Genomic DNA, 72,089 nt, shown 5'->3' with positions numbered 1-72,089 from the left:
TAAGGACGTCACAAAGACGGTTGAGTTACAGATTTGCACTGGGATGAAACTCACGTGAAATGTCGATTTGGAGTAGTTGTTTTCATAGTTTTCGTCCAGTAGACAACGTTTGTAGTTTTCGGCGCATTCAAATCGTTGCACACAAGAACTTGCATAATTAAGTACTTCTCATTTGTCACTGAATGCATTTCCACCACATTTCTATCGTTGTACAAGTAAATTGTACCACTGAGCACTTCAGCCTAGTCATAGAAGAGACTTGTAACATGCACCTCATGTTTTGATAGATACTTAGTGTTTACAAACATATGAGTGTCAAAGATGCTATGATATATCGTTATATTACAAAGATGCTACATGTTTGGAAAAAGATCATATACTCAATAATGCGACTGAAACGCCTTTTACACCAGTACAGAGGGATACTGATTTTGAGAATATTCGCTGTAATTGGTAAATCGCCTTTTATAGACAAATAGAATATAATTCTGGTGTCAGTCAAGTAATATATTTTGGGGAAAAGGTTTTCGTTTTTGTTACCTTTACTTACACATGAATATAGATGTGCAGTGGTAGGAGTTAATGCGGTTTCCTCCAGTGTTTGACGAAACTGCCAAATTTTAAGCACAGCCATACCTTATTGTTGTAGTTACATCGTAGTTTCTTGCCTATGCCTCGCTCTCGCTCCGCGCTAGTCCAATTGTCAAGTGATTGTTCGAACTAGCTCGTAACAGTATCATCGCTGCTGCTTATGCGGAAATCTCGATGCTGTTCGAACGCGAGTATCGTTTGCACAGACTTACTATGAGCACTGTATGAAACATCCTACATTCTAATCATTCAGAATTACTCTAGCTCAAAACTTGCTTCATGCTGATCAGCCAGTAAGACAAATGCATGCTCTAGAATATCATGCTCGCGTGGAAGTGGGCAATGAATGTCTGTGGAACATTCTTTCATGAGATGCTACTAGTTTCCAACTCCAAGGTCTTGTCAATATACAGAACTGCAAAATCCCCTAGCACACCAAACGATAACGTTTCATTTTGTAAAAGTGTGTGGTGCGGGTTGATGTCATCGATTGTTTTAGAGCAATGTTTTTTCAATGGCCCCGTGGGGCTTGTTACCTGTACCGTCACTGGAAATCTCTATGAGATTCTTTTGCGGACTAACGTCATTCCATCCATTCAACAGCTTGGATACTTGGGTAGAATCACTTTTATGCAAGATGGCGCGCCTCTGCACATTGCACAGGCGCTGAAGCGGAAGTGCTAGAGTTAGCAGCAGTCATTTCCCTACAGCCTGTCAGTCCACACCACCTCAGCTTGATGTGTGTGACTTCTGACGTGAAATTATCTTAAAGAATCTGTGTTCAGTGCTCCGACTGAAGATGTATGTGAACTGAAGGCGCGTATTGAGGTACGCACTTTGAACGTGATCCCTGACGCACTCTAATGTGTTGTGAAACATGCTGTTCTCCATTTCAACTTATGGTAGAAAACGACTGACAGCAAATCGAAGATGTGCTGCCCCAGCCACATGACAAAAAGCAGTTCCATTGTCGCTTTTTATGCGGTTTTGGGCCTCAGTAAAATTAAAATTAGATTTTTCCCATCCGATGCTGTACGACCTTACCACGGTGGGCGGATGTTCCTAACCAACAGTTCCAATAACTATTGAATGCCATACTGGTGCTATCGTGCATATCGCATAATGCAGTTCTGTTAATGTACAACTCACACCATAGCGCCATACTGAGATTCATTTGTCGTTTGTAACCCACCCCATTTACGTTATTGCTCTTAAGCGCTGTCTAGTGGGGAAATATTCGTAATTTATTTACTTTTTTTCTTTTCTTCCATAACATTTCGTCCTTCTTTCATAATATTCCATTTAAATCTGACCTCAGTCTGAGTAGCGGTTCTTCTTTTACAGAGTTTTGAAACTGGAAATTGTAATCACCCTGTATACTAACTGCCTGAAATTCCCTCCTGGTGAATCTCAATAATAATAATAACAATAATAATAATAACAGGTTCTTAAAGCTACTTATAATAAAAGAGACAATAATGAAACGCTCTGTGATCAAGAGGGCACTTTAAATGGCTGTAGCTTAGAGTCAGGCAAACTTTTGGTCAACTACAGTGAAGCGCCGAAAAAACTGGTTTATAGGCATGTATATTCAGAGATATGTAAACAGACAGAATACGGCGCTACGCTCGCCAACTCATATATAGGACAAAACGTGTCGAGCACAGTTATTAGATCGGTTACTGCTGTTACAATGGCCGGTTATCAAGATTTAAGTGAGTCTGAATGTGGAGTTATAGTCGGCGCATCTCCAAGGTAGCGATGAAGAGGAGATTTTCCCGTAGGACCTTTCCACTAGTGTACCGTGAATATCAGGAATCCGTAAAATATCAAATCTCAGACGTCGCTGGGGCCGGAAAAATGTCCTACAAGAACGAGACCAACGACGACTGAAGAGAACCGTTCAATGTTACAGAAGTGCAACGCTTCCCCTAATTGCTTCAGATTTCTGCGCCGGACCATCAATAAGCGGCAGCGTGGGAATCATTCAACGAAACATGATCTATATGGGCTTTGGGAGCCGAAGGCCCACTCGTGTACCCTTGATGACTGCACGACGCAAAGCTTTACGCCTTACCTGGGACCGTCAACACCGATATTGGACTGTTGATTAATGGAAATATATTGCCTGGTTGGACGAGTCTCTTTTCAAATTGTATCGAGCGGATGGGCGTGTACTGGTATGGACACAACCTCATGAATCCATGGACTCTATATGTCAGCAGGATACTGCTCAAGTTGCTGGAGGCTCTGTAATGGTGTGAAGCGTGTGCAGTTCGAGTGATATAGGACCCCTGATACGTCTACATACGGCTCTGACATGTTCAAAATGGTTCAAATGGCTCTGAGCACTATGCAACTTAACGTCTGTGGTCATCAGTCCCCTAGAACTAAACGTAAACCTAACTAACCAAGGACATCACACATCCATGCCCGAGGCAGGATTCGAACCTGCGATCGTAGCGGTCGCTCGGTTCCAGACTGTAGCGTCTAGAACTGCTCGGCCACCCCAGCTGCCCTCTGACAGGTGACACGTACGTAAGCATCCTGTATGATCTCCGGCATCCATTCATATCCATTGTGCCTTCCGACCAGTAGGACAATGCGACACCCCACAAGTCCAAAATTGCTACAGAGTGGCTCCAGGACCACTTTTCTGAGTTTAAATACTTTCGCTGGCCTGCAAACTCCCGTAGACATGAACATGATTCCTCATATCTGAGACGCCTCGCACCGTACTGTTCAGAAGAGATCTCCAGTGCCTCGTACTCTTGCGAATTTATGGACAGCCCTGCAGGATTCATGGTGTCAATACCACCATCACTACTTCAGAGGTTAGTCGAGTCCATGCCACGTCGTGTTGCGGCACTTCTGCGTCCTCACGGGGGACCTACATGATATTAGGCAGATGCACCAGTTTCTTTGGGTCTTCAGTGTAAAGTTACAGACTTAAATGTCGCCACAACGATTGGCTCTTAACATTCAAGCTTCTTACCAGCCCTGGTCAGTATCTGTCGGACTCAGCGTCCCTTTGGTGGCTGTGAGGTGCGCCCTCGTCTTACGTCATACCAGCAATAGGAGCCGGCACCTGCGCCTAGGCGGCAGTCGCCGGTTCACGGCGGTAGGCTTGCAAAGTAGTCTCTTCCTCAGCCCACGCCGCCACAACGAGCGGCAATGAGCACCGGCTCCATGTCGCCAGACCCACGCGCGGCTTCTTGTGGGAAACGTGGCGCGATAAGTGCCGTGTGTGCGCGCACGCGCGCGCGCTTGTGTGTGTGTGTGTGTGTGTGTGTGTGTGTGTGTGTATGTGTATGCGTGTGTGTGTGGTCTGCGCGCTCCGACCTGCTTCTGGCGCGATCCCAGGCTGCCCACACAGTGACAAGCAGCCAGTGAACCGTGCAACGTGGCGCAACGCCGCTCACCTCGTGCCCGTAAACATTTTAACACAAGACACATCACGAAGGCATTATCAAAACGGGACTGAATCAACAAGAGCGAATTACATGTAAAGGCATACAAATGATCAAAATTTTAGAATAACTAGGCAATTTATTCAAGAGAAAGAGAACAGACCTAAAAAAAATTGCGCAGACATAACATGTCGATCCATCTCTGGCCCTTATGCAAGTAGTTATTCAACTTGACATTGATTCGTAAGCTTGTTGGGGATACCGTGCCAAATTCTGTCGAATTAGCACGTTAGGTCGTCGAAATCCCAATACGGTTGCAGGGCTCTGACCATAATGCTCCAAACATTTTCAATAGGAGAAAGAGTCGGGAACATTAGTGGCGCAGGTAGATTTGGCAAACAGAAGACAAGCAGTATAAACTCTCGCCATGTGCGGGCGGGTATTGTCTTGCTTCTGACCGAGCGAGGTGGCGCAGTGATTAGCACACTGGACTCGCATTCGGGAGGACAACGGTTCAATCCCGTCTCCGGCCATCCTGATTTAGGTTTTCCGTGATTTCCCTAAATCGCTTCAGGCAAATGCCGGGATGGTTCCTTTGAAAGGGCACGGCCGATTTCATTCCCCATCCTTCCCTCACCCGAGCTTTTGCTCCGTCTCTAATGACCTTGTTGTCGACGGGACGTTAAACACTAAGATCCTCCTCCTCTTGCTTCTGTCAAGTCCACTATGGCTTGCCAAGAAGGGCGACAATACAGGGCGTGGAGTACCGTCGACATTCCGTTGTGCTATAAGGAGTGCGGCGGTTGACAACCAGAGGGCTCCTTCTATGTGATGAAATGGCACCCCAGATCATCCTTCCTAGCCGTTGGACCACATGGCAGGCGTCAGTCAGGTTCGTATCCCACCGCTGACCGGGGCGTGTCCTGACGCGTCTTCCGCCTGGAATCTCATTTACTGCACGAGAATTGTGTTCAGTCCTGCTTCGAACTGAGCCCCAGTGACCAGAGAATATGCGTCTGGAGATTCCCTGGACAAGAGTAAGTTACCAATCCGATCATGAGGCGCGACAACAAGGAGTGATGATCTGGGATGCCATTTCATTTCATAGAAGGTCCCCTTTGGTTGTCATCGTCTTCGTACTTGCCAAAGCCTACCTTCACCACCAAGGTTTCCGAAGCTCTCCCCAACTGAGATCGTTTCAAGCATCATGTACAGGACCCCGCTACCATGTCGGGATTTTGACGATCTAACGTGCCGACTGGACAGAATTTGGCACTTCATCCCTCAGCAACACATCCAAACATTCTTTCCATCAAATGTCGACCTGATTAACTGCTTGCATAAGAGCCAAAGGTGGATTAACGCGCTACTGACTTGCTCGATTTGTGAAACTCCCTCTCTCTGTTGAACAAATCATCCAAAGTTTCTGAAACTGTAATCATTTGTTTGTCTATACGTATATATCACATTTACCGGTTTTCATTCGGATTATCCCTTCGTGGTGTTTTGCTATATTTGTCTTAGAGTGTATATTTCATCTGCATCATTTTCTACACGCACGTACAGCGAATGTCACCGTACACGATCTGGAAGGCTACATCGCATCAATATTATCGATTTTGTTTGCTATAATATTCGCATATTCAGCTAGGGAAAATGGCTGTTTATATGGCTCTGTACACTCCCAAATCTCTCTCATCTTATTCTCACGATACCTACGCAAGGTATACAGTAGTGGCAGCGTAATGCTCGCACAATCTCCTTATAATACAGGTGTTCTAATCTACCGAACAGGATTCCTGAGTAGTACGCAGTCAGGCTTCCAAGGGTTCCCATATAAGCTGTTGAACATTTCTGTTACGAATTATATGGGTTATGACGACCTGTTAAGATCCCAGCACCGCGTCTCTGTAATCGTTCGATGCCCATTTATAAGAACCCCAGGCACTGGAACAACACTCTAGAACTGTTCGCACAAGCCTCTTCTGTGTGACTGCCTTTACAGATACTTCGTATTTTTGCAGAATCTTCAAAATAAATAAGTCTTCCATTCTTCTTCCCTAATAATGACATCTTGTAATCGTCCCCTTTCGTATGGCTTCTTACCGTTACAGCTAAACAGTTATAAATATGATGTGCTAAGGATTTTCACCTTCAGTCTGTTAATCTAAAACTATCATGTTCATTATCTTTATTAAATGTAGTATCTTACATTTGAAGAGTGGAAATTGAATACATTGTAAATGTTAAATTTCATATTTCTATGGAGGATGAAAACTCAATTTTTTTACGGTTTACCCGTAATTATTTGTACTCAAAAACTTGAGAAGGTGGTACCATAGAATTACTTTGCTGAACGCATCACGCCAAAAACTAATGAGACGAAACTGAAGAAAAAGACTATACTAATAACGTTCTGAGTGCCTGTAAGAGAGTTTTCACAAGTTTATTGCTGCAGCGGAGAAATCAGCAACCAACCACTGTTAACAACGATATTTATTTATACAAATTGCGCTTTATCGGTTTCGAACTGACAGGTTCACCCTCAGAAGGCTGTTCGCGTTTATATTACATTTCGTGTTGTTGACATTAGTGCGAAAAGTGACATCTGATCAATAAAAAATGTGATACGTTTTCTGCCCAAGCAGAAAGAAAATATTAAATTTGGGTTAAGCGATGGATAACTGAACGACTATACATTCATTTAAGTACCTAGGTTTACAGCTATAAACAACATCAATCGCAACCATCACATAAAGTTTTGGGGAAGGCGAATCAATTTACTACTGCGTACACTACGCTTATCCGCCCTCTGCTAGGGCATTGCTATGTCGTGTGGGATCCTACCCAGACAGGATTGACGGAGGACATAGAAGTCGTTCAAAGAAGAACAGTTCGTTTTGTATTATCGCGAAGTAGGGAAGAAAGTGTCACGGATAATAAAATAAGCCAGTTTTGTGGCAATAATTAAAACAAAGACATTATTCGTTGAGGTGAAATGTTTTCAAGAAATTTCAGTCACAAACTTTCTCTGTTGAACATCAAAACATTTTTTTATTCCCAGTACAAAAAGGGAGAAATGAGCATAGTAAAGAAATAAGAGAAATCAGAGGCCACAAAGAAAGATTTAGGTGTTCATTTGCCTCTCGTTCTGTTCGAGAGCGGAACGGTCAACAAATAGTTTGCAATTGATTCTATGAAAACTCTTCCGAACAATTTCGTGTGGACTGTAGCGTAAATATACATATGTAGAGTTAACGGCTATTTTAATTAATATATCTCTACTCCATTACAATAATGTTCTGAAAACAAGCTTCTTATCCTCCAGTGACAATTACCTCAACTGTCTCTCTTCCTTCTATCACATTTTATCCTTCCTACACACGTTATTCAGTTTCATGTATATTACCTGTACTGATGTATCTTCATGTGTGTATTCGTTATAGTTTGTGTGAGAGAGAGAGAGAGAGAGGCAAAGAGAGGGCTTGGTTGTGCGGGGGATGGGGTTGGGGGGGGGAGGGATAGAGGGGGAGGGAGGGGCAGAGCAGTCGTGGTCGTGCGCGTTCTCTCGCTACCTCCGGATGTTTCAGGCGTCACTTCAAATCCGATAAAAGTTCCTGATCTCCTGAGAGCCTCTGCGGCCTGGCTTGGCTTGGGTTGGCAAATACTGAGAAAAAGACTTCCAGCGGCCTCGAGACCAACTCCAGAAGAGGCGTCAGGGTCTATGTTCAAATGGTTCAAATGGCTCTGAGCACTATGGAACTCAACTGCTGTGGTCATTAGTCCCCTAGAACTTAGAACTACTTAAACCTAACTAACCTAAGGACATCACACACATCCATGCCCGAGGCAGGATTCGAACCTGCGACCGTAGCGGTCTATGTTCTCCACGAGGCAACGCAAATAGCTCGAAAAAGACTGCAGAATCGCAAACCTCTCTGCTGCGAATGACTTTACAGTATTTCTGAAATTTTCACTCTTTGAACGTTCGTCACTGCAAGTACTAATTCGAGTACTGTATCAACTCCCTTCTACCCCAAAGATATATGAAGTAGTTCACTCGGCTATTACTGCACTATAATTTGCCTGGTAGCAAATAAACTTGTATTTTGGTGTTTCTAAAATATGATTCGTCTCAGGATGTACATCATTTCAGTTTTCTTATCTACTTATAGTTATCGCAGTTCTGCTATTAAGAAACCTGTGCAAGCATTGTTACAGGTAAGCCGACTGCTGCGAAGGCAGTTACGCACAATTAAACTTATGTGTCTATCACAATCTTGTAAGAATCCTGTTCAATGCTGACATAATTAGTCTAACATTTCTGCCAGTCTCTGTTGAGGGTCATTGAACTTCTGTCATTTACGAAATGATTAAGAGTGTATTGTTGCAGCTATTCCACGCCATAATTTTCAAAATAGCCACAAACTTTTGCTTGCCCCATGAACCATGGACCTTGCTGTTGGTGGGGAGGCTTGCGTGCCTCAGCGATACAGATAGCCGTACCGTAGGTAGGGGTATCTGTTGAGAGGCCAGACAAACGTGTGGTTCCTGAAGAGGGGCAGCAGCCATTTGAGTAGTTGCAGGAGCAACAGTCTGGATGATTGACTGATCTGGCCTTCTAACAATAACCAAAACGGCCTTGCCGTGCTGGTACTGCGAACGGCTGAAAGCAAGGGGAAACTACGGCCGTAATTTTTCCCGAGGACATGCAGCTTTACTGTATGATTAAATGATGATGGCGTCCTCTTGGGTAAAATATTCCAGGGGTAAAATAGTCCCCCATTCGGATCTCCGGGCGGGGACTACTCAAGACGATGTCGTTATCAGGAGAAAGAAAACTGGCGTTCTACGGATCGCAGCGTGGAATGTCAGATCCCTTAATCGGGCAGGTAGGTTAGAAAATTTAAAAAGGGAAATGGATAGGTTAAAGTTAGATATAGTGAGAATTAGTGAAGTTCCGTGGCAGGAGGAACAAGACTTTTGGTCAGGTGAATACAGGGTTATAAATACAAAATCAAATAGGGGTAATGCACGAGTTGGTTTAATAATGAATAGGAAAATAGGAATGCGGGTAAGCTACTTCAAACAGCATAGTGAACGCATTATTGTGGCCAAGATAGATACGAAGCCCACACCTACTACAGTAGTACAAGTTTATATGCCAACTAGCTCTGCAGATGACGAAGAAATTGAAGAAATGTATGATCAAATAAAAGAAATTATTCAGATAGTGAAGGGAGATGAAAATGTAATAGTCATGGGTACTGGAATTCGGTAGTAGGAAAATGGAAAGAAGGAAACATAGTAAGTGAACATAGACTGGGGCAAAGAAATGAAAGAGGAAGCCGCCTGGTAGAATTTTGCACAGAACACAACTTAATCATAGATAACAATTGGTTCAAGAATCATGAAAGAAGACTGTATACATGGAAGAAGCCTCGAGATAATGACAGGTTTCAGATAAATTATATAATGGTAAGACAGAGATTTAGGAACCAGGTTTTAAATTGTAAGACATTTCCAGGGGCAGATGTGGACTCTGACCACAATCTATTGGTTATGACCTGTAGATTAAAACTGAAGAAACTGCAAAAAGGTGGGAATCTAAGGAGATGGGACATGGATAAACTAAAAGAACCTCAGGTTGTACAGAGTTTCAGGGAGAGCATAAGGGAGCAATTGACAGGAATGGGGGGAAGAAATACAGTAGAAGAAGAATGGGTAGCTTTGAGCGATGAAGTAGTGAAGGCAGCAGAGGATCAAGTAGGTAAAAAGACGAGGGCTAGTAGAAATTCTTGGGTAACAGAAGAAATATTGAATTTAATTGATGAAAGGAGAAAATATAAAAATGCAGTAAATGAAGCAGGCAAAAAGGAATACAGACGTCTCAAAAATGAGATCCACAGGAAGTGCAAAATGGCTAAGCAGGGATGGCTAGAGGACAAATGTAAGGATGTAGAGGCTTATCTCACTAGGGGTAAGATAGATATTGCCTACAGGAAAATTAAAGAGACCTTTGGAGATAAGAGAACCACTTGCATGAACATCAAGAGCTCAGATGGAAACCCAGTTCTAAGCGAAGAAGGGAAAGCAGAAAGGTGGAAGGAGTATATAGAGGGTCTATACAAGGAGGATCTACTTGAGGACACTATTATGGAAATGGAAGAGGATGTAGATGACGATGAAATGGGAGATACGATACTGAGTGAAGAGTTTGACAGAGCACTGAAAGACCTGAGTCGAAACAAGGCCCCGGGAGTAGACAACATTCCATTGGAACTACTGACGGCCTTGGGAGAGCCAGTCCTGACAAAACTCTACCACCTGGTGAGCAAGATGTATGAGACAGGCGAAATACCCTCAGACTTCAAGAAGAATATAATAATTCCAATCCCAAAGAAAGCAGGTGTTGACAGATGTGTAAATTACCGAACTATCACTTTAATGAGTCACAGCTTCAAAATACTAACGCGAATTCTTTACAGAAGAATGTAATAACTGCTAGAAGCCGACCTCGGGGAAGATCAGTTTGGATTCCGTAGAAATGCTGGAACACGTGAGGCAATACTGACCCTACGACTTATCTTAGAAGCTAGATTAAGGAAGGGCAAACCTACATTTCTAGCATTTGTAGACTTAGAGAAAGCTTTTGACAATGTTGACTGGAATACTCTCTTTCAAATTCTGAAGGTGGTAGCGAAAGGCTATATACAATTTGTACAGAAACCAGGTGGCAGTTATAAGAGTCGAGGGGTACGAAAGGGAAGCAGCAGTTGGGAAGGGAGTGAGACAGGGTTGTAGCCCGTCCCCGATGTTATTCAATCTGTATATTGAGCAAGCAATAAAGCAAACAAAAGAAAAGTTCGGAGTAGATATTAAAATCCATTGAGATGAAATAAAACTTTGAGGTTCGCCGATGACATCGTAATTCTGTCAGAGACAGCAAAGGACTTGGATGAGCAGTTGAACGGAATGGATAGTGTCTTGAAAGGAGGATATAAGATGAACATCAACAAAAGCAAAACGAGGATAATGGAATGTAGTCGAATTACGTCGGGTGATGCTGAGGGAATTAGATTAGGAAATGAGACACTTAAAGTAGTAAAGGAGTTTTGCTATTTGGGGAGCAAAATAACTGATGATGGTCGAAGTAGAGAGGATATAAAATGTAGACTGGCAATGGCAAGGAAAGCGTTTCTGAAGAAGAGAAATTTAACACTGAGTACAGATTTTAGTGTCAGGAATTCGTTTCTGAAATTATTTGTATGGAGTGTAGCCACGTATGGAAGTGAAACATGGGCGATTAATAGTTTAGACAAGAAGAGAATAGAAGTTTTCGAAATGTGGTGCTACAGAAGAATGCTGAAGATTAGATGGGTAGATCACATAACTAATGGGGAAGTATTGAATAGGATTGGGGAGAAGAGAAGCTTGTGGTACAACTTGACCAGAAGAAGGGATCGGTTGGTAGAACATGTTCTGAGGCATCAAGGGATCATCAATTTAGTATTGAAGGGCAGCGTGGAGGGTAAAAATCGTAGAGGGAGACCAAGAGATGACTACATTAAGCAGATTCAGAAGGATGTAGGTTGCAGTTGGTACTGGGAGATGAAGAAGCTTGCACAGGATAGAGTAGCATGGAGAGCTGCATCAAACCAGTCTCAGGACTGAAGACCACAACAACAACAAGCAAAAGAGAACCAGAATGGGAACGTAGCTTTCACCAAGAGAGGTAATGTGCAAGTATTACGAACAGCATTTTTTCCTTTGCTTTGCGAATCCGTAATATCTTAACTCAGGGCACAGAGGCAGTTGAACATTTGTATTTTATGAATAACGCCAACTCTCTATTTTTTATTTATGTACTTTTTTAACTACATATATTTTGAGACAAAAGCATCATCATTCGGTTTACAAGATGCTCTTAATAATTGCCTAGTAAAGCAGTCCCACATGAGCGAGGCTGTATGTTATATTGTTAAGTAACTGAGAAGAAATTATGAGTCCTGATAAGAATTAATGACAACATTTCAACAGCACTATGAAATATATGAAATTTGCTACAGTCATAGATGAAGTCGCTCCAAGTTATTTGAATTTTAGAACATACATATGGCAATAACAAATCGATGTACGAAAACGTTGGCAATATGGGCTGTTTGGCTTCAAAAATTTTCACTTTAAGTAGTACTATTCTTCAGAAGCGTTACATTGGGTAAACAGGTTTGCTGCCAAGAACCTTGCAATTTTATTACGCATACCAGTAAAGCTTTAAGTCGTAATGAATAGATTTCGCATCATTTTCTCCTAATGATTTTGTTCGAGGCATAACAACATTTGCAGCTGCTGTTTGCCGTCTTTTTTTAATTATTTTCGGCGCGATAGGTTTTAAGAAGAAATTTCGTTTATCAATGATGTTACTGCACCGTCAAATATGCTTATTATAATGAAACTATTTCGCGATGAGCATTCTTCTGGAAAATGGTTACAGACAACAGTAAATGTTATTGCATAACCAAAAAAACAATGTTTTTACAGGTATAAGCTCTCTACAGTTATTTCGTAATGGATAAAACAAAAATAAAAATATATACATAGCAAATAAGGCACTGAGAACCACGAGGTCCTAATACAAAGCGTTGTCGATTTTGAGATCGTAGCATATATAGATGCTCCGGCAACTGTTAATCTTATGGTGAAATAACTTTATCTGTGCTGTAAGTCCACATTGTACAACATAATCATTCACGGAAAACTCTCTCACCCACTTCTGCGATACTCAATTCCACACAGGCCCAATGCACAAAGCATAATTTTTTTTGCTTTCCGTTGCCCTGCTGTTATCTAGGGTTGGTAACATAACACTATTTCAGTTTTCCCAACTGTTGCCTGCTGTCATGCTATACAGAAAACTAGTATCGCTGAATCTCTTATAGTCCGTGAAACGGACGCTGAGAATTTCAGAGACTACCAAGCCGAAACTTGATGGACACGGTAACAACTGGAACTGTTATTTTAAAATGACAAATGTTTCATTGGAGACTTCGGAGGCCAGCAAGTTCTGCAAGTCACGTCGAGGGAGGTCACAACTTATCGTCCTTTGTTTGTAGATGTCTTGCAAAATTTAGTGCTCAAACACATAGGTGGAAATATCAACGTTGAAACACAGACTTAACAAAGCTATTAGGTTCATAACTATTACACTTTATGCCTGAATTTAAAACACAGTTTTACTAGAAAGACAAGCCGCAGAATGTACTCAAAAGTGATGATAATGAAGACTATGAGGTGTTGGAGTGGGTCATTTACTACCTTTCTTTATCTTCTGAGTCTACTTTCAAGTTTGTTACAAACTTAAAAATTGTCAAAAAGACACTACTGTCATTAAACTATTCATATGAATGTTTGGTAAATTAACGTTAATAGTAATCTTAAATAGTAATTCATATTTCGTAACATAAAACAGATATATTTCACAGGAAATATTGGATGGTGAAACTGATGATCTGCCCACAATTTTGACCTTGACAAACACATATTTTTCTCCAAGCTTCGTTTTCTGCTTCGGATGCTTATGGTTATCAGGGCCTCATTTGTGTTAAGTTTACGGAACCTGGAGAATACTGAACAATCTGCAGAGTGGTAATTTAGTGCAGTCTATTTTTCGATATTTCCTCTACGATGACATCCTTCCGCAGTTATCTCATAATTTACTGTTGCAGAGTGCATGGCAAGCTTCCTATCTCTCTAGTATTGCCTTCGCAGTTCAGTGAAAGTTACGCCAAGGACAGACAGGGCTGTGAGGTTTGTGTGTGTGGGTAGAGGGACAGCCCGACTGTCGTGCAGGAGCCAGCGGCGACGTCACGCGTCATCAGACACTGGCGCTCCGCCAGCACAACAGACCCATCCGCCAGAATTCCCCTCTGGTCGCTTCATTTGCGAATTTACAGTTTCTTGCCTCAGCTGGATCGAGGGGGTTACTTTGTAACGTAAAAGAGGGAGGAGAGTAAAAAATTGTGGTGGTCTGAACAAAACCTCGTTTCTTCGCGAAAACGTTGCTTCGGAGAAAAGGCAAGGCAGCGTATTGGGACGCAGGAACCGAAGCGAGAAAGGAGTACCATCATCTGCCAGTTTGTAGCTGCTACGGAACCGCATCACCATTTTTCAAGGAGTCTTCCTATGCTGTAAAAGTTTACGGCAAAACGTTCGCCGGGATTTTCGCCTCTCTCGGTAATTTGTCAACGACGATCACAGCGGGCGCCGTCTGCCTGCGCCCATTGTTTCCGCCGGCTACCGCCAGACTGCGCGCAGTGGATTTGTGACCATTATTAATGCCGCGTGGTAACTGCGCCACATTATTCAGAGCCCAAGTCAGGCACGGCGGGAATGTTTTGCCCTCCATTCGAATATATCCCGGCGGCTACGCTCGCAAACTGCAGTGAACTTGCTCTACCAGACAGACAAAACCTTAGACTATCGTCTTCATTAGTAACTCTCACAAGATGTGCCAAGTTCATTAGCACCATGCGACAAATTGCTCCGGTTACAGTCCCTATCCACTACCACCAACAACCACTGTTCAAAGCCGTTACATTCTCTACAGCAGTTAGAAGTCCCATAGGCATCTAATGAAATCAGCTGACACTTCAGTACTCCTTTATGACTTCATCTCCCACCACATATATCTCTTTAGCCTACGTCTTCAACAACAACAAAATTCTCTGTTCCTACAACTGTATCTTTACTGTCATTGGCCTATTAAACAGCCTTGACACGGGATGTGGAGATCAATGTGCAGTAAGTGCTACCGAATGCTCCACCTTGTTTATATGTAACGTGTACCGTTGCGTGATCATGTCCGACCTAACGATCTCCAGAGGCAAATGTACACTACATTTGATGTGCACGAAATATACACTAGTTCCCAGAACGGACAACCATAAACCAACTTTTTATTTATTGTAATAATTTCTAGTACTACCGTATCACAGACACTGTGTCCACCTGTTTATTTGAATGGTTATGTGCTTGCATCTCATGCAGCGGGCACGGGTTCGATTACCGACAGGGTTGGAGGTTTTCTCTGCTCGTTGACTGGGTATTGTGTTGTCCTTATCATCATTTCATCCTCATCACCGCCACGCGAGTCACCCAATGTTGCGTCGACTGAAACATGTCTCGCACTCGGCGGCCGAACTTCCCAAGATGGGGCCACCCGGTCAGCAATGCCATACGATCATTTCATTTCACAGATACTGTGCTTCTTTAACGATACATGTAATAATCATTTTATCCTGGAAAACTTCGATTGGTCCGTATGTGCACAGAAATAACGATATGCGATTTTGGGCCCGCCTTGATGCAAAACACTTTTGTTCTTTATTATAAAAAATAATAATAATAATGATAATTAAGAAACAAAACTCTTTTGCATAAATGCGGGCCTAGAATCTCATTTTGTTATTGATACACGTGATTATTCTTCATGTCCTGGCTGCCATGCTGTTCTCTCCGAGACCCGCATATGATGTACCGGATGATCAAAAAGTCAATATAAATTTGAAAACTGAATAAATCACGGAATAATGTAGTAAAGTACAAATTCACACGCATGCTTGGAATGACATGGGGTTTTATTAGAACCCAAAAAATACAAACGTTCAGAAAATGTTAGACAGATCGGACGTCATCTGATCAGAATATCAATAATTAGCATAACAAAGCAAGACAAAGCAAAGATGATGTTCTTTACAGGAAATGCTCAATATATCCACCATCATTCCTCAACATTAGCTATATTGGAGGAATAATGTTGTGAAAAGCACTGTAAAGCATGTCCTGAGTTATGGTGAGGCATTGGCGTCGAATGTAGTCTTTCAGCATCCCTAGAGATGTCGGTCGATCACTTTACACTTGCGACTTCAGGTAACCCCAAAGCCAATAATCGCACGGACTGAGGTCTGGGGACCTGGGAGGCCAAGCATGGCGAAAGTGGCGGCTGAGCACACGATCATCACCAAATGACACGCGCAAGAGATCTTTCACGTTCCTAGCAACAGTATTTTTTTTTTTTTTTGGTTCTAATAAAACTCCATGTCATTCAAAGTTAATGTGTCAATTTTTACCTCCCTACCTACGTTATTCTATGGTTTATTAAGTTTTCAAATCTATACTGACTTTTTGATCACCCGCTACGTGGCCATTCTTCGAATAAATTGGTTCACTTTCTTGCGCGCTATCATAATAACTGCAATACTTAATATTGCTCTGCACGTTTGGGAAAACTTCATGCCGTGCTTATAGACAGGCACTGTATCATGGCTGTCGTTCACAACTTCATCGTTTTACTTTTGTTTATTGTGGCGCTAATTTTGATGTTTCCGTAAGTACTTTTCTGGTTTGTCGGCTAGCGTACAACTTGATGTCATGCAGGGAGCGTGTCCAACAGGATTGACCGTATTTTGTGGAAATACGATGTGAAATGTGTTTTTCGACCACCTTCTAAGATTAAGGCCCTGTGGGCGTCCGTAAAAGACGATCTTGGTTTGCGTGATGATGGTGTTTATCGTATTTCTTGCAGTTGTGGCATGTCATATATTGGTCAGACAATCAGGACTGTGGAACACCGGTGTATTGAACATAAGCGTCACACACGCTTGACACCGGTCATCCATTGGAATACAACAACACGCAGATTCAGGCTTGCACGTCCAGCTATTGGGATAGTGTTATTAAGGAAGCGGTTGAAATAAAAATATCAAGCAACCTTATAAACAGGGATGGTGGATTTTGTTTAAATGTTGCTTGGAATCCGGCTCAGTCTCTCATCAAAAAACAGAGGGACAGAATTAGTGCTACTTCACCTGTTGATGAATAGTCACTATCGATATTTCTGATGTTGGTTATCTTTGGTTGTGTGCTGACTCTGCGGTTACTTGTTCTATGTGTGGTATCTTCACTAATATTAACCAGAGGCCTATTCATAAATAATTTACTAATGAATAAACTTGTACGCTTAAGAGATCCTTTAATTAAAATTATTAACAACTCTGTGAACCGAGGTATTACATTCCCTTGCAGATTGCTTCCTCCTTGCAGTTGTGCCTTGACTATGGCAGGGTGTGCTCCTGTCGAAATACCGGCGGTGGTCGACAACGTCACCCGGCAGCAAACCCGTGAGTTATTTGAGCATTACATGTTATTTAAGAGTAATTTAATCAGCACCATGCTCTAGTACCCAAAAAACTTTTATATATTTTCAGATTTTTATTTACCTGGAACTGATCGACTCAGTGATGCAACAGTTGCGCTTCATAAGCGCGGCATTGTTTCCAAATTTCATTATTCGAGCAAGCAGTTTATAATATTAGCGAAATCCGATCAGTATTACTACTATCGTACTAATCTTTCTTTGTACCGAAACGCCACTTAAAGCTAAGTCTTGTGTCTCCAAACTTTCCCACTATCCAATAACGACTTCTGTGCCTGATGATTCAGTCTGATAAAGATAACAGCTATTTAGTTAGCTCAAGATATTAAACGAAGCACTGGAATTTTTCTTCAATTCATTTATTTTTAAGACCAGGTTTCCATGATTTTATTATTCTCTTGCTGTTGTCAATGTGATGTGATCTACTTTTGTGAACATTTTACTTTCCACTCTAAAACATTTAAGAAAATCAAACCAGTCGGACCAAGGCAGCAATACATTGGCGACTGTGACAGGACCAATATTTGATGCACAGTTGTATACATAAAAGTGTGTTGTCATTACATTCTCACAATCTTTTTGTGTTCATTTTATGTACCACAAAAATTGAAGAGTAATGAAAAATTGACGAAAAGCTGAAAGGCAATTTAGTTATAAAAAATTAAAATCATGAACTATAATTCCAAAATACTGATCAGCACAAACATGTTTTTCAAGAAATTATGGATACAAATCTACATTACGGTATAGTATAATACAAAAGGTAAATGCAACATTGTTTATCCTCCTATGAATAAGTGTACAGTAGATTCTACTGGACACATAATCATTTAATGCCCAATTTCATTTAGTATCTGAGGATTTTAAACATTTTTTTCTGTTATTAGTTTTAACAAAAGCAAAAGGTTTGGTTTGTATAAGATAGCTGACTATCATCACGAGGGTATGGAATACTGCAGCCCTTCTTTATTGCTTCAACAATTAATGTCGTCCTTCCAGACCGTTCATGCTCTGCAGTATTGCTATTTTTGTGCTGATATTAAACTGAGATATATTATTATACAAGCATCAATTTAGCCATTTCTTATGTAGCGTTGAAAACAGATGAACACAGTAAAATGAAAACTGAAACAAAAGACATGATGGAATCGAATGCCAGAGATAGCGAATTCGCTGTTGTAGCCGTTGAGAACATTGAAACTTCAGCTCGCGAAATGGGAGCGAGGAAATTAATCCAACCACTGGCCCCACAGAAGATCCATTTACTGCCTTGTGGCTTAAGTTTGAAACAAATGATGAAAGCGGATGCTGAACAATTCTCATTTAAGTTAAATGAGATGTCATCCAAACAAGATGACTTCCGTAATGAGATGTCATCCAAACAAGACGAACTGTATGATGTACGCCATTTAAACAAATATAACGTCACAACAAAATAACATTTCGTATAAATTAACGAAGTCTTTGGCGTGAGAGGACGCCTTAACTACTGAAATTGTGGAACTAAAAACACATAACAGTACATTCCTGAGGCAATAAAAGAATTAACTTTTGAATATCCCTATCAAATGAACGTTTCTAAACTGAACAAACAGATGACTTTTATCAGTGCAGTAAGATAAAATTTAGGAACAGTTTGGTGCATAAAAAGAGTTTGTGTGAGGATTATTCAGAGGGGTTTCAAGTAAGGAAGGAAATATAAATGGAATATAAGAGCTAGAGCTGTCGTACTTTATTCAGCAGACTATTACTGAGGTGTTACTTCAGGGAGGCACTTCAAGAAGATTGAACCGAATTAAAACTACGCTAAGTAAAGGTTTACCAAAGTGGCATGATAATGTTACATCACAAACCAGTAGTGTGCAACAAGAGCTGTCAACTTATAATGTAAACAGAAACAGTATATGACGCACTGTCTATGCTGTTCGAATCATTAGCGAAAATATTAGTCCTACAACACCTAGTGAAATATATAGCAGTGATACTAATCATACACCTCAATTACAGTAAATTTTATTTAGTGAATGACTGTTTGAAAAGGAACTATTTCAAGTATTCACTATCAGTAGGATTGACAACAAAAACAGTAACCATAGGAGGTCAGTTCACTTCTCTTCACTGTGTGATAGATAAAAAGAATATAATGTCAATCGTGTGATGCAGCCAGCAATGCCTCTGTTACGAAATGCTTAGTATGTTGGACAAGGTCTACTAAATAGTGAAAGAAAGAGAGATGGTAACAGATACTAAAATGGTTACCAGTGTGTCGGACTAGGCCTATGGCAAGGCTATGATAATGAAAATCAGTGGTATTCCCACCATGAAAATCACAACCCCTTAAATGTAAGCAACACTAACTTGAAAGAATGTCGCTACAAAACGGTGCTATTGAGGTAATGTCGAGAACATAACATCGCCTTGTAAATATTAATTAGACAACAGAAGAGCCATGCCCCACGACAACAAATATACCAGATTAAATTCAGCCACATTACCCTGCTAAATGTTGACCATAGGATGACATGGGGGCAAAGTATGTAATCCAGTTAGTCTATTATGGTACAAGAATGACACAGAAATCAGAGGAAATTAACTGCTGACCACCCCAAATGCTGCAATCATAGCAAAGAAATTATTCAAGCTACTCCACACGTTATCTTAGGGAAAGTAACAACTAGAATTGTTCTGGACACGGGTGCTATGGTGAATGTTTTATCAGACAATTATTGAGTAAGATTCTTGAGATCACTAGGGAACCAACATTCCCTGAATAGAATTGTAAGGTTATTAGCACAATAGTGGCAGGACACAAAATGTCAATTTGAAGCTGTAATAGGTAATGGAGCAATCATGTGCCCATTCCTAATCGTAAATGTTCTAATTCCAGAATTCGTATTTGACACAGAATTCTTATGGTAGAATGACACTATTTCGACTTTGCCTCAAGTAAATTCTTTCATAACATTAATAGAAAAAATATTGCAGAAGAGTTAGTACAAATTTAGTAATCACTGCCAAGATTTAAAGGTAAAGTTATCTAAAACAAAAGCTGCATGGATCGATAATACATTTTGCCACTGCAGTCTGGTTGAGAATAATGAAAATCAAATAGAGGACAGGATTATAAAGTCTATAATAATTAACTCCTTGCAACAAACAGAATTAAGATAATTGCTTTTAATGTATGTACATGTACATGAGAAATGAACTTGTATTATTAATATGTACCAAAATCAAATGGAAGTTTCCTCCAATGATATTTGCTGTCAGAACATGACTCCATCCTATGGTCCTGGAGAAGAGTGGTCACAAAGGAAATATAGCAAATGCTTGAGTGGAGAATTACAAAGCCCACAATGTCACCATATTACAATCCAGTGCTATTTATGGCAAAGCCTAGTGGAAACCTCCACCTATGTTTAGAACTAGACTAGAAATGTAGATGACTAACTGCAAACGTTTCATCATGTTAAATACCGTACCAGCATCGATCTGAGATCTTCATACTAGTAGGTAAGCCTATCAAAAGAATCCAGGAAATATGTGGTTGTTGTAATGAACTTCAGTCCTGGGACTGGTTTGATGCAACTTCCATGTTACTCTATCCTGTGCAAGTTTCTTCATTTCCCAGTGCGTACAGCATCCTGCATCCTTCTGAAACTACTTAGTGTATTCATCTCTTGGTCTCCCTCTACGGTTTTTACCCCACACACTTTACTCCAGCAGTAAAATGGTGATCCCTTGATGCCTCAGAACGTGTCCTACCAACTGATCCCTTATTCTAGTCCAGTTGTGCCCCAAATTCCTCTTCTCCCCAAATCTGTTCAGTACCTCCTCGTTAGTTACATGATCTACTTATCTAATCTTCAGCATTCTTCTGTAGCACTACATTTCTAAAGCTTCTACTCTCTTCTTGTGTAAATTATTTATCGTCCGTGTTTCACACACATACATGGCTACATTCCATACAAATACTTTTAGAAAAGACTTCCTGACACTAAAATCTATACTCAGTGTTAAGAAGTCTCTTCTTCAGAAATGTTTTTCTTGCCATTGTTAGTCTACATTTTATATACACTCTACTTCGACAAACATCAGTTATTTTGCTCCCCAAACAGTAGAACTCATCTAATACCTTAAGTAACTTATTTCCTAATCTAATTCCCTCAGCATCACCTGATTTAATTAGACTACATTTCATTATCCCCGTTTTGATGTGTAGAATATATTGCTAAATAACTTCATTTTAAATGCGATTTTAAATAAGTTTATTTCAGTAATCTCTTTAACCTTGTAGGTCAATTTATTGTACAGGTTTATTCATTGGCAGAAAGTGTTAATTTATGAATTTTGTTTATTTCTTCTTTGTAAATGTAATTTCGATGTACATCTTCTTCTGTGATCATAGAAAGAGCTGTCTGGACAGTAGTTATCAGTGTTTTTTGATACACCCAGCTGATTGCTAAGTGTACTCACATGATGTAGTTAATATCCCGAGTGTTTTGAACAGATCTTTACAATGAGCTCGAGTACTATTTTTGGTTAGTATTCTTACGGTATTTTAGTATATTCCGAAAATTATGTTCATATTTTGTGCATTGATTCCCTAGAAAGGGATTCCATACTTAAGAACTGAATGTATATATTAATAGTATATATTAATAGTATTAATATACACTGGATTTTACCCACTAATGATAGGACTAAGGGCATAATATACTCATGACATTCTATATGTAAGTCTCTTTCTGTGTTTGTGCTACTTCAACCGAGAATCAATATTTATTCCTAGAAATGTGACTGAGTCCGACGTAACATGATTGCAGCACAAGATATCATGAAAACGAAGAAAGAAGTCAGCTGCCAGTATAGGACTTTCCAACGAAACATCATTTCTAAGAAGGAAACTGCGAGTAGTCAGTTTGTAGAGTGGCCACTAAGTCCGGTTACTCCCTATAATAACCGACGTAAACCCCTAAACCTAAATAAATAACAGCAATAACAGGTGTTTAGAGGAGTTTTCTTGAAATATGAACCATTACATCTCCAAAGTATCAGTCTGTGGGCCGCCAGTCCTTAAAATCAGATTTACGAATTAATAGAATGTTGGACTTTAATATGAGAAAGGAAAAACCTGTTAAATTCCTGGCACTGAACAGACCGAAACCCATATGTGAACGTAATGTACAGCAGTTGTGTTATTACGGAGCATGCGCTACGTTTCATGCCTTGATGAAAAAAAGCGATGTAATCCTTTATCGTAAAGAGACGATAACTGAACAATGAATGTGGAATTAATCTGAGGAGTCACTGGACTGTTGTAAAGATAACAGCGAAGATTAAAAGCCGGATCCACGGTACTGACGGTGAGGCGACTGCAATTCTTTTTTTTTTTTTTCATCTTATGGGACTTAACTACTAAGGTCATCAGTCCCTAAGCTTACACACTACTTAACCTATATTATCCTAAGGACAAACACACGTACACACATGCCCGAGGGAGGACTCGAACATCCGCCGGGACCAGCCGTGCAATTCTTTGACTCTCTACTTTAGTAATCTTCTTCTACTTTACTAATCTTGTAGTACATCCGGACGGGGGAAGGGAAGGTTGGACATTTCGGTCGGCCACGCAGCACACGATCTACGCAAGATTCTAAGCCTACGAAATGAGCTGCAAGTTTGTGTAACTGGTTCGCGTTGCACTAAGCGGAGTCTGCCCACTGACTTACTAGCTTCCTACTTTCAGCAGAGTGTGGATCGATTTATAAGATACTGTCTTTATTAATTGTCGTAGGCTTTGCTGAGGATAGTTACCAGTAAAATCGAGGAGATAGTATAATTGTCAAGGATACTGCGCCGCCATTTTCTGTGCGACGTTTTTCAGAGCGTTGTTGGTTTAACGTAGAAGAAATCGTCGGCCACAGCATCTTGCAGATCTTTAGTTTTATCGCAATGGTATTGTGAAACGTTATCAATTATGAATTCCCGTAGCGAATGTTACGTACGATGAGGACTGGACTTCATGATAGCCTTGCCATACCATATGTGATATTCGCAATGGGGGTACATGAAGTTATTTTTTTTTTAAGTCATCATTCTCCTGGTCGATTTGATGCGCCCCGCCACGAATTCTTTTCCTGTGTTAACCTTTTCATCTCAGAGTAGCAATTGCAACCTACGTTTTAAATTATTTGCTGAATCCATTCCACTCTCTTCGTTTGCCAATAGTTTTTAGCTTCTACCGCTCCCGCAAGTACCAAGAAAGTTTTTCGACGAGGTCTTAACAGATGTCATGTCATCCTGTCCCTTCTTCTTGTCAGTGTTTTCCACATATTTCTTTCCTCGCCGATTCTGCGTAGAATCTCCTCATACCTTAAATTATCGGTCCACCTAATTATCAGCATTATTCTGTAGCACCACATCTCAAATTCTTCGATCTCTTCCGCTCCTGTTTTCCCACAGTCAGAGTTCCATTACCACACAATGCTTTTTCCATATCAACATTCCTGTGAACATGTCTTGATTTTTCTTTAGTCTTGCTTCCATACAACGTCAGAACTGCCTCTATGGTGCTTCTAAGGTTCCTAAAGCCAGACTAACGGTCATCTAACACATCCTCAGTCTTCTTTACCATTCCTCTGTATATTATTCTAGTCAACAGCTTGAATGCATGGTCTGTTAAGCTGATTGTGCGATAATTCTCGTAGTTGTAGGCTCTTTCTATCTTCGGAATTGTGTGGATGATGTCTTTCCGAATGTATGGTGGTATATTGGCAGACTGATACATTCTACACACCAACATGAATAGTGGTTTTGTTACCACTTTCCCCAATGATTTTAGAGATTTCGATGGAATGGTATCTATCCCTTCTGCCTTATTTGATCTTAAGACGTCGAAAGCCCTTTTAAATTCTGATTCCAGCACTGGTTCCTCTATCTTACCCATGCTGACTCCTGTTTCTTCGTCTGTCACGTCATTATAAAAGCTCTGCCCTCATGAAAGCCTCCAATGTAATCTTCCCACCTATCCGCTCTCTCCTCTGCATTTAATACTGGAACTTCATTGCACCCTTAATGTTACTGCACTTGCTTATAATATCACCAAATACTGTTTAGACTTTTCCGTGTGCTGAGTCGTTCCTCCTGACAACTACTTCTTTTCGATTTCTTCACATTTTTCGTGCACCTATATCGCCTTAGTTCCCCCTCGTTTAAATTTCTCTCTACATTTTTCTATTTGCTTCTTTCGTCGGTGAACTGAAGTGCTTCTTTTGTTAGGTACGGTTTCATGGAAGTTACTTTCCTTGCAAGTACGTTTTTCTTTACAACTTCTGTGACAGACTTTTTTAGAGATGGCACTTCCTCTGCAAGTGAACTGCCTTCTGAGCTGTTCATTATCGCACATCTATAACCTCAGAGAACTTCAAGCCGTATCTGTTCATTTCTTAGTACTTCCATATCCCTCTCCATTGAGCAGTAGTTCTTCAGCTTACTCTTCGTCATTACTTACTTGTGATCTGAGTCCATTTCTGCTCCTGGGTACATGTTACGATCCAATATCTGATTTTCGAAATCTCTGTTTGATCATGTTCTAAGCTAACTGGAGTCTTCCCAAATTTCCCAGCATTTTGCAAGTACAGCACCTCCTCTTTTGACTCTTGAACATAAAGGGTATGGTTCACAAAACAATACACCGCTGACGACCTGTAACGTGCTGTGATACAAGCTTTCATGCAGGTTACACCAGCAATGCTCCGAAATATGTCGCACAGATCCTCGCGGTGTATTCTCCTTTCCCATGGGAATGACGGTGCGGAGACAGACCCTGTGCGGAAGCAATGGTTCATATCTCAAGAAAATTCCCTTGAAGAACAGTTGTTCAAGTTATTTATTTAATCTTAGGTGTTTATGTTGGTTGTTATAGAGGTAACGGGACTTTGCAGCCATCCTGTATATTTAACAGTGCCATTTTCCGCCTTGAAACTGAAATTCATGACATTTGTTTCCGTTACGTTGAATGTAACCTACTTGCTAACACCATCGGGAAAGTCACTGATGAATATCAGGAACAGTACCGGTCCTAATGTTCTACCCTGAGGAACTTCCATACTAATTGTGTTTCTCATAAGTGTTTCACTAAAAGTTTAGCCTTATTTGAGGTGTATGTTTTATCTCTACCATATCTCGGAGGCACAGTGTTAGTTTGATAGGCCCACTGCATACCACTACATCAGCAGACAGCTGACACTCCGGCGAGCCAGTGTGTGTACACCCGCATATGCAGTGCAGTCACGCGTCAGAGGTGCGTGATGTGTTGATCGGAGGGTGGTGCGGGGAGCGGTATAGAAATGCGGGCACCACCAGCTGTCACTCAGTCGCAGCTGCCTCTGTTGGCATTCCTACCGCCGCCTCGTCTGCTAATATCTGTCAACAAACAGCTAAAGCTCCGTGACCGGACACCGGTTTTCGTCAGCTACAGCATTTTGCGAGTGTGTTCATATTGCTGCAGGGTAATAGGAGCGTTCGACCGTATGTCGCACTGCCTTCGTTGTCCATTGATTACTGATTCACTGCTTAGAACGCAGCGAATTGGCAGTTGGCATTGGGAACGCTCCGTGAGCACAAAGATTACGCAGTAACTGCCATTCTACAGGTGGAAGCCGTACAATTTCTTTTCGGGTTGCTTTAAGTATTTTATCCGCTTATTTAGCACGCAGATTTTAATTTTGAAGGTAATTGCACTACCTCGCACGCTAATTGCGTTTATCGTTCGATAATACCTCGATCTCTGCGACGTTTTAAGCATTATGAATACATATGCCGCATAGACTTGTAGACTCGGAATAATTATTAAAAATATTCTTCAAGCTTAACGTCTGCGTCATGTTATAAATGGAGAATTACAAGCGACCTTCATGAATGTTCATTAAACACTGCTTTAAGGTATGAAATCTTCACAGGTTATCAGCCGAGTGGCGTCGTCTTCTAGTCGCAACGTTTCAATGGGTATCCAACATCTTCGCCTGAAGATGATGGATACGCAGTCCATTGAAACGTTGCGACTAGAAGACAACGCCACTCGGCTGGTAATCCATGAAGATTTCATAGCTGAAATACGTCGAGAAAGCCTGCAATCGCATATAACTGCTTTAAGGGTTTCACTTCAGTTCCAGATCTTCAGAGCAGACAAATGCACTTACGCTAATGTGACAAAAGTCATGAGATACCTCCTAACAACGGGTTGGACCTTCTTTTGCCCGCCGTAGTGTAGTAACTCGACATGACATGGACTCAACAAGTCATTGGAAGATGCTTGCAAAAACATTTAGCTATGCTACCTCTATAGCATTCCATAACTGTGAAAGTGTTGCCGGTGCAGGATTTGGTGCATGAGCTGACCTCTCGATTATGTCCCATAAATGTTCGATGAGATTCATGTCTGATTATCTGGATGGCCAGACGACTCGCTCAAATTATCCAGAATGTTCTTCAAATCAATAGCGAACTATTGTGATCCCTTGATATGGCGCATTGTCATCCTTAAAAATTCAGTCGTTGTTTGGGAACATGAAGTCCATGAATGGCTGCAAATGCTCTTCAGATAGGCGAAAACGTCCATTAACGATTAAAGAACCGATTAAAATGTCAAATAAAAACACTCTTAGCAGTCTAAATGTACAATTGTATTTTATTTGGGCTCTGTTTAAGCGTTAAATTACGCCATTTTAGACCCCTTGACGGACCTGTGGGAAGAATCGCACCTATTATACAGTCGAAATACAGGCCAGCGTACAGTCACTGCTGGAACATGATGATTGAAGGAACGCCGTGTTAAGAACAAATCTACGAAGACCAGTGACTGGTCCCTATTTCGACTGTGCAAGAGGTGGAATTCTTCTTCCACGTCCGTCAACGAACCTGACAATGGCGTAATGTAATGCTGAACTGGTTGCACAAATAAAATAAAATGAAAAATTTATCCGGCTGAAAGTGTTTTGATTTGACATTTTATGTTGACAGGCCGAGTTTCCACAATCATCTTGTAAAGAGATGGACTTACACATAACTATTTCAGCCATTATCGGTTGAATTGCACCAGAGGACCAATCCATTCCATGTAAACAATCCCACACCATTAAGGAGCCACTAACAGCTTCCACAGCGTCTTGATGACAACTTGTATCCATGGCTTCGTGGGATCTGCGCCACGCTCGAACCCTACCATCAGCACATACATTTATTTATTTATTTATTTATTTAACCTGGCAAGATTAGGGCCATCAGGCTCTCTCTTACATCTAACCAGGCATTCTACTTATTTTACAGTCATATGTTTTAGTAGACATGTTAAACTACATCTAATACAAAAAGTGAGATAAACAATTAGAAAGGTACACCTCTAAAAATACATTATTGAAGAGAAAGATTTTAGATAGGAGTGCTGGCAGCAGGGAGTGTGGGGGAGACTCATGGTGAAGGGAGGAGAAGAATAGAGAGACATGATGAAACATAATTAAGGAAAATATAAAGGAAAAGAAGACTGCGTGGCTAATAGAGATAGATGAAGAGGAAGGCATCTCAGGAGCAAGATAGGAGACGCTAGCTTTGCTATTTGACAGATGAGAGGATTGGCCTTGCACATTAATTTTGTGGAGAATTTTATGCGGAACTTCTTCTTAAAAGCAACAGGAGATTGAATTTTCCTCAAGGTAAGGGGCAGTTTGTTCCAGAGGCGGACAGCGGCAACTGAGAAGGAGTTTGGAAAAGTTTTTTTTTGTGAGTGGGCACAGTTAGGATACCAGATAAGAGTGACCTCGTGTTTCGATTATGATGGCATGACAGGTTTTTAATCTCTGAGGCTAGGTACTGGGGTGCTTGCGCGACGAGGAGTCGGTGAAGTAGACATAGAGTGTGGTAGTCACGCAGTTTGTCCGGCCGCAGCCACCCTAGCTCGGAGTATGAAGCACTAACATGATCATATCGGCGAGTGTTGCAGGTGTAACGCACACAGGCATTCATGGTTAGCTCTAGCCGTCTTTTATTTTCACTACTCATGCCTTGTTGAATCACATCACAATAGTGGAGGTTCGGTAGAACGAGTGCTTGCACGAGCTGGTGTTTCAAGTCCTGTGGGAATATGTTCCGAAACTTTTTGAGAGCATAGAGACAAGCAGACGTCTTTCGGCACACTGCGACAGCATTCTCCGCCCAGTTGAGGTGCTCGTCCAAAGTTACACCCAAGTTCTTCACTGTTTTCTGACATTGTATTGGAGTACCATCGAGCAGAATAGGAGGTAGCCGTTCGCGGAAATCTGAACTTATTAATTTCTGATGGGCTATTAAGATTACTTGCGTCTTTTTTGCATTTAATTTGAGCCCCAGGTTTTTCGCCCATGTCACTACTGAAGACAGATCATCATTCATCTGAGCGATTGCAGTGTTTACGTCTTCAGGTCTGACACTTACGTAGAGCTGGAGGTCGTCGGCATAGAAATGATGTTTACAGGAGGACAAAACCGACGAAATATCGTTGACATATAAAGAAAACAAAAGTGGTCCTAAGACTGATCCTTGTGGCACTCCCGAAGAAACATGTTTCCAGGAAGATTTTTCATTTGCGCAGACAACACATTGCTGTCTGTCTTTTAAGTAGCTTTCAAACCATCTCATTGCACTATCAGAGAAATTAAGCTGTTGCATTTTTCTGAGTAATATGTCAAAGTTAACAGTGTCAAAAGCTTTGCTGAAGTCCAGTAGCGTCAATATTGTTGCCTTTCGATTGTCGATGGCATATTTCAGGTCATCAGTTACTTTAATTAGAGCAGTGTTTGTGCTGTGATGTTTACGGAAACTGGATTGAAATTGGTCATATAGACTGAATTCATGCAAGTGTTCAGAGATTTGGTCATGAACAATATATTCAAGTGCTTTGGAAACAGCAGGCAGTATTCTAATTGGTCGGTAATCACTAGGCAGTTGCGGGTTTTCGATCTTAGGGATGGGTCGAATTATGCTTCTTTTCCATGCTGTGGGGTATATTCCATTCACGAGGGAAAAATTACATATGTCAGTTAAGACAGGTACTAAGATATCGGCAACATTCTTAATTATGGTTATACCGATACTGTCGTTGCCTATTGCATCAGAAGAGATTCTCATTATTGCTTTTCTTGCCGTATTTGTTATTACATGTTTTAGATGGAAGGTATCGTTGTTAGTTATCCTGTTTGGGGATTCTTGTGGACGGTAATTATCAGCCGTGCTGGTAATCAGAGGTGCAGAGAAGAATTCATTTAATTCGTTAGCTGACACATGAAAAGTAGTTTCCGATTTTGCCTTTCCGACCCCCAAGCTACGGAGATTCTTCCATAGAGTCGTGGGTGTCAGATCGCTGCATACAAGGGAGCGAGCGTGCCTGATTTAGGCATTGCGAATGCATTGTTTCACTCTGTTCCGTAGCTTTCTATATTCTTCGAAACGCTCGGGTTTCGGATCTGCCTTGAAACGCCTGTGGGCAGCATCCCTATTAGTCATCATTTGACGTAATTCAGCTGTCATCCATGGACCAGGAGATTTTCTTACACGGACTGTGCGCACAGGTGCATGTTTGTCATACAGGGCAGTGAGTTTATCACCAAGTTCATTAATTTTCCCGTCGATTGTAGGTTCTCTGATTATTTGATGCCATGAGATTTCTGAGCAATCGGCTGTTAGAGCGTCAATGTCAATACATTTCATGTTCCTACAAGTTATGTAACGCGATTTGATCCTTGGGGGCTGCACAGAGTAGACCAGGAATATTACATCATGTGCTCAGAGGCCAGGGGCCGATGATTGACCAACATCTCTTACTTTGTCAGTCTGTTTCGTTGCGATCACGTCTATAAGAGTATGACTATGCGCCGTATGGTGTGTAGGTTGTAATGGAAGAATGTTCATGCTATTGCAACTAAACAATCTTCTTAGGTTTATTGCGGAGGGAGTGTCTCTTAGCAGATCTATGTTCAAGTCACCCATTACGATGACATGTTCGTATTGACACTGAAGTGAATGGTGAAAGTTATTGAAAGATATGAAATAAAATAGTCATAACTTTTGAACACTTTGCATTTTGATGTTCAAACTGCATGCTTGGCCGGCGGGGGGGGGGGGGGGCGGGGTATGGTGGGAATTAGTAATTTAGTGCTATTGCTGCTAGCTGCCGGCCGGAGAGGCAGAGCGGTTCTAGGCGCTACAGTCTTGAACCGTGCGACCGCTACGGTCGCAGGTTCGAATCCTGCCTCGGGAATGGATGTGTGTGCTGCCCTTAGGTTGGTTAGGTTTAAGTAGTTCTAAGTCCTAGGGGACTGATGAACTCAGAAGTTAAGTCCCATAGTGCTCAGAGTCATTTTCTACTATTGCTGCTACCTGTTAATTGCCATAATAGTTTTGACAGTGTGGATTGTAAGGTTTCGCTACCTTCCCTTTTGGTGAGTAGCGAGATGCTTTTAAATAGGAATGGCACATTTTTATGTTCTTTTAACTGATGACTGTGGCGTGTCGTTACACGTCGCCACATATACAGGGTGTCCCAACTATCTTGTCCACCCAAAATATCTCTGGAACAATAACAGCTATTGGAAAACGACTTTCACCGGTATCAATGTAGGGCTGGGGCCCATGAATATACATATTTGGAAACATTCTAAAACGAAAGCATTTTCTCTTCAGCAATCCATAGCATGACAAAGCACATACACAATGGTGTTGATTGCATCGCAATATTCCCATTACATCCCGAGATATTGAGACGCGAAGTTGACGCTTGAAACACCCGACATGCGCTGCTAGCGCACGTCCTGAGGCTCAGGCGTGAACCCCATGCTGCCCGTAATCGCGATGTGATTGACATGTGTAATCACACCTCCATACTTATGAAGAGGTCCGAAACGAATAATACGGTCTGCTGCCATAAACTCTCGTAAGCACATAATGGTTTCCCTTTTGCACGTTTTACTTATCTACGTACACAATGGGAACCAGTACCGATCGGTGTACACCCGTCAGGTTGTCTTATTTATCCTGCACACCCAAAATAAGGTTTATCTAATGCGTTATATGACCCATTGTGCCTGTCGCGCAGGGCCTGGCTCTACCTAGTCAAGTGTCCAACGTAGTTCCCACTACTGCCACAGTTAACACTTCGCCTTGTGTATGATTTGCGACCCATTCAAATTCCTGTACTCCACCACCCTCCGAGCATCCCATTTGTTGTTGCTTTGGCGTGCAGTACACCGCTTGCCAGTGTAGTCGTGCATCAGAGTAATCTAGTGACGGTACGGAGGTAGTACACATTCTGAATAAACGTTGTGTTGTGGAACTTATACTGTACAGTATAATGTACACACATAAAGATATGGTAGAAATGTTGCTGATCTATGGAGAATGTACTTTGACGGGAAATACGTTAGGAGATTGCTTGTTTGTTGATAGTACTGTTAGCGAACATTATGATTATTAAGTTAATATGTCTTTTTTCTACCCTACTCTACATACCTGTACTGTACCCTGTTGTAGGTGGACGAAATGCTGTTCAGGCAGAACGACTGTACAGAAGACGATTCCCTGACAAGCCATCGCCTTCGCGCCGGATGTTTGGTCGTCTCATATCTCGTCTACGTGACACGGGAAGCTTAAATCCAAGACCTCGATATCGTCCTAGAACACGCACAGATGAACGTGCTGAAGTTGCTGTGCTCACTACCATAGCCGTGATTGCTCAAATCAACACACGTCAAATTGAACGTGAAGTTGGTGTGTCGAAATCAAGTGCACAGCGTATTCTTAAAAGACATAAATTTAATCCTTACCATGTTCATTTACACCAGGATCTTCATGGAAATGACTTCCGCAATAGGGTAACATTTTGTCGGTGAGCTCAGCAACAACTTCCGACTAATCCAATTTTTTTTGCAGATGTTCTCTTTACAGACGAGGCTCATTCTCCAACAAAGGAATTGGCAACACGAGGAATATGCATTATTGGTCCGCAGACAATCCAAAATGGCTCCGTCAGGTGGAGCATCAACGTCCGTGGAAAGTCAATGTTTGGTGTGGGATTATTGGAGATACCATTATCGGACCTTTCTTTATAAATGGCTCCAAAATGGCAGACAGTACTCCAGATTTATAAGTCACAATCTTCCTGTTCTCTTGGACACCGTACTTCTGAACCGGAGAATGGTCATGTGGTATCAGCATGACGGATGCTCTGCACATAACGCCTTACGAGCACGACGACTTCTGAACCGTAAGTTCCCTGGTAGGTGGATTGGACGAGGTGGCCCAGTTAGTTGGCCTGCCCGATCTCCGGACCTTACACCGCTGGATTATTTTCTTTGGGGAGCAGTGAAGGATGCTGTTTACCAACATGATCCAACAACACCAGAGGACATGAAGCAACGCATTATTGATGCTTGTACAGCCATCAAAGAGGAAACAGTAGCACGAAGTAGCGCATCCTTCATCCGCAGAGTGACCCTATGTATGCAAGCCAATGGGCATCACTTTGAGCATGAGATGTGAACGCTATGTTTAGTATGTAGTGCTGGTAACACAGTGGAAGTTTCTACAAAGGGCCATTTTACCCAGTGACGTTAAGAAACATTTGTTTGCAACAATCTGTCATTTAACGCAGTAGATAAACATAACATTGATAATTATGTGATAATAAAACTAATTGGTTAAACATGTTTACATTCATCTTCTGTGTCCTACCTGAACTTCCCAAATCAAAGCATTTTTACCTAAACAACGGTACAACTTTTAGTCCACTTGCTCGTTTCACTAAAACCATCAACATGAATTTTACTATTACGAGTGAATGATTAACTGTCACTTGCGCTAGATCTACTGTAAAGCAAAGTTTTAACGTTGAACGGCATTACCTTTTTAGTAACGAATTAACGATAAGCGAAGTTAACTTTGTGACTAACGTTGTGGTACACAGATATGTTACAGAACCGCATCCTCCCTAGCCTATGAGATAAATACCTGCTGGAATGTATGACGTTCATGCAGGATGGCAGCAGACCGTATTATTCGTTTCGGACCTCTTGATAAGAATGGAAGTGTGATTACGCATGTCAATCACATCGCGATGACGGGCAGCATGGGGTTCACGCCTGAGCCTCAGGACGTGTGCTAGCAGCGCATGTCGGGTGTTTCAAGCGTCAACTTCGCGTCTCAATATCTCGGGATGTAATGGGAATATTGCGATGCAATCAACGCCATTGTGTATGTGGTTTGTCATGCTATGGATTGCTGAAGAAAAAATGTAGGAGGTCCATTTAAAAAAATACATAAGTTTGTGTTAAAAGACACATATGCTTTCGTTTTAGAATGTTTCCAAATATGTACATTCATGGGCCCCAGCCCTACATTGATACCGGTGAAAGTCGTTTTCCAATAGCTGTTATTGTTCCAGAAATATTTTGGGTGGACAAGATAGCTGGGACACCCTGTATATCCCCACTAAATTAAAAACTTGCATGCCACATGTGTAAAAGGAAAAGTTGTAAGGGTTCGTCACCCTGCTGGAGCAAATGTAATTTCGATCTATTGTTCACGTGCTGCCAGCGACAGAAAATATCTTTGCTGCAATAGAGTCGCAGGTCAGAGCAGTTTCGGCAGCAGTTGCAGCCGCTCGCAGCTACAGTGTAGTTGTAGTCTGCCGCTGGTACAGCGCAGTTCATGGCCATGTATTGTAAGGTAAATTTTATTAATTTATTGGCATGCGCGAAATTAAGTCACTTGTCTGAGATGTTAATATGAATTTGTTTCAATCTTTTTGTGATTCGTCAGCACCAGTTGACCCAGATTTGTAATATTCAGTTGTTCATATACTGGACAGCAGATCTTTATCAATAATGTAAAGGATTTTTAGAATATAATTTTTACCAGTCTACAAAAAGGAATGAATAATTTTGCCTTAAGTCATTTCCACTCCCGATCCAGTCACTTATTTAAATTTAAATACTTCAGAAATTTTCGCAGATCATAGTCATGTGTTCTTTAGTAAATAGACGACCAGCTGTGTAGCTGTGTCCATAAGCAAAGTCAGTTTTCCTAATAATACTGATCTCAGACAGAAGTTATCCAGTATTAGAAGACAGGCTAGCATTGCACTAAGCTGTGTCATTTACGAGCAGATATATAGACAGCATTATCCGGCAACACCATTATGAGGTAAGAATTTTTCAGATTGATTTCACAGGGCCATGGCATAGCGCTGATTACGTCAAAATTTATCAGTTTTCATGAGTTAATTCGCTTCAGAACTGCTACAAATTCGTCGGGCAGTAATCAGCGACGCTCGAACTGTCAACGCAACTGACACTGCTAAGAGTAACCTACGACTTCCCCATCGGTATCAACGGGTTATACACAATGCTGGTGACTGCTTTGAAGGTCAGTAAAACTTTGAAACTGGTATCTATTTTCTACGAGCTATAAATAAATAGTTGCCACTATTAAAATTCCAAGCCTCGTATTTTCCAGGATATTTTTATTTTGCTCACTCTGGATAATAAAATGAGTAGCATTTGTACGCAAAGACAAATGAAGAAAGGTATTTTGTTCATAACAGTTGCAGTTTAACAGAATTAATACAATGACAGTCGTCCAGTGCCTACATTTCATAAATACTGAATCTATCCTTGGATGTGTTTCCAAATCCCGTTAGATAGCTAGGCCACATGAGGTCCGGTTTCCCATTTTCTCAGCTCAATAGAGCACTAACGAATATTATGTTTGTGTTATGTTTATATTTCGTCCACTATACCTTCTCAGATACATTCATTCGACCGTACTTTTTTATAACATGAAGTCTACCTTGGTTTTGATGTAAATTTTGTGAGTGAGTACCACTTGGACGGATCGAGTGTCACTATACCTAGGTTGGAAAAAAAATTCTGAAGTCCGCTGTAACATGCTGAATGGAGTCAGTTATATTTCAGCACAGTATGATGTGAAAGGGGAGCTGAGAAACCAGTCATGATCTCTGCTTCAATAAACTTGGATGCTGCCCACGGGACGTCAGCAACAATGTGTTTCAGTAATTTATGTTGATACTCATCCTTATCTCTTCCTATTTCACAATTTTTATAATACCATTGCAACATGTAAGTTCCAAGTATAGGATAACATAATTTCTTATGGTACATAATATTCACCATTAAAAAAGAGACTTTCTTCCTTCGTTTTTCTTTTTGTAATAGACTAGCAAATAATTCGCACTCTATTCTGGTAAGTCACCGATAGGTAATACGGCAATGCAGAAATAAGTAAATGCAAGTAGTTATTAATAAAAAGTATGCCATTTTGAGTAGTAGTAACAAATTTTTGACTCTAGTAAAAAAGCGATATTGGTCTGTACAATATACTTAATTGTAAAATATATAAATAGGAGAATTTGTGTTTGTCAGATTAATTTCTTTTTAAATGAACTATTTTAATTCTCAAAACTATGATAACAATGTCAACAGTTGCTGTGTGATCATCGTTTACTTTTTGACTAAGTGTGTCTTTAGTATAAATATAAATATCATTGAACGTGTAAACTCATGAGGAAGGAGATGGTTCTGGTAAATACAGCCCTGCCCTTTGAAGCATCTGATGTGCTTTATTGCTGGTCATAGTGAAGGCTTTGGTTATTAGGAACTATTTTCTTATCTTTTGTAAGGGCATATTGATACCAGAAGGTGTGAGATTAATGTGGGGTATAAATACAGTTTTTATCGGACTCAATGAATATAGCACTAATGATGTGCTCACCTAAGTGAGTTAGTACTAATATGGCGCCATTAATTAATCCCTGCTTACAGTTAAGATAACTCATGAACATAATAATTGCATTTTTCTTGAAAAGCCATTTATGAAGTGGGAAATCCAGACGGATTTAAAGAGTGGTATAACTGATATAAATCAACATTGTTTATTTCTCCAAGTTGGACAGAATTAGAACTGAGGTACACTTTTTCCTGTCCAGATAAACAATTGAAGATGATATATTCATTATCTGTTGAGCAGTCATCAATTTTTGGACACAGAATTGCCGTCAAAATCAATTACAGAACATTTTGTTCATTGCCTTCTCTATCATTGAAGATAGTGGTATTAACTAAACAACTGCAACAGCTGTGATGCACGTTAGTTAAACAGATTGTCAATAGATGGATACTTAAGTATTTGTTTTTATAAAAATGTTATCAAAACAGTATTTTAACAGTGGAAATAATTTTAAACTATTTGCGTATTTTTCCTCATTAGTTGTAAACGATATCTGAAAAATGATGTTTGAATCATTAATTTTGATTAATTGATAGGGTATATGGCATTCCAACATTAAAAAAGTCTTTTGAAAAATAATACGGATGATAAGTCTGAAGTTTTATAATTTTTTATCTTTATTATTAATATTTGCTATTCTTATGTTTATTTTTTTTTTCAAAATACAGGAGAAATGCAAAACAAACAGGTGATGCATCTAGAGCCCATTTATGATCACGTAAGTAATTATAGGTAAAATTTCGTATGTCGTCTATTGGCCCAAAACACCTCGATGCCACAGCTGTAACGTATATGCACCCATGTAATGTATCTACAGCCAATATTGCCTACGTTCGTCTGTGAACATGGCTTCGATAAGTAACCTGAGCTATCAGTAAACGGAATCTAACGTGCATATATAATACTGTGAGCGTGTTGAATGAGTGTCAGTTTCACTATCATTTAAGCGCTCAACAGTTTATTACATGAAAAACTTAAAACTTACGTTAGGATAAGCTATCTGAATGCGTTTTTGAATAAGATTTTACAAGTGAGACGGAATCTGGTTTGTGCAGCGGAATTTACTCGATTAGAGTACATGACAGCAGCAGCTGCTAAAGCTTATTGTTACTAATAATTAATTAAATAAAAAGGAGTTTGCTTAGATCCCGTTAACTACCAACTAACTTGTGAGAAGGGATTTCATAAATTAAGTCTATTTAAAAACTTCAGAAAACGTAATGACCAATAATAGTTTGACAAGTATTAATAATGGTGAAATGCCCCACAATGACCGTATAAGTATTAATAATAGCTGAGTGCCAGATTGACAATTTATTTCAAATTCAAAGTTACATTAACATTTAATGACAACAAGATATTATTTAGATGTGGAGAATAATTGTTATTATTTGGAGGATAAGAAGGCTTCTTTAACTAACAAGCTCAGCATGGGATTATTGCAAACTCGGACTAACAATTTCGACCCTAACGCTGCAATTGCTTTTGCGCTATGCTTGCGAATTTTACTTTCAATTCCATCTACAAGCCTAGTTTATCCACCTAAATCTCTCCTGGCTACACTGATGAAATAAGGCCTTGAGTGCGGTAAGATCTGCCACCGCCGACGTGAGGGCAGCGTGACACGTCTTCTGTCTCTGAGCTCTCGATCGACACTACTACTTCCTCTCTCACAGACAGACCTCGGCTCACAACAATGCTTAGAATCGTGTCCCCATGTTTCGCCCTCAGATTGTTACTATCGATATCTGAGTGCTTACACAATGCAAAGAATAGTGTTAACTATATTGTTTTCGACGTAATGGAGAGTTCTGACGCACTCCTTACTTAGCAAACAATCGTACTTCTGTCTGCGGCCTGATCGTTGCGAAGAAGCCACAAAGTGTAAACGTGGACGTAGGTACGCACGGTCAATTTTGAATAATATTTATCGGCAGGTCATTCTGGGGCAGTCACCTAATAGACTGTTTTCAGCATTAGTGTGCCGGCCCTTCAGCTGTGGTTTTCAGAGCTGTCACACTATGCCGGCTCTGCGTGGGGAGATAACATACGCTTGTGCCATCATTAATCGAGCGAACTGCTGTGTTGCCATATGGGCTGGTTCACATAGGCGACAGCATTTCTATAAAGCATTCGACTACAGCAAAGGATCTTATTTCACTTTTTTTGCAGTACGATAGTATCAGGTACCACAACGACAAGCTTCATTCGATGAGATGGGTATGTATTGAAGTGGTGGGTTGACTATAACAGCTTTCAGGGGATTCGTAATGAGAAATAGTTGACGCTGTTTCGAACTCTACAGTATGAGAGCTACAGCTCCATACTTGCTGATTCACTTTATTTGGAGTGTTAGGTACATTTTATATTTTATCTCTGTGTAGAGGCAGATAATCACATGTGTTTTGTGTCTGAATAAATTAGTATGTTCATTCAAATCGTATTTTTGTTAGCATTTCAAGTTTTTCGCTTTAGTACTATTCAATTCTATCTTTTGGATCCCCAGCTAGAGCCGTAAGATTTCAATGCGTTAAATAATCCGTTAATGACAGTAATTTAGAATGGGTCTTAAGGGAGTTTGTCTGACTCATAATTAATTTTGTGATTCATATTTTTGCATTCAACTCACACGGTGTTTCGCAGTATATTCGTTTGAAAGCTAAAATTGTGAGGTTTGTTTAATATGAGAATATCAAAATGTGCATGATTTATGTGAAAAATCTGTAACATGTAAATGTTTCTTCTAGAGGTCAAGTGGGTATTATGGTTGTTTGAAACTTGTGAATGTAAGGGTATAGTACTGTTTGAATTACAGACTCAGTATCAGTTGAGCTATCAATCTAGGCAGGTCCTTTCAGTGGTATTGTTTATACCGTAATGTGTAGTTAGCATACTGAAGAGGCTCATTGATCTATGAAGGATGTTGGAAACCAGCAGAGAAACACACCCCTATAGCTGATTTAAATGAGCACCGAATAGCTTATTTACAACAGTTGAAACATTGATGGCAGCCACATCAAAATTTCTGCAAGTGGTAACAAATCGGCAATGTTTTGCTGCACCAACCAGGGTCCATTCGGATACTTGCTTAACAGTATGCTTGATTCTTAAATCCGTTAATTATTATGTTTGTGTACATTATTTTGTCCTCACATGCAAAATATTGTTTCTCGTTCTTTTAATGGACAGTTCGGAGAGTTCTCCACATTAATTTATGCTGTGCAAGTCTGTTCATCCCTACTTAACTGCACAAACTTTATCAGTTTATACAGTGTGACAATTAATGAACTACATGAAAAAAAGGTAAACTCGTTACAAACCAAGGCGTGCAGAAACTTTTTGAAGATATAAACGTTACTACATGAATTCGGATTTAGGTCATGACATGTGCAACATGTCTACCATCATTTGCGATGAGGGGGTGCAGACAAAGAGTGAAATTCTGCATGATTCTGTGAAGTGTTGGAACATCAGTGCTGTCGATGACCTCCTGAATGGCTATTTTCAGCTCAGCAACGGTTTGGAGGTTACTGCTGTGCATCTTGTCTTTAATATTGCCTCACAAAAACGAGTCACATGTGTTCATATTCGGAGAATATAATGGCCGATAGAGGCCCTTCCCAGTGTGCTCTGGGTACCCCATAGCCAGAATGCGGTTCCCAAAGTGCTACTCCAGGACATCCAACAGTCTCGTGCTTCGATATGGTCGATCTCCGTCTTTCATGAACCCCGTCTTGTTGAAATCAAGGCCACTTTGGATAATGGGAATGAAATAATCTTCCAAAACCTTCATATACCGTTCTATAGTCATCGAGCCATCACGGAATAGCACACCTATTATTCCATGACTGAACATTTCACACCACACAGTCATCCATTGAGGATGAAGAGACTTCTCGATCTCGAAGTGCGGATTATCAGCTCCCCAAATGCGCCAATTTTGCTTACTGACGAACCCATCCAAATGAAAGTGGGCTTCGTCGCTGAACCAAACCATATTCACATCTAAATTCCATGCATGTCCCAGGACCAACCGTACAGTCTGAAAGTCCTAAAGAAAAGCTTTCATAAGTTACGAAGTTTTATTTGATGTTGTTCAATAATTGTCACCTTTTAACTGCTTGATGTATTAAAGCCCTGTCCTTACTTTAGAATTTTTAGTTCCTTAATTGTAATGAGCTTTGAAACAATTGTGATTCAAGTAACATGAAGTTTAATAATTGAATATTAGCATACTTAATGGCAATGTCACTGCTTTGTGATTATCTAAATAAAGTGTCTGCTACATTGTACTAAGGGAATAACTGCAGGACGGAAAGCCCTCTGGCTATTTCATACGCTTATTAAGGGCTATGAAGCCAGCCTATATTGTGTTTCTAGAATCTGAATCTGCATACATGCGAATTAACGTCATTACACAACTGCAGTACACTGTCTGCAAAGTAAGTAAATGGCTTTCATGTACCAGCATGCACATGATTTGGAGTAGGATGCATGCATATCATAGTTATATTCGTTTCACATTAGAGACAAGAGGAAACTTTTGGGTTGAGAGCAGGGCAGCCGATCACAATAGCAGTGAAGGGTCAGAAGATAAGGGGAACAACCGATCACAGTGACTTCCGGACTGGGTCCTGTCTCGTACCTGGTCGCTCGCTCTTTTGACTTCGGGTCTCAGGGGCCAAATCGATGGACGCTCATTATTTTCGCAATGACTGGAGGCTGGTTTCTAGCCTCATGTTTTAGGTAGGAACACATAAGCTCGACGCCTTGAATGTGCTATTATTAGGGACATTTTGGGGATACAGTCTGGGTACTCCACGGGATAGCCGATAGAACAGTGCCACACGGAGCATTACAATTATCATATTCTCTTGGCACCCATTACCAGAAAGTCTCCCTCCCAAAGTCCTGGCAGAGTCTGTGATAGGCTGCTCGACTGTTGCGTCAAAACATGTTTGCAGCCACAGTCGGGAATTGGCGGGAAGGGAAGATACTGTTACCTAGGTTTCGGAGTATGGAAGTGGAATTCTAGTCGAATTTGTTGTAAGGTCATAGTTGGCGAAAGCTTTTTCAATCGGTCACAATTGTCGGAAGTTCTAGCACAGCTTAGCAGTCGCTCTCTGGAGGCCGATGAGAATAGAATTTGAGGTTGTTTTGGTTCCCAGACGCCAAAGGAGTTGGTTGCGTACGTAGCCGCCTTTGGTGCTGAGTAATTGCATATGGTGTTTCACTTGTCCGGTCACCCATAAAAACACTTAAGTGTTATTTCGCGCCCGCGCTTCTATCACTCCCCAAGTCGTAGCCCACCTCCATGCAGCGGAGCCGACAACGGGTTGCAGCCGTCATCAGCACGCCACCGTGCGCCGTAATATACGCTGCTTCGGCCTGTAGGATTTGAGCTGACATTTCAGCCTCCCAAAACTAGAATTGAAGTTTCTTTTCGGTTGCAGCCTTGGAATCATTTTGCTTACTCTGGTGATGCCGTGATACTGCATCCGACTGCCCATTTGTTTATCGATATACTTTTCACCTGTTCTCTTTGCTCTGCCTTCTCCTAGTAGAGGAGCACACTGGATTCCAGTACTAGATTCTTGCCAATAGCTATATCATGTGAGGACTATTTACAAGTGTGGGTTACGTTCGTATACATGACTGACCCTTGTTTAAATTCATGATCAATTTTGTGTTCCAGTACTAGATTCTTACCAATAGCTATATCACGTGAGGACTATTTACAAGTGTGGGTTACGTTCGTATACATGACTGACCCTTGTTTGAATTCATGATCAATTTTGTGTTCCATTTAAGTAAAATAATTGCAAATATAACTTTTAGAGCAGCATTTATCTCTTAAAAAGTCACACTCACCAGAATACTTTCCCATCACCACTTTTGGAGGGGAAAATGGAACAATTAATTTAATGAATAAATGATACGAGAGGCTAGTCACCTCATGTAGGACTTAACGACAGGGTCACTGTAAGACTGCGGTACACACCTTGTGCAGATTCAGTATCAGCCTACCTGGATGTGATTTAAATTACGTCATGATTCTGTACCCTAACTTGCGCATCTGTTGATGGTCCCACAATACCAATAAAGCGGCTAGTTTCCAGAACAAACTTCAAGCAGTGGTACTGCACAGTCGTAGCTAGGCTGCCGTTCTTTGAATGTAGCTATTATCGTGTTCCTTGATGTGCCAGGTAACTTTGCTGTTACCTAAACGTGCTGCAGTAACTGTGACATTACTGAGCAGGCTGTTTAAAAGTGACAGTAAACTTGAAATAACTACACTCGTTAGTCGTAGCATATCTGTTGTTGTTTGATAGCAGTAATTAGTATAATATCTTCTCTAATTTTATGCATGCTCAAGTATAAATTTCGTGTGCTTACCATGAATAGCTTGCCTCAGTCAATGCGTTTCTTTGTTCCAAAGTCCATATTTTGAAGTTATTCAGCTGCACTGTGTGTTCCTGTGGCGTTGTAATTACCACTCTATTTACGAGTGATGATTTCTATACACTTTTCTTTACTGTCCAATTCATTTTTATATACTGTTTCAAATAGTTTAAATAATTTCCTCCGGCCGCGGTGGTCTCGCGGTTCTAGGCTCGCAGTCCGGAACCGTGCGACTGCTACGGTCGCAGGTTCGAATCCTGCCTCGGGCATGGATGTGTGTGATGTCCTTAGGTTAGTTAGGTTTAAGTAGTTCTAAGTTCTAGGGGACTGATGACCACAGCAGTTGAGTCCCATAGTGCTCAGAGCCATTTGAACCATTTTGAAATAATTTCCGATTGTATCTGTTTTGTTACTCTGCTTAATTAAGTGATAGTCTCTGTAGCAGTCAAACACTTAGGGGTGATTGGAACAAGTCCAGCTACCACGACCTGTGTTTCATTGGTTACTTAGAACTGGCATCAACGCGATTGTTGTTTGGCGCACTGCAGAATAAACTTATTTTGGCACACAAGAAATGATGGCGATTTCCATAGGTAAACTTTAGAGCAACTTTACATTGTATTCAAACAAATTTATTTTGGCACACGAGAATTGATGGCTGTTTCCACAGGTAAACTTTAGAGAAACCTTACATTGTATTCAAACGGTCAGGTTCAATTATGTGAATTGTGAACAGTACCTATATTTAGCAAAAATAATAAGTATTTGTGGGTTTCGGTATACATGAATCCAACAGAGCTGCTCCGTTACAGTGTATACCTTCGCTATTCATAAATCCGTGTTTGATATGAAGCTGCAAGTGGAGAACAGGAAATGCCGTGTGAGATTTATATAAAATGTTTTACTACGTGGGTAACAAATAGTTAAATATTTATTTAACTACAATCTGTTATTACATACTGACATTGATGAAAGCCACTTTCTCAGATGCCACTATACAATCTGGGAATAGGCCTTACTACGTGTGCCTTCCACTAACAACTCTTTATCCTTTTTAAAGAACCACATTACACCTAATCATGCTTATCTACGAAATGGCCTCACTAATTGAACCAAATAGAAAGAAAAAAAAATCAGAAAACGTCATAAAATCCTTTTGAGCACACTGTTCTCAAGTGTCTGGTGGAGCACCACATATTCATGCCACATTGGAGCTTAACATCGTACAGACTAAGAGAGAGTAGTGTTGCATGATATTGATGTGAAGTTTGCTTGCAGGCACATGTGGTTAACGACTACTATACATGGTACATACACCATCTAACATTACATCGATCCCTGCAATTTGGTCCTGATGAGAGATGTGATGACCATCCAACATTGGCTCCTAAGACGAACTTACTGTCTTGAAGGACGTATAGAAAGCATATGTCCTACAATAGGTAACCTCTGTACCTGAACCATCTATAGCAGACTGCATCGGGACATTCTTCTCTAGTATTTCTTTTCCTCCACAGTAGTTGTCAATACCAGTATTACTTTTCGAACTTTGGACGGGTCAGTATTATCTCAGTTGCTTTTCCGAAAACTTTCATATAATTTTATACACAGTATGTCATATTTCAATCTAAAATTTATGAAATGGAATTATTTTATAGAAAATTTCAGGCCAAGATATTATAATAGATAATCACTAGCACTGAATTTAAAGTTAAAATTATTTTTGTAGTAACATTTGAAATTACGAAATATTTGCACACTTGAAATTTCTATTGTTAATTAAGCAATACTGAACTGTTTCCTGTGTTTATTTCTGGATTCATTTATGAAGTAATAATCGAAATTAATAACATAACACAAACTACTAGAAATTCCATCGTTAAGAAAAATTGTAAACCCTTTGGAATATCATTATTTCCGCAGAGTGTGGGAGTGGTAAGCATATCTCTAATGTGACTGGGAGGACTTTTTTGTGAACAATGTAATATTGTATTTGGTAATAAGAAAAATCAAAATATACTAAAATGTGAGAAAATATATTTACGTAAAAACAATCTTCAAATTTATTTAGTGCAATCCAACCATGAGGACCTAAAACGTGAGATTTTTAGCTTCAGGAATCAGACTCCTAGAGAAGAAGAACTGGAGCCATCTCAACATGACAAGCTAAGCAAACCTGAAAGTTTGTTGTAATCTTCACTCCTCTCAAATCTTCATAAAAGACTTTAATGTGGACAATAGATGCAAAAAAGAAGGGGGATGGGGAGATTACAAGTGCTTCTCAATCACTAAAAATTAGCATTGTTTTGTTGCACAGTAATGGTAGCCAACACCCACCATCATCAGCACAATGGTTTATGGACTTATAACCGTTAATGAACTTTAACTTATTGGTAGCAAATACCTTTTGTGTTATATTTTAAAATTACATAATATAATTCATAAAACTTCACACTTTTTTGTGATATAAAATTTTGTACTTTTAGCAAATTAGCATTTGTTGTGATAATAATGAAGCGTGTTTTAATCAGCAGGAGAATTGCAAGGTGTTATATTGTGGACACAGTAATAAATTACCATTAATTGTGAAGATATTGTTTTTAAAAGAATGAAAGATCCCAACCTGAATTACCCTTTGAACCGACTGTAAAATCTGAAAAAGGAAACAGAAGGGGCACACTAATTTTTTATATCCAGACGATTAATATAAAATTCAAAGACAACGAGAGTATAAGGAAATCTAGCAACAATATTAAAAATAACAATAGTGTTTTATATAATATTGTCAGACTTCTTGCCATGTCAGTTCATGGTAAAAGCTCGAGCTTTCGACGATTATCTGCATCGTCCTCGTCAGGAACAACTCACTGTCAAAACTGCTGATGTGGTGTCCCTATATAGCCCAAAAAGGCTTCTGCTTGGTCTGTAATTGGTTCATGTGTAGGAGATTGTGTCCATGTTTGTACTGGTGGCACCACCGCTCCCTCTGTAGCGTAAACATGGCGATAACATTTTGACAGTCACTTGCTCCTGACGAAGACGATAGAGGTAATCATCAAAAGTTCGAGGTTTCACCCTGAATTGACATGGCAAGAGGTCCGACAATGTTTTGTCAGTGCCATCGTAAAAGACTTCGTTCTCAAATAATAATTTTTGCCGTAATAATAATATGAATTTATGTTTTCAGTGGCTGTTGTCAAGTTTACGATAAGTAATACTGTTCTCATCAAACAAAGTCTCACGTCTTATAACGCCATGACCCCTGCAAAGGTCATTAAGCGTCAGGCTCTGGACGTATGTTGTTCGCGAGAGGCCATTAACATAGAAAGAAATCTGACATAATTAAAAAACAAGGCATATCTTCGCTGATTCCAGACTCATTTTTAATGACTGACCCAATGGTAACTTTGTTTTCCCGTCATCAATTTTATTTCGAGCTTCCCCAAACATGAAATGTTCTGATTAAAAACTTAGAGAGAGAAGAAGCCGCAACAGATAGATTCCTAACACACTGAGAAATAGTGCACCAGACTGTAAATTCGAATGCGATCATTTTGAGAGGATTTGATTTTTAGCTCAAAATGCTGCAACCGTTTAATTTAGACAAAATTCTGAAAATTGAAACAGTTCTACATTTTCATAGTGGATGTTCTGTACTACAAAAAGACTGTGTTTCGATGGTAAAACTCTCTGTGGACAAAAGACACACGTTCTTTAATCAAACACAGCTAGTTCCATTCGGACCGTATCATTTGCTATGGTCACGTGATCCTGTAACCTTTCCCACAATGAAATATCCTACGGGTTCATGTCCAGTGAAAGGGGAGGCTGTGTTATCGAATCTCCTACATCGATCCCTCGACCATGAAACGCTGCAGTGAGGTACTGTCGAATGATCCGTAGAAAATGGTCTGGTACATAAACCATCATCTTTGTTTTTCTCAAAGGGAACCTTCTTCAATAGTGCTAATAATCCATCACATAGAAATGGATGATAAAAAACAATTGTTTATTTGTTTGGGAAAGTGTATCGCCCTGTCAATCAGTCACCGACAGTTCCTGCCCATACATTGATGTGGAAGCGATACTGATGCTTCACCTCGAAGACTGTTCCAGAATTTGTATTTTTCCAGCCGTACACAATGTGACAACTTGCTATGCTATCTCCTTTGAATCCTGTGCCATCTGTAAAAACCGCATATTATTCGACACAAATAAGACGTCTCAGTAGGTATTGCTTTCCAGACGTATCTTCATTGGAAATTTTCTTCTACTTTTGACCAACACCTCCTTCTGTAGGAATGCTTTTTTTAAACACCCTGAATAGTAAGGCTTAACTACATGCCAACTAGACATTTGTTTACTGAACTGTACAGGAAGGTGTAAAACTGTGACTAATGAAATGTCTCCAGGAGGTGAAATTTAACATGACTGTGAGACATTTCTACTGCCAATCGCGTTTTGAAACTGAACAGATAGGAATAATATCTCACTTTTGCTAGAGTTCGATTTAATATTGTAAATTTCATTTATCATACTTTGGGGGAACACGAAGGGCTAAATAAATACGCTAGAACACGTTTTTTTTCGTCGTGAATGATGGAGTGAAGGAGTCACCGAAGCAGCATAAAAACAAGAGGTCCACAGCAGCGAGGTAAACACCACGAACGAACGCATGAGAGCGTGCGGCCGTAAAACCTCGCTCACGCTGCCTCAGGTTGCAGCAGTGGACGTTAGTGGCAGCACTGGCACAGCTGTCAACATGGCCGCCCTTGTTTACCGCTGGGGGGAAATCCCCAGCTCCGCTAAAGGGCCTGTTTTGCGGTTTTGTTTTCCTTGCGTTACAATTATTTTTTCAAAGCATGTGAAAATAAAGTGTAGCGATGGACTTATTTTGTTAGTTGAAGAGGCCTTTTCTCCTCCATCACAGTTGACACTCACAAACTGTGAAATAAAAACAACTGTTTCTGTAAGCAGTGCCGTTTTGTTTTTTACTGGCTCGGACGAGATCAGTACTGCAGACCTTTTCGTCTGAAATCTCTGATACAGCGGATACAATAACTGTTCAGCAATCACCGCGCACTTACCAGACATAACTATTGTAGGACATTGTAACTGCATTTCATTTATGTAACAGGGGAAAAACTGACTCTCTTACCTCAGTAGCCTAAATAACTTAGGTCTAGAGTTCATGCCTACTCATACTAATCGAGTTTGAATGTAACGTTTATACAACTTCCTTTGGTTTCCTGTCTCTTCATTAAGAATCTGGCATCGCTTACTTACAGTACTGATAGTATTTTCACTTTGGTTAGCACCACAATGCTACGAGCGAAGACGTATCAAATGCTCCGAGTCCAGTGGTCCGTTTTTTATATGTACCGCTATGAGTGGTGAAGATGACAAATATTTAGCACAAATCTCGTTAGATTTGAGTGTATGACTCGCGCGAAGGTTCTTCTGAATGACTTGAGTATGACTGGAGACTGACAGTGATTTGAATATCATATCACAAACAATGAATGGTAAATTTGCTATCACTTGACAAACAATGATACTAAATCCCTGTAGATGTCGGCAAAAAATTCAGTATTCATTGGAATACTTGCTATTTTCATGAACATCAGTATCCAGATTCTAATTCTTCTTCATCTTCTTCTTTAGGCGCCTTCTCCTGGTCGTGGTTGGAAATCCACGTTGGCAGCTCTGAACGCGATGTTGCAGAATGGAAGGCATCTTCTGGCGTGCAATTGTACCTTCTCTGAAGGTCCTTCAGCGACGAGTTCCTTCGTCTTCCAACAGACATTTCCCATCGTATTCTCGCTTCAATGATGGCATGTAATAAAAGGTATCTTTTTCCTTTTATAAAGTGTCCTAGATATTGAGTACCTATTCCTCTCTGTTTTATAGTGAGAAAAAATGCTTCTTACTTATTCATTCGATGAAAGATTTCTTTGTTTTAAATTTTCGGCGCCAAAGGTATTCGTAAGAGACGGCGAGACAATACGTAAGACAAGGGTCACTTATTTGCTCTAGATATTGGCCAAGGGTTCAGTTTTCATAAGTATAGAGAAAAATGCAGAATAAATAGCAACGAATCATTCGTACTATCATTTGCATAGATTAGGATCCGATCACATACAAAAGTATTTTCACACTACCAAATCATCTCCTGGCCTGTTATATTCTAGATCTCATCTCTTTCTTGCAATCACAGTGCTGACGTACTTAACGGAGGATTTTTGTTCACTCTTATTTTCTTTTACTGACTAAGTTTCTTGGTTTCTTCTGTTACAAAAGACTACAACTTCGGTCTTAGAAGTGTAAACGAACAGTAAAACATTGTACTACGCTGGACTAAATTGTTTATTACATATTGGAGAGCAGGCATATCGTTTGACATGACAACAGCGTCACTTGCGTGCCTAATTTTGCTGATTACCTTCCCGTTTATGATGTTTCTGCTACTTTCTTCCCTGAAAATGGCTTCGTGTTCAGCTAGAAGTTTAATAACTTCACCGAAAATTCCATCCACATCGGTGGCTTTAGCATTCTTCTGCAGTTTACTGGCATGACTACTTCACTCTTGACTTCACTCTTTGTGATTTTAGGACTGAAGTCATTGGTTCTTGCGGAGGAGAATTTTATTATTCGCATTCCTCAGTATTTTTTCTCCGTGTCGCTTCCTTTGTAGGCCACTCGACCCTTCCACCTTGTTATATAAGATAAAGTGATCGTGTTTCTTCTCAAGTATCTCAGTTTCCTTACATTTATCAGACGTCAACGATTTCGTTGCTTACTTGCATGTTCTGCGTATGTCTTAGTGCAGATTTTTGTATTTTATGGAATCTTTGGTTTCTCTATTGCCTTCTTTCATTCACAACCTCCACATCACAGCTTAGATCACAATTACCTTTTAAGCTGCGCATTTTGTGGGCGCGATCAGATATTAGTCTCAACTGCTCGTTCGTATTCACGAATGTCAGTGAACCAATGTGAACCCCAGAACTAAGTATCAACAAAAGTCACATCATGGTACGTAAGCGTGACTGTGCTGCAAACACCGGTAGCAAAATACAAAAGGTTTCAAAATATTCGTCCGGATTCACAAAACTATATCTTCTAAGCGAATGAAGATAAAAGCATGGGGCTAATTTTAACTTACTCATAGAAACAAAAAGTTACGTGGGAGTCAGTTGTACGAAAGGCGTTCAATTAGTAATGCAAAGCTATTTTTTAAGCAGATGAGCTTCATTCAGGATTCTAATACATATATTATTCCGCAATATTTTAGCTACAAAATCTTACTTTTCAATACAATCTCTGTTAAAAGAGACCCTACAGGGAGGTCCTGTATGTCCGCATGGTACCGCTCTACTCGTCGAGGTCGGAGCCAACGCCTTGCTGCATCAATAACCTCCTCATCATCCGCCTACTGCCCTGCTTCCCGAGGAATGGACCTTTCATAGGGCCAAACAGATGGAAGCCGGAAGGTGCAAGTTCCTGGCTGTTCGAGATTTATGGGATGAACAGTCCAACGAAGTTTTGCGAACTCGTCTGTGATGCGCATAATTGTGTGAGGCCTTCTGCTGTCACGGAGGAGAAGAAGGTCGTTTCCATTTCAGCAGCGATGAACACGCTGAAGTCATTTCTTCAAATTCCTGCTTGTATCACACTACAATTCAGAGTTGATCTCTGTGCCCAGGGGGGAGGACATGAAACGGAATAACCCTTTCAAAGTCGTAGAAGCCCGTAGCCATATCTTTACTGAATTTGAGGCTTTGAACTTTTGCTTCGGAAGAGATGTGGTGTGGCGCAACTACAAAGACTGCCATTTTCTTTCCTGTTAGAAGTGATGACTCCCTGTTTCATCGCCTGTGTTCGACAAAAAATTGTCACGTTCAACCTCGTAACGAATAAGTATTCCGACCATCTCTTTAGTCGCTGTTAGGCGCCGAGGAACCCAGCGGCCACACACCTCTGAGTACTCCAACTTGTGGACGATTGTGTCAGCACTACCAACAGAGATGTCGAGTTGAACAGCGAGATGTTTGATGGTGATCTGTGGATCACCTCGAGTGGGATGGACCGCACGTACCAACACTGCAGGAGTCGCGGCTGTGTGAGACAGGCGGGCGGCGTGAGATCGTACAGCTCTGCGCGTCCTTGATGCGATAATGACAGATGCCTTGTCCAACGGCTCACCGTGCTTTTGTTCACTGCCAGGTCTCCGCAGAAATCCTCGAAGCGCCTATGAACATCTGCTATGCTCTGGAAAATTCAGTGACAGCTTTCCGCTTGGAACGCACCTCCAATACAGATTCCATTTCGAAGGTTACATATAGCGCCGCCACCTATCGGAATTTCATAAAACTACAGTGGATAAAGGGGGAACATTCCACGATGACGCATAACGAATTCCGCATTTTTCGACAGCAACAAGCTTAAAAAAAAATTGCATTACTTAGTGAACGCTTCGCGAAACTTGCCAGTTTATGTGGTTGTCGGTAGAGGCCTCCTTGGTACAATTATCCTGCTCGATTTCTCGTTACTTACACACTGTGTGTCGAGTTGAGATGGCGATAATACAATATTATATAGCTCGCACTGTTCATTTAATTCGAGATCATGTGGTTAACATACTTAGCTGTAGCAGTAAGTGACGAAGAGTCGCATGATATGATTTCTTAATTTTTCTCCATGTAAATGCACTGCTGTGCATAAAATTGAAAAACTAACTCAGCCCAACACCCAAAAGAACGCGATTAGACTAACAACAGTTTTCCCTCTATCAGGTACCATAGGTGGAACTTTACAACTCGCTGTCCTTGCTTGTGTTTCGGATAGATTCATCCGATTTCAGAAGGCCATATCTTCTGCATAAATGAAGGCAGAAATCTGAGGTAAACCTAAGCATCAGTACCAAATGTTTACCATACTTCAAGTGGTAAGGAGTCTTTTCATAATGTTGCCGGTGGTGAACTCCTTGGTGCTGCTATTGTGTTAGCTTTCTCGTTCATTACAATTCTCGCTAAGCGAAGAACGCGATAACACAGTAACAAAATGCATTATGTGTTACCTGTCTCAAGAGGGGAAATTCAGTTACAACTAAGCGGCACGATTTTCGTCGACAGTGTGACAATATTACGCGATAGTTTTCCCAGGACTGCTCCATGACCTAATTAATAAGTCACTGCTTAAATTAGGTTACCAAACCAGTTCAAATTATTAAGAACACATGAAAGTACGGATGTACCTGAAACAAACAGCAATGATTACAAGTGGAAGAAGTGCTTTTTTATTTCATTCCCATGTGGCAAAGAAATGTTTTTTTCTGGATGCTGGGTCACCCGGATGACTACGGGAAGTGAGGACCACGGAGGTATAACTGCAAGCGAGTCGTATAACCGTTCCTCATCTTACGCCTACTGAACTGACGAGAGCTGTCAAAGACTGCCTCCCAAGTTCCGATAAGAGTTTCGTAGAGAGCTGGAGACGACCTTCACCACGCTGTAAGCTTATATTGTGAGAAACAGTGAAAAGAATGCTTCTTAAAAAGACAGAGACCTGCAAAGGGATAGGAATACATGAGGTACTTAGAGCGAGGAGAAACTCTTGGTTCAAAAGGTGTAATTTTGTAGGGAAACTCGGACTGGTCCACCAACATTATTTCTGTAGAAAGGGATGAAGACACACTAGTGCGTACATGCATTCATTGGCTGAAACGTAATATCACACTAGTGGCAGAGAATTTCAGTTTTATGTCCCAAAGTAAGAGAAAAATGTGTATTACTGGTTAGTCACAGAAGATTGTTTACGAGAAGGGTGATTGTTGCTATTCCTATTAATTTTTTGTTGTTCGGAACTAGGAAGGTAAATAGCGATTGGTTTACGGGAATCTTTTAGTGGCTGAACCAGATAGATTTTGAACAGGAGAGCTGATAGACACTTCACCTCGAATCATTAGAGGGAGAGATGTCTTCGCCTTAGAACTGCAGGTAGAGAGTACTTCATCCTAGAGGTTATAGTAGATGCCGGGGCTAAACTTATGACTCTCACCTATCACAGCACACATCCTGTACACATGACTTTTAGAACTATAGTAAGCATGAGCCGCATTTACATACGAGTATATTGTGACGAGGGGACCACAAAGTCGTTTGTTTTAAATTAGAGATCTATTTTTCTGATTAGTTTGTGCAATCAGCTAACTGACCTCAGCATTCCCTTAGGCAACGGAACTGGTGCTTATACAAGGTGATTCAGTTCCCCTACCGTTAGGTTTTATACAACTCGCAATGCATTCAAAAACCACAAGCGAGATTTTCATATTCTCTCGCTCGCTATTTGCAAACTGCTTGTCTTACACAAAAAATGAACAGAACGTTTTTCACTAAATTTAACGCAGTTAAATTTTTCACTGGGATACATTTTCGCTGGAGGCCATAGTTTTCGAGTTATTCAAGAAAAACGCTATTCAAGAAAACTTTTGCACGTTTTTCTTGAAAAATTCGAAAACTGCAGCCTCTAGCGAAAACGTACCCTAGTACAAACTGTAACTGCATTTAATTTTGTACAAAAGCGTTCTGTTCAATTTTTTCTGTAGTGCTAACAATTTGCACGTAGCGAGCCAAAGAGTATGAAAATCTTGCTTGATTGTGGTATTTGAAGGCATTGCAAATTGCGTAAAACCGATGGGTAAAGGCAGCTGAATCATGCTATAACTATTTATCGGTCTTATCTTTAATTTGTTACCTAACTCACCAGCCATTGGCGGTTTACGTGGACACAGCTAATTGTATTATTCCAATTTCCATTCCACCTACATGTGTCAAGGTATTTTAACCTCTATGCACTTTATAATCATTTGTGTTACCTGTTCAATGACTGGAATCAAGCTAATGTATCTTAGTAATAAACAGGACTGTACTGTAACTTTCAGTTTCATTCGATAGTTTGATGAAGCCCTTGCCGACTACGATGGCCGAGCGGTTCCAGGCGCTTCAGTCCGGAACCGCGCGACTGCTACGGTCGCAGGTTCGAATCCTGCCTCGGCCATGGATGTATGTGATGTTCTTAGATTAGTTAGGTTTAAGCAGTTCTAAGTTCTAGGGGACTGATGACCTCAGATGTTAAGTCCCGTAGTGCTCAGAGCCATTTGAACCATTTGATTTGATGAAGCCTTTCCTCATTATATCTTTGCGAACTATAACTCCCAAATTTCATGTTTAATAACGCCATCTCTGTTTAAACTCAGATGTTCAATTCTTTGTGTTGTGCGACTTTTTCTTGATATTTGACATAATCTCATAGGAAGTGATCTGTTCACGAGACAGGTCAGATTTCAGACCTTGTTAGTAACACAGGTGTATGCTAAGTCCTTAACTGTATTCTCACAGTACTGTGCCTCTATCCGTATAACTGATCATTATTGAAACAGCTGTGGTGTTGATCCTGCTTGGCATCTCCCAATGTATGCGGCAAATACGAAATGCAATGGTCATTTACTTACAAAGCTTGTTTGCAATGAGTTCATCTGATTTCACAAGAGTATATCTTCTGCTTGAATGAAATTTGAAACTTGGGATGCAACTGAAGTAACGTAATGAATCTGTTTCCGTGGTGGCAGGTTAAGTTGCTTGATCATGTGGTTGTATATAATGGTCTCCCTGGTGGAACCAGCTGCCTTACTGGCTAACGCATTTGTCAATTTTTATTGAGAACTAGCTTCTTTAAGAAACAGGAAGGCGTTAAAACTACAGAATAAAGCATCAAAGAGGTGCCCTGAACTACGCTACCTCACATTTTACGATTTTTTTTTTTTTTTTGCTAACTTGTAAGGTGACTTCAACTTCAACAGTAATAATCAAAAACTAATTTTCAAGTGAAACCAAACTGCACGAACAAGGGAATCGTTACAGAGCCGTAGTATTTCGTTGCATTTCTTAATCTCATTTATCGATTTGTTTTGCAGATTTTTCAATGTAATACAGTTACAGAGGAAAGTGCAGGTGGGACATCAATTCAAGTTCAACTGCGCTGCACCGAGGCCAGACGGATCCTTTACAACAAACTACTCAGAAAACATCCCTCAAAAAGCTCCGAACTTTAGATGGTGGACTTCGAATTCTCCCACTTATATCTAGAGACATGTCAACCAAATTTAGTACTCTTACTACAAGGACTAGAAGACAATTACAATAGGGAAAAGACATCTTAAGCATACCATTTTGTGAGGGATGTAAAAATTCATGTTGTTAGAAACATGTACGTAAACTAAACTTGTGTTTCTTCTACAAGCATATGTTATTGCTTTTCCTATATAATGTTAGGCTTGAGTAAATAAGTAACTGAGAAACTGCGGGTAGCGCGACTGCTACGGTCGCAGTTTCGAATCCCGCCTCGGGCATGGATGTGTGTGATGTCCTTAGGTTAGTTAGGTTTAAGTAGTTCTAAGTTCTAGGGGACTGATGACCACAGATGTTAAGCCCCATAGTACTAAGAGCCATTTTTGAGCTGCGGGTAATTGCTAGTAATGAAATAAAGAGCTCCACAATACCATTAAACCTTTCTTTTGTCTATGACCGAGAAGCAGCACCTTGTAACCCTAGAACATTTTCTCAAACCCTTAGAAGTGAGTCATACTGAAAACTGAGGTCCTCCATGAATTGTGGTCCTGGATATTCCAATTCAATCCTGGGTAAGAGTGTGGATTTTTTCTCGTTGCGGTCCGCCAGGACGGACCCAGGTCTACTCAACCAGCTATCAAAATGAGTACTGAGGATCTTTCCCCTGGGAGAAGGCGGACTGGATGATGGGCCTACACCTGGGCTCACCCCACAGCCTCCTAGTGCCCCGGCAGTCACAGTCTGTACTCTACCTACAGAAAGGTCAGTTGCCCAGTCACGGGCTGTGCACCACAGACTTTACCTTACCGTAAGTGGGTTCTGATACCGAGTTGTAGCACTTGTTCAGGGGCACAGGTGGCGCCGGAGTGACGTCAGCCCACATTGCTGCACATGTTTCCAAGGACGAAGAGATCAGCATGTGACATCATCCCCCTCTGAACCGCCGTTGTAGGGGATGTGGCGTGCGGGATGCAGGAATTTAGGAAAGCAGGAAACAGATCTGGTGTTGATTGACGTCTTCGATGTTTGGATGTTGTAGTTATATATATATATAATGGTTCAAATGGCTGTGGGCACTCTGGGACTTAACATCTGAGGTCATCAGTCCCCTAGAACTTAGAACTACTTAAACCTAACTAAACTAAGGACATCACACACATCCATGCCCGAGGCAGGATTCGAACCTGCGACCGTAGCCGTCGCGCGATTCCAGACTGAAGCGCCTAGAACCGCTCGGCCACTCCGGCCGGCCTGTAGTTTTAAAGCTGACTGTTTCAGTTACATAATGGCAGCAGATTACAAACAACAGCATTTCGGCTCCTAGCATTTGTAGAGCGGAGTGAGTACATAATATCTTAAACAGGAATCTATACGGTTTCTATTCATATGAGGTGAAAAATGAATAGGTGGTCTAACCGCGTGGGCGCCACGCTCTCCGGATTTAACTCCTACGAATTACTTCTTGTGTGGTCGTATGAAACGTTTAATTTACGAGACTCCTGCAGAAACCGAAGAATATCTGCTGGCGTGATTTCTGGCTGCTGCACCAGAAATTGAAGAGACATCAGGTGGGATGAAGAGTGTGTACCAAAACTTGCATCGCACATACAATGTCTGTAACAACGTTTTTGACCGCTACATTGAGGCGCTGTTGCAATGCATCAGTTCTTTTCTGTACGTACAGTATGTCGGGTCCTTTTTTGTTTGTAATATTATAAAACGTACTGTTTAAATTCTAATAGAAAACATATGTGCTTAAGTTATATTGTACTGAGTTCAATCCTAATTCAGTTCCTCTAACATAAGTGGGCGAGTTTAACATCTGAATTGAAACCGTTGTAGTACGGATACGGTACTTTTCCGGAGAGGGGTTACTTTTCAAAATATTATGCACTCACTTCGCTCTACAAGTATGAGAAGTTTGTAACTGGAATTTCTAAATATCCTGAAGAAGAACGTAATACATTTTTCGCTACAATTTGAAAAGAGCTGTACCGAACAGTTACCTGCCATTTTCCGACATTTTCTGTTCCATTTTTCCTAACTCCTTTGTCAATGTAATGGCGTAATGTTTGGGATATTTGGAGTCGAAAGGTACATATTAGATTTTGATCTTACAAGGTGCTTCGGAATTTGAACTTGGCTAATTTCATAACTGAAAAGAATTTTCGCACACGTGTTGAACCGAATATACGTAACATCCGTGCAGCAAATGCGTACAGCATCGGAAATATGATTTGGGGACATTCTTGTAGATATCAGCCACATCTTCCTGGTGGTTATGTTTTTCCTTCTAGATATCGTCAGACTGCAAAAATAAGTTTCATTTGGTACGTAGTAGGAACATTGTTGACACCCGCACGTGCGATAACTTTGGAAAATGCGCATGCTTTCAGCCAGAAGTTGATTCCTGCATAGATTGAACGACATCTTCAAGGCTTTGATTTTGTTGCAGTTATCTGTTATGCTGATGAAGCTGCTTCGGAGTGATGTGTTTAAATCGTTCAAGTGACTTGTTAAATGAAACTTCCTGGCAGATTAAAACTGTGTGCCCGACCGAGACTCGAACTCGGGACCTTTGCCTTTCGCGGGCAAGTGCTCTACCAACTGAGTTACCGAAGCACGACTCACGTCCGGTACTCACAGCTTTACTTCTGCCAGTATCCGTCTCCTACCTTCCAAACTTTACAGAAGCTCTTCTGCGAAACTTGCAGAACTAGCACTCCTGAAAGAAAGGATATTGCGGAGACATGGCTTAGCCACAGCCTGGGGGATGTTTCCAGAATGAGATTTTCACTCTGCAGCGGAGTGTGCGCTGATATGAAACTTCCTGGCAGATTAAAACTGTGTGCCCGACCGAGACTCGAACTCGGGACCTTTGCCTTTCGCGGGCAAGTGCTCTACCAACTGAGTTACCGAAGCACGACTCACGTCCGGTACTCACAGCTTTACTTCTGCCAGTATCCGTCTCCTACCTTCCAAACTTTACAGAAGCTCTTCTGCGAAACTTGCAGAACTAGCACTCCTGAAAGAAAGGATATTGCGGAGACATGGCTTAGCCACAGCCTGGGGGATGTTTCCAGAATGAGATTTTCACTCTGCAGCGGAGTGTGCGCTGATATGAAACTTCCTGGCAGATTAAAACTGTGTGCCCGACCGAGACTCGAACTCGGGACCTTTGCCTTTCGCGGGCAAGTGCTCTACCAACTGAGCTACCGAAACACGACTCACGTCCGGTACTCACAGCTTTACTTCTGCCAGTATCCGTCTCCTACCTTCCAAACTTTACAGAAGCTCTTCTGCGAAACTTGCAGAACTAGCACTCCTGAAAGAAAGGATATTGCGGAGACATGGCTTAGCCACAGCCTGGGGGATGTTTCCAGAATGAGATTTTCACTCTGCAGCGGAGTGTGCGCTGATATGAAACTTCCTGGCAGATTAAAACTGTGTGCCCGACCGAGACTCGAACTCGGGACCTTTGCCTTTCGCGGGCAAGTGCTCTACCAACTGAGCTACCGAAGCACGACTCACGTCCGGTACTCACAGCTTTACTTCTGCCAGTATCCGTCTCCTACCTTCCAAACTTTACAGAAGCTCTTCTGCGAAACTTGCAGAACTAGCACTCCTGAAAGAAAGGATATTGCGGAGACATGGCTTAGCCACAGCCTGGGGGATGTTTCCAGAATGAGATTTTCACTCTGCAGCGGAGTGTGCGCTGATATGAAACTTCCTGGCAGATTAAAACTGTGTGCCCGACCGAGACTCGAACTCGGGACCTTTGCCTTTCGCGGGCAAGTGCTCTACCAACTGAGCTACCGAAGCACGACTCACGTCCGGTACTCACAGCTTTACTTCTGCCAGTATCCGTCTCCTACCTTCCAAACTTTACAGAAGCTCTTCTGCGAAACTTGCAGAACTAGCACTCCTGAAAGAAAGGATATTGCGGAGACATGGCTTAGCCACAGCCTGGGGGATGTTTCCAGAATGAGATTTTCACTCTGCAGCGGAGTGTGCGCTGATATGAAACTTCCTGGCAGATTAAAACTGTGTGCCCGACCGAGACTCGAACTCGGGACCTTTGCCTTTCGCGGGCAACTGCTCTACCAACTGAGCTACCGAAGCACGACTCACGTCCGGTACTCACAGCTTTACTTCTGCCAGTATCCGTCTCCTACCTTCCAAACTTTACAGAAGCTCTTCTGCGAAACTTGCAGAACTAGCACTCCTGAAAGAAAGGATATTGCGGAGACATGGCTTAGCCACAGCCTGGGGGATGTTTCCAAAATGAGATTTTCACTCTGCAGCGGAGTGTGCGCAGATATGAAACTTCCTGGCAGATTAATACTGTGTGCCCGACCGAGACTCGAACTCGGGACCTTTGCCTTTCGCGGGCAAGTGCTCTACCAACTGAGCTACCGAAGCACGACTCACGTCCGGTACTCACAGCTTTACTTCTGCCAGTATCCGTCTCCTACCTTCGAGTCTCGGTCGGGCACACAGTTTTAATCTGCCAGGAAGTTTCATATCAGCGCACACTCCGCTGCAGAGTGAAAATCTCATTCTGGAAACATCCCCCAGGCTGTGGCTAAGCCATGTCTCCGCAATATCCTTTCTTTCAGGAGTGCTAGTTCTGCAAGTTTCGCAGAAGAGCTTCTGTAAAGTTTGGAAGGTAGGAGACGGATACTGGCAGAAGTAAAGCTGTGAGTACCGGACGTGAGTCGTGCTTCGGTAGCTCAGTTGGTAGAGCACTTGCCCGCGAAAGGCAAAGGTCCCGAGTTCGAGTCTCGGTCGGGCACACAGTTTTAATCTGCCAGGAAGTTTCATATCAGCGCAAATTCCGCTGCAGAGTGAAAATCTCATTCTGGAAACATCCCCCAGGCTGTGGCTAAGCCATGTCTCCGCAATATCCTTTCTTTCAGGAGTGCTAGTTCTGCAAGTTTCGCAGAAGAGCTTCTGTAAAGTTTGGAAGGTAGGAGACGGATACTGGCAGAAGTAAAGCTGTGAGTACCGGACGTGAGTCGTGCTTCGGTAGCTCAGTTGGTAGAGCACTTGCCCGCGAAAGGCAAAGGTCCCGAGTTCGAGTCTCGGTCGGGCACACAGTTTTAATCTGCCAGGAAGTTTCATATCAGCGCACACTCCGCTGCAGAGTGAAAATCTCATTCTGGAAACATCCCCCAGGCTGTGGCTAAGCCATGTCTCCGCAATATCCTTTCTTTCAGGAGTGCTAGTTCTGCAAGTTTCGCAGAAGAGCTTCTGTAAAGTTTGGAAGGTAGGAGACGGATACTGGCAGAAGTAAAGCTGTGAGTACCGGACGTGAGTCGTGCTTCGGTAGCCCAGTTGGTAGAGCACTTGCCCGCGAAAGGCAAAGGTCCCGAGTTCGAGTCTCGGTCGGGCACACAGTTTTAATCTGCCAGGAAGTTTCATATCAGCGCACACTCCGCTGCAGAGTGAAAATCTCATTCTGGAAACATCCCCCAGGCTGTGGCTAAGCCATGTCTCCGCAATATCCTTTCTTTCAGGAGTGCTAGTTCTGCAAGTTTCGCAGAAGAGCTTCTGTAAAGTTTGGAAGGTAGGAGACGGATACTGGCAGAAGTAAAGCAGTGAGTACCGGACGTGAGTCGTGCTTCGGTAGCTCAGTTGGTAGAGCACTTGCCCGCGAAAGGCAAAGGTCCCGAGTTCGAGTCTCGGTCGGGCACACAGTTTTAATCTGCCAGGAAGTTTCATATCAGCGCACACTCCGCTGCAGAGTGAAAATCTCATTCTGGAAACATCCCCCAGGCTGTGGCTAAGCCATGTCTCCGCAATATCCTTTCTTTCAGGAGTGCTAGTTCTGCAAGTTTCGCAGAAGAGCTTCTGTAAAGTTTGGAAGGTAGGAGACGGATACTGGCAGAAGTAAAGCTGTGAGTACCGGACGTGAGTCGTGCTTCGGTAGCTCAGTTGGTAGAGCACTTGCCCGCGAAAGGCAAAGGTCCCGAGTTCGAGTCTCGGTCGGGCACACATTTTTAATCTGCCAGGAAGTTTCATATCAGCGCACACTCCGCTGCAGAGTGAAAATCTCATTCTGGAAACATCCCCCAGTCTGTGGCTAAGCCATGTCTCCGCAATATCCTTTCTTTCATGAGTGCTAGTTCTGCAAGTTTCGCAGAAGAGCTTCTGTAAAGTTTGGAAGGTAGGAGACGGATACTGGCAGAAGTAAAGCTGTGAGTACCGGACGTGAGTCGTGCTTCGGTAGCTCAGTTGGTAGAGCACTTGCCCGCGAAAGGCAAAGGTCCCGAGTTCGAGTCTCGGTCGGGCACACAGTTTTAATCTGCCAGGAAGTTTCATATCAGCGCACACTCCGCTGCAGAGTGAAAATCTCATTCTGGAAACATCCCCCAGGCTGTGGCTAAGCCATGTCTCCGCAATATCCTTTCTTTCAGGAGTGCTAGTTCTGCAAGTTTCGCAGAAGAGCTTCTGTAAAGTTTGGAAGGTAGGAGACGGATACTGGCAGAAGTAAAGCTGTGAGTACCGGACGTGAGTCGTGCTTCGGTAGCCCAGTTGGTAGAGCACTTGCCCGCGAAAGGCAAAGGTCCCGAGTTCGAGTCTCGGTCGGGCACACAGTTTTAATCTGCCAGGAAGTTTCATATCAGCGCACACTCCGCTGCAGAGTGAAAATCTCATTCTGGACTTGTTAAATCATCAAAGAAATTAATCACAAATCCAAGATTTGTCCCGCGAATGAGAAACGGGCTGATTTTGATTAGTCATGAATAATGCTATTTCATTTCTTAACTCAAACAATCGAGCTAACATATTACCGCTGACTGCCACAGTTTTGAAGAAAAGATATGAACTGTCTACGCCTGAGGCCTCTTGACTGCATGGAATTTGTAAGTTTTACTACGGTGTTCATAATATTTTTAATTTTAATGTGTGTGGGGTAACGATTCTCTTGATGAAGAATGCTGCGAATTGCAGTGGGATCATGTGTTACACAAGAAGCACGTTTCATACGTTCTTAAACCATCACTGAGTCCTTTAATAGCCAGAGTCCCATCTGTAGCGACAGAAGCATCCTTGTTCCGACTCAGGTCAGCATTTTCAACAGCTCTTTCAACACCTTTGAAAATATCCAGCTCCGTGGTGATGTACCCAGCGAAATTAAATCCAGCAATTTCTCTGTGATGTTAAGCTTGTCATCGACGCTCTAAGTGAAAAAGGCTAATGGTGTAGTATCTGACACGTCACCACTCTCATCGACGTTAAGGAATAATGTAAAAATTACGTGGCATAGTACCTAGATTCACTTGGACATCTGCACCCATCTCCTGGACATGAACTGTATTGGCAGTTGAGAATATGAAACCACCTCCCGTTGTATAGTAGAAGGAAAACAATGAAAATTTCTGCTGGACTGGGACTCGAACGCAGATTTCCCGCTCATCGCGGGAGGCCGCCTTAACTGCTTTGGCTAACCTAACACGGCCTGACCCAAACACCCACATGTTGGCGTGCGTGTGTCATCCCAGTGCTCGTACATCCTATTATGTTATTCCCGTACATGCAGGCATGCCCGAAAGAAACAGTCCATCGTACTCCCTCACAATCGCACGCACAGCAGTTTCGTATTTATCGGCCGATACTGGGCCTACAACTTACAAATAGAATGTCTCCTCTGTACGGATATAATGTTAATGGTAGGTATGAATGCACGCTATAGACACGTGGTGGACGACATATGGAAGATTGGGGTTGGCATTGTGTCGTGCTTAGATAACAGAAGTGGTTAAACGTAAAGCGGGAAATCTGGCTTCGAATCCCGGCCCTGCCCTAATTTTCACTGCCGTCATTCCACTGTGCAGGTGGAAGTAGTTTATATTAGCATTTCATGTCTTTCATAGAACCTGTAGTCCAGTCGCCGCAGTGCTTGCTTCTTTGGTTGTGCATACATGTCCGAAGAAACATTTCATTGTAATTTTTCACAACCCAGATACTTCAATTTCGTATTTCCTGAATACGTCGCTTAACAGTCTTAGGAGACAAATTTACTCTTTCTAAGTCTTCTACCAAATGTGCACACTTTTATTCAGTGGCCATCACAAACATTTATTTCGGTAAGTCTCCTTCAGTACAAGATGTCACTTTCTTAGCCACATGAAGAGCTGTTCTGCAGTTCAGACGGAGAGGCGCTTCGCTACTTTGGCAATCCCACAAATCAGCGCGTTCTTTTAATTTCGAACTGCGTCATGTTCTTTTCCTTGATACTTCTCACGCTTATCAGCTTGGCTCGCAGAATAACGACGTTGTAAATTACATTTATTAATACTCCACATTTCTTTGTTAGAAACTATACACTTTGTAATTTCACCTCATCGCCCAAGCAAAAAATAATTTTCCGATGGAGACAGAAAAACTGGCTGCTACGTTTTAGTTGTACTCGCCATCGCGAGCGCTATAACTTACTGAACTAGAATTGCACTCTACGAAAACTACGCCTCTGTAATTTTGGTACACTAAATAAGTGACATAGTAAATGCTGGCTTACCGATAATATTGATAAGGAAAGAAACATAATTGAATGTGTAAGAGAGGTAATGAGAGCAAACGACTTAGCTTTTTCTTGCGCAGATTTAGAACTGCATATCATTCAATGTTAGTTCAGCGTGTATTTTATATCTTTATACAATATAAGTTGGATTTTATAAATAATACAAATTATTTTTAATTTTATGTAACTAATGTAATTACTTTTGATGCAAGTACAGTTTAGACACATACACAAAACACACCTGTATATAGGCCTAATTGTAATTTTGTACTCAACAAAAGGTTCTTCATCATAATCAAAGGCGAGACTTTCATGCTATTATTGATAAAAGCGAAAGCTGTTCATGAATGACACAAACATGATCCACTGAAGTTCGACGATATACTGAAGCGATGTCCATATATTTTTGTTTGGCTTTTTTTATTATTTTATCCTTCATTGGGAAAATTACATTTCTAGCTCTATATGATAAATCTGTATAGTTTTCCTTTATTTTTTGTACAACTTTCCTCTCAGTCACGTTACAAATCAACAATTTTCGACTAAAACCTGAATTAAATATTGACAATTTATATTTTGCTATAAATACTGTTTATTTTTGAGTAACAGACGAGAGGATAACTACGTAGAGCAAAAATATTTCGTAGTTTTTCAAGCTCTTTGCATAACCTCACACAGTTTCTAGGCGATTAACCGTTTCTAGGTTTTAGGGGAATCTTGAAACACACTGACAGTATAGCGTTCGGTATGAGGTAATGCCCAACGTGTATGCAACAAAATCAACGTACAGGTAACGCGGGTACGACTTTAACTGACCAAACCTACTAGGAAACTTCTGTAGTCTACGCTTAGCTACGCTAGTCTACGGAAGCCTACGGTAGTTTTATAACTGTAGACTAAAACTTCCGGTTCGATTCCCACAGCGCCGTTGCGCTAGGCAAACTTGCAGTACACCATACCCATGTGATGTCACACGAACTGAAAGGCTAGCTCTTCGTTCCGACCCGTCACACCGCCTGCAGCTGTTCTCCTTTGTACTAGAGGAAGACTGCACTTACATGTACCTACATGTCAGTGGAGCTAAGCTATGCGCGGGCGCCTCTTAGAGCTACCCAGGGACCCAGCTAGTTGCTGCGTATTGTACATTGTCTGACGTCCTGGCCGCTCTGTTTGTGATCGCCCACTGGAACAATAGGTGAAACTTATGCACGACTTGCCATGCGGAAAGTATGTCATCCCGAAGACGTAATTTGTGACAGAGATCGTAATGTAATGACTTCCGGGCGCTGCGGCGGCATCCCACGGTCGGAGCAGCAGTGCGGGCAGCTGAGACTTGGGAGCGCGGTTACGGGTGACGTGCCGCATCCGGTGTCTGCAGCCGTGGCTCCGGCTGTCGAGTCGCCAGTTGTCGCGCCGGCCAGGCGCCGGGGGCCGCTTATTGCGTTAGGCGGGCGGGCGGCCGCGGGCCGTTTGCGGCTCTGTCAAAGGCAGCCGGTAATAATGTTAGTCCCCGGCGCTTAGCGGCCACCGTGCGCACACCGCCGACTCAAAGGGCGCAACGCGCAGCGGCGCCTGGCGGCCGCCACGCCAACTACAGCTATGCGAGGCACGTCCGGGAGCCGCGAGCAAGTCCGGGCGACTCCGCGCGCCCCGGAATGTATCGGAGATCGTTGGATTCTGCAGCGTGCCTCTAATAGGAACTTGTCGTGGGATGACCCGTCTCTGTGTAAGAAAGGTCGCCCTGTTATATTTGTATAAATGCCTTCTCACTACAACTGTAGGTAACTGCCACAACATTCGGCCTGTAGAACCCGACGACCATATCTAATAACAAAAATATTAGAAAAGACAAAAAAAAAAAATAAACGCACAACATAACAACACTACGACTGGTAGTCATACATTTTTAAAGATTCTCTCCCAAAAAGATTCAAAAATATTTTTTCTTTCAGAATGAGATTTCCACTCTGCAGCGGAGTGTGCGCTGATATCAAACTTCGTGGCAGATTAAAAGTGTGTGCCGGACCGAGACTCGAACTCGGGACGTTTGCCTTTCGCGGGCAATTGCTCTACCAAATGAGCTACCCAAGTACGACTCACGCCCCGTCCTCACAGCTTTACTTCTGCCAGTACCTAGTCTCCTACCTTCCAGACTTAACGGAAGCTCTCCTGCGAACCTTGCAGAACTAGCACTTCTGAAAGAAAGGATATTGCGGAGACATGGCTTAGCCACAGCCTAGGGGATGTTTCCAGAATGAGATTTACACTCTGCAGCGGAGTGTGCGCTGACATGAAACTTCCTGGCAAATTAAAACTGTGTGCCGGACCGAGACTCGAACTCGGGACCTTTGCCTTTACCAGGAGAGCCTCTGTTAAGTTTGAAAAGTAGGAGACGAGGTACTGGCTGAAGTAAAGCTGTGAAGAGATGGCGTGATTCGTGCTTGGGTATCTCAGTTGGTAGAGCACTAGCCCACGAAAGGCAAAGGGTCCGAGATCGAGTCTCGGTGAGGCACACAGTTTTAATCTGCCAGGAAGTTTCATATATATATATTTTTTAATTTTCTTCATTACAGTAGAATCTTTCCGACAAGGAAGGCCGTGTGTGTTAAAGCGCCGATTCTGGGATGGGGAGGTATGCTGGCCCTAGAGTGAACGACAGGGATCGGTGCATCGGCCAGTCTGGATGTAGTTTTTACGCTGTTTCCTACCTCCTACTAGGTGCATACTGTGCTGATACCCAAGTTCCAAATCAGTACACGATTCGCAAACAGAAAACTTTCGAACGCTTACACGTGAGTAACACCCCATGCAGGCAACTGGGGTACACTCACTACGTCGCGGAGGGTGAGCGTGTGGCGACAGGAAAGGCATCCTACCACCCTTTAAATTAACCGTGTCAAATCCGTTGAGAATAATCTCAAACCAGCACCCACGTACAAAGGGATGAAGGCACAGGTTCAATATGGTTCAAATGGATCTAAGCACTGTGGGACTTAACATCTGAGGTCATCAGTCTCCTAGCCTTAGAACTACTTAAACCTAACTAACCTAAGGACATTTCACACATCCATGCCCGAGGCAGGATTCGAACCTGCGAACGTAGCAGCAGCGCGGTTCCGGACTCAAGCGCCTAGAACCGCTCAGCCACAGCGGCTGGAAGAAGGCACAGGATAAAGAAAGTGTGCAGTACATTTTTTTCCGCATCTACTCATCGATAACCACTGCTTCCGCCAGTCCGCTTAGTCCTCGTGCAAGACACTATTGCCGCATGGAGTGGCCGTTCGGTTTAAGGCGCCGTGTCACGGATTGCGCTGCCCCTTCCACCGAAGGTTCGAGTCCTCCCTCGGGCATGGGTGTGTGAGTTGTTCTTAGTATAACTTAGTTTAAGTAGTGTGTAGGTCTAGGGACCGCTGACAGCAGTTTGATCCCATAGGAACTGACACACATTTGAACATTTGAACACACCTCGGGAAAAGGCAACACCTCGCAATATCCTTTACTCCCCCGAATGATCCGCGATGGTGCCTCATCATGTTTCTCGTTACCTTAGGAACAAAATGAGGTTTGATGGCGCCAAGTGAGGGTTTTACAGAGATGATAAATTCTTGTATGACGAAGGCACTGTGGCTCGGAGCACTATCCTGATGCAAAACGCAGTTGTTCGTGACGTCTTTCTTGGCGCGTTTCATCCTATCCCGCAACCAAACGAGGATTAGAGTCCAAACCTGGCCTTTCAACCACAAATTCACCGTGAATTACACCTTAAGAGTCAAGAAAGACAATGAGCACTGCCTTAACCTTGGATTTGTTAATGTGGGCTTCTTCGGAAGACGATAATTTTCCATGTGCCACATGATATCTTTTTGCTTCGAGATCTTACTCGAAAATCTATGTCTCATACCCTGTTGCTACTACGTCCAAAAATTTTGGGTCACTTTTGCGACCTTCCAGTTCTCGTGCTTCGTCGGTCAGAATTACTGGGACCATTCTCTGGCATCACTGTTACGCTTAGGCGTCGATTCCCGTTCAAAACACCTCATACTTTCATTCATGTTACTGCGTTTGGGACTCTGTAAACCACGTAGTTTTCAGTTCATTGGAACAATGATGATATGAAATTGATTTTTTGTTTGTTTGCCGGTTATGAAATTACAGGTAGACGCAGCAAGACAGGTGCAGATGCGCCAGGAGTGCGGTGTGGCTAGGTTCGACAGAAGCGAGCATAGACCGAGAAAAGGTAGAGTATGGAATTATTTGTTTGACGAGCAGACGAAAGCTGAGGCTGTGTTAATATTCGGACAACGAAGTCAGCCAGAGGTCAGAGGGGCAACAGGTCGTATGAAGGGTTGCTGAGAGAGATTTTACCCAGCAGAGTGGCGTGGAGAAGCCTCCATGGCAAAAACTTAGAAGGCGGAAATTACTTCACGGATGCGACATAAGTGAAACCCACACTAATAAAGAATACGTAATGACACTACATGAAAAGTCGAAATGATGCGAGGAACCAAGTATAGACGCTCATTCTGTAGATATAATGATAGACATAATACGCAGAACCAGTGTCGTGTTTACATACGGAGGAAATTTTTCCGTAGTTACGTTGTCTCTGAAAAATATTCACAAATTTTCGTACTTAAACGTTGAACAGCAATGTAGTGAGCCAGACTAGCTTATTGATGAGGCTCGCGAATCAGTCTTTCACTCACACCATTAAACAAGCACTTAATAAACGTTTTAATTCATGAACAGTATTCAGCTTGTGTTACAGATGTCTATTTAATTCTCCAATAAATTGTAAAAATTGGGCTATCGTCTGGTTACATTTCTGCATTCGAATCGGAACAACGACGTAACAATACATGCCGAGTTGGAAATGTACGCCAAAAATGAACCATCATAGAACACTGTGGTTACAGTGCGTTAGCTGTAAATTGGCCGATCGGCGCCTAGTCCTGAAGCGGTACAAGTCGGAAGGCTTCAATCAGCAGTCATTTGTTTTCGATTGCAGCCAGTGCTACCTAGTTGGCATGAATGTGTGCCGAAGCGGTTGTTTCGGTTTCACTTTCTTACGTACTAAGTAATATCTAGGCTTAGAAATGACCACGTGAAGCTGCTGAATGATTTATTTTTAACCCTCTGCACCGAACCTCCGACTCTGAGACCGTTGTAGTTCCAACTTTGGTTCTCCCCCCCCCCCCTCTAAGCAAGTCTCAGTGCGCCCTATAGAATCTATGAAGCAGGCGGTCGCCCATTCACGTGGTTCCGACATCTTAGTATCCTGGACTAGTGTTCTCTGGTCAAGTTTATCACCGATCTCAGAGATCTGTGTTCCGTTTATGGTGGAGCAGTCTATGAGGCCAGTATTTATCTACCTGAACATATTTGAAAGACCTTCTTTTTAGTGTTTGTTTCATTCACACTGGGTTTCTATCATATTTGTACAATTCTTATCATTTGTTTCAGCTTGGCAGACTTGAGCGGAGCACACAGGAACGTTTCCGCGCACCAGAAAAATTTTAGAACTTAGCTGCAGGAGTCAGATGTCGACGTCGACTGATAACACTCTTACAGTGTTTCGGAAGATGATGAGGAAATGTCCCAACGCTGCTCTGACAGCAAATTCTCATTTGATGAAGGGGAATCCGCCGTTACAGCGAGAGCGGAAGAGGTGAGCTCACCTACCAACCAAGGATGGGACGAGAATACAGACAGTGGCATTCCCTCAGGGGGTGATTTTAGGGGAAGGAATTTTATTTGGCAAAACTTCCGTCCAAACTATAAAAAACCACTCCAGCAAAAATATTGTGAACATCGAAACATCCACACTCAAAGGCCCGTTGGAAAATGTTTTCCTCCCAGCCCTGAAGACGTTTGGAAACTCCGTTTACTTCTGATATTCTCTAGGACGTTGTCACATCGACTAACATGCAATTGAATCCCATGGGAAAGAATACCAAATTCACTGTCCCGACGGACCTAGGTGGGATAAAAGCTTTTTTACGATCAATGACAAATCGACTACAGATTCAATACAATCGTTAATTTTTCACAGGGCTACAGGCAGACCGGCACACCGTACTGTGATGTCCGAAAAACGCCGTAATATCCTCATCACACTAGTATGAATTGGTAACTCTAGTACTCACCGTACGTGGGAAGAAAAGGATACGGAAGCTGCGATTTCTGAATTATTCAATAGGTTCACAAAAAACTGCAAGAAAATTTATGAAGTCGGAGCCTTACCCTGAGTCGATAAGAAACTTGTCCCATTTCGGAAAGATGCAAATTTACGATGTGTTTGCCTAATAAACCTGCTAAATATGGCATAAAATTGCTTTGCCTGGCTGACGCTCGAAATTTTTACCATTGAAACGTTTACATTCACGTCGGAAAAAACAGTAGTGTGATGAGTCTCAGTGCTGAAGAAAGAAAGCTGAAACAGTCGACGAAGTAGTGTTACGATTAGCCAAGTCTTTGTACAATACCAATAGGAACAGCACCAATAGGAACAAACATAATTTATATTACCTTCCCAGCGATTTGTTGTCATCTCGTAGAATCAGGTGTACTGCTGGTGGTCCGTGTCTTCCCAACACGATATTTCGAAGTCGTAACTCGCCGTCTTCATCAGGTGTTCCGTGAGGGCTCACCTGATGAAGACGGCGAGTTACGACTTCGAAATATCGTGTTGGGAAGACACGGACCACCGGCAGTACACCTGATTCTACGAGATGACAGGAACAAACGACATTGAAGGCAATAGGTTTATGAGTGTGGAGCTAGCAGAATATTTGCGGAACAAGTCCTTGGCTTTCGTGGGGACGCTAAAGAAAAACAAGCCAGAAATTCATCGTGAAGCGGGCCTGTTGAGTCTTTCATCAATGCATCACGACATATATGTTGACACAGCACCTTCATTGCTGGGCTCATGCATTGTCGAACGTATATAATACTAATTGTAGCGGTCTGCATTCATCAGGAGTGTACACAACGTCTTGTCACCACTGTGACCACATGGATCCGGTCGTACAATTAAAAACAAATTATGCAACATGTGATTTCTACGATTTATCTGAGGTCCATACGAACGACAAAAAGTATTTTAATGATCTTTGTGTGTGGCTTTTCCTTTCGCGAAAGCATGAAGTACATCTAAAGGAGCTCCCCCGGTCCGCGGCTCCTGACCAATTGGTAGTCTACGTCGCAGCTGGACTCTAAAATAATTTGAAGCCGTTTTGACTACTTTTCGACCGTGATCGTCTCAAGAAATATGTAGAGATTTTTTTTTTAATTACCGCTACCAGTCACAAACATTGTCAACTATTGTATTACTTATTTATTTAGCGACACGTTTAAAGGGTTATATCTCATATTCAGGCTAATAGCATTAGAGAGACAAATTTACAATAAGGTCATACTGATGTATGTAAAATAAATAGTTTATATCATGATTTGTTCAATAATATTGTAAGAGGTGCTCTATTAGTAATGAATTTCATAAACCTACATCTGTAACACGATAACAAGACCTGCAGAAGACATGTAAACATCTGACACTACATACATCGACAAATCGACAGTCAAATAGAAACCAGCTGTATTTCAGCCACCAACTTGTCCACAGCACTACAGAAAAAAATGGTTCAAATGGCTCTGAGCACTATGGGACTTAACATCTATAGTTATCAGTCCCCTAGGACTTAGAACTACTTAAACCTAACTAACCTAACGACATCACACAACACCCAGTCATCACGAGGCAGAGAAAATCCCTGACACCGCCAAGAATCGAACCCGGAAACCCGGGCGCGGGAAGAAAGAACGATACTGCACGACCACGAGCTGCGGGCACACAGCACGACAGAACTGTTTGTGATCGTGTTCCCAAATTACTGCTATGTTAGTGACAATTTGTGAACAGTGACCAAGAGACCCACGGAAAGCGAACACCGCAACGCATCACAACGAGACTGCCACGCCAGAAGAACAAAATGAGTGACCGGAACACAACATTTTCGCGCAAAAAATAGCTCTGAGCACTATAGGATTTAACTGCTGAGGTCATCAGTCCCCTAGAACTTAGAACTACTTAAACCTAACTAACCTAAGGACATCACAACATCCATGCCCGAGGCAGGATTCGAACCTGCGACCGTAGCCGTTGTGTGGTTCCAGACTGCAGCGCCGAGAACTCCTCGGCCACCCCGGCCGGCATTTTCGTGCATACATCAGTATAGCTTCCAAAGTGACATCACCTCTTTCTAAGTTTTCTCTTCTTCCACAGGATGACCACAGCATTTACGAAAATACTGTTTAACATCAGTATTACCTTACGGTAAAGTTGTTTTTGTAGTGTCATTAGCCTGAAGATGAGGTATGACCATCGAAACATGTCGGTAAATAAATAAGTAATACAGTAGTTGACAAATTTTGTGACTGGTAGCGGTAATTTTAAAAAAACCTTTACATATTACATGCAGCTGGTCTAGCTTCCAGTGTTACCCACAACAACTCATCAAATAATTCCAACTGGCAATTGGTCAACATACAGTTAATACATAGTAGGTAGTCAAAGAAGTCTGAATGACGAATGTACAAGAGTAAATGGTAGACTATCTCTCTGAGAAGAAACGGGAATAACAAGAGAAGTGAGGGCGTAGGTGCTCAAACAACGGAGTTCATCAGCAGTGGCTATTGAAGGAAAATGCCATCTTGCTCGACAGTCTGAACGTAATAACGCTCACTGACCGTTGGGTTCTGCGACTCTTTATAAAAGCTCGCCGAACCGAGACAGCAGCGAAAAAGTTACAGCTGTGTCAGGCCTGTCCAGCCGACGTCTTTAGCCGCCAAATCAACGTGGACGAGTGCTGAGTGTATCAGTAAGACGTCGAAAGAAAGGTGTCAAGCAAGCAGTAGAGCCATATAGATTCTAAACCACAGAAAAAGACGCAGATCCAACTATCTTTGGACAAGGTGATGCTGTGTGT

General features: G+C 41.7%; 1 non-coding gene across 1 annotated transcript; it reads right to left on the bottom strand.

The window, feature by feature from the left end:
• Positions 1-58,623: 58,623 nt before the first annotated feature.
• Positions 58,624-58,698, bottom strand: Trnas-cga (transfer RNA serine (anticodon CGA)). Its single transcript has one exon. It is a non-coding gene; the product is annotated as a tRNA-Ser (tRNA).
• Between the last annotated feature and the right edge of the window lie 13,391 nt (positions 58,699-72,089).

This window comes from Schistocerca gregaria, chromosome 8, assembly GCF_023897955.1.
Source record: "Schistocerca gregaria isolate iqSchGreg1 chromosome 8, iqSchGreg1.2, whole genome shotgun sequence".
Lineage (NCBI taxonomy): Eukaryota > Metazoa > Arthropoda > Insecta > Orthoptera > Acrididae > Schistocerca > Schistocerca gregaria.
The sequence above is the reverse complement of the archived record's forward strand: the minus strand, read 5'-3'. Positions and strand labels throughout refer to the sequence as shown.